General features: G+C 44.0%; 1 protein-coding gene across 1 annotated transcript; it reads left to right on the top strand.

Moving 5' to 3' along the window:
* The first annotated feature begins 53,108 nt into the window (after nucleotides 1-53,108).
* On the top strand, nucleotides 53,109-65,359 carry LOC126273389 (uncharacterized). Its single transcript, XM_049976941.1, has 3 exons — nucleotides 53,109-53,847; nucleotides 58,246-58,282; nucleotides 65,286-65,359. The coding sequence occupies exons 1-3, from the start codon at nucleotides 53,224-53,226 to the stop codon at nucleotides 65,357-65,359; spliced, it is 735 nt and encodes a 244-aa protein (XP_049832898.1). The 5' UTR covers nucleotides 53,109-53,223.
* Nucleotides 65,360-72,089: the final 6,730 nt, after the last annotated feature.

Genomic DNA, 72,089 nt, shown 5'->3' with positions numbered 1-72,089 from the left:
TACCCTGTGTTAAACGCAGCTTGTACTTTATAGCATACACTGACATTTTCGATACAATTATTTTTCATGGTACTTATTTCTCTGACAGTTAGCTGTGAAATTTGAAAGCTGATTTGTCCAGTGAGCGAGCTAAGCTACTCACTTCAAATACTTCTGAACCATTGAAGATATCGTCATTCTGTTCTCTCCCAGATGAAATGTTATTACTACATGAAGTTAGACGTATACAACGGCGTTTCGCTCTTCAAAATCCATTTAGTAGTTCACAATATTTAGAACTCGGGATCTGTATGTTTTGCACATGTAATCGGTTGCTGTCTTATGCGGAAGTTCTTGTTGTTACATGGAACTGACTCGTCAGGCTGATGGGACACTCCTGCTTGACACAGGTAAGGGAGTCCACTTAAAGAAAAACGAAACAAAGGAAAACAGTTTAAATTAATACTAAGCTGGCAAATCAATTGGAAAGCAAAGGACGTGACATCTAAGGACGATGCACCTTTTTTAAATTGAAGTCAGCTGATAGGTATTCCTACTGAAGGGAAGACTCTCGAACAAAGGAACCACTTTTGACAAAGCGTAGATATCCGAGTAATGAGGGAATTAGTATATTTCATCAAAATATACAAGGTATTAGAGATAAAGTTAGTGAACTGCTTATAGATGTTGACTCTGAAATGATTGGTATATCTGAACACTTCTTAAAAAAAGGAGATAATTCAGAGGCTTCCTTTACCAGGATACAAGTTGGTTGGCAGCTTTTCAAGGAGCTCTTTGCGGTGTGGGGGAGTAGCCACGTATGTGAAAAACGGCATCCCATTTGAGTCAATTGATGTTTCAAAGTACTGCACTAAAAAGGTGTTTGAGTGTTGTGCAGGTGTGGTTAAATTTAACGGAGCTAAACTTCTAACTGTTGTTATTGATAGATCCCCAGACTCCGATTTCACAACATTTTTGCTAAAGCTTCAGGGGGTTCTTGGTTCACTTTATACGAAATACAAAAAGTTAGTTATATGTGGTGACTTCAATATTAATTGTATAAGTGATTGTGCAAGGAAAAGGATGCTGGTAGACCTCCTTAATTCATATAATCTTATGCAAACCGTATTCTTTCCAACGAGAGTGCAAACGAACAGTAGAACAACCATAGACAACATTTTTGTTCATTCCTCATTACTAGAAGGGCATTCTGTTAGCAAAAAGGTGAATGGCCTTTCAGATCATGATGCACAAATTTTAAGTCTAAAAGATTTTTGTGCTGTAACACGTGTTAAATATACTTATCAACTGTTTAGGGAAGCTGATCCAGTAGCTGTAGAGACCTTTGTAAACCTTATCAAGGAACAAGAGTGGCAAGATGTTTATAGCGCTGATACAGTAGATGATAAATATAACGCTTTTCTCAAGACTTTTCTCGTGCTCTTTGAAAGTTGCTTTCCGTTAGAACGTTCAAAACAGAGTACTAGCACAAACAGGCAGCCTGGGTGGCTGACGAGGGTGATAAGAATATCTTGTAGAACAAAGTGGCAATTATATCAAAACGTTAGAAACAAACAAAATCTAAATGCAGCAGCCCATTACAAACAGTATTGTAAGGTGTTTAAAAAAGTTATTAGGAAGGCAAAAAGTATGTGGTATGCAGATAGAATAGCTAAGTCTCAGGATAAAATTAAAACCATATGGTCAGTCGTAAAGGAAGTGGCTGGATGCAGAGACAGGTCGAGGATATAGAATCAGTGCGTAGTGGGAATGTCTGTGTTACTGATAAGTCGCATTTATGTACAATATTTAATAATCACTTTCTGAATGTAGCAGGTGAACTAAATAGAAACCTAGTCCCAACAGGGAATCATATAGCGCTCTTAGAAAAAAGTGTTCCGAGACTGTTACCTGAAATGCTCCTCCATGACACTGACAAGAGGGAGATTGAGTTAATAATTAAACCACTAAAGACCAAGAACTCTCATGGATATGACGGGGTATCTAACAGAATACTGAAGTATTGTTCTATGTATGTTAGCCCAGTACTTAGCCATATCTGTAACTTTTCCTTTAGGAGTGGTCGGTTTCCTGACCGATTAAAATACTCGGTAGTGAAGCCCCTTTATAAAAAGGGAGACAGGGATAATGTTGACAATTTTAGACCCGTTTCTATGCCACCGGTGTTCGCTAAAGTTATCGAGAAGGTTGTATATATAAGTATATAAGGTTACTGGAGCATTTAAATTCACATAACTTGCTGTCAAATGTGCAGTTTGGTTTTAGAAATGGTTTACCAACTGAAAATGCTATATTCTCTTTTCTCTGTGAGGTTTTGGACGGATTAAATAAAAGGTTGCGAACGCTAGGTGTTTTCTTTGATTTAACAAAGGCTTTTGACTGTGTTGACCACAAAATATTACTGCAGAAGTTGGACCATTATGGAGTAATGGAAGTAGCTTACAATTGATTTGCCTCTTCCTTTAAGAACAGAAAGCAGAAGGTAATTCTCCGCAATATTGAGAGTGGTAGTGATGTTCAGTCCCAATGGGGCACTGTTAAGTGGGGTGTTCCCCAAGGATCTGTGCTGGGGCCACTGCTGTTTCTTATTTATATAAATGATATGCCTTCTAGTGTTACAGGTGATACAAAAATATTTTTGTTTGCTGATGGCACCAGCTTGGTAGTGAAGGATCGTGTGTGTAATATTGAAACTGTATCAAATAATGTAGTTCATGAAATAAGTTCATGGTTTGTGGAAAATAATTTGATGCTAAATCACAGTAAGACTCAGTTTTTACAGTTTCTGACTCACAATTCAACAAGAACCGATATTTTGATCAGACAGAATGGGCATATTATAAGCGAGACGGAACAGTTCAAGTTCCTAGGCGTTCGGATAGATAGTAAGCTGTTGTGGAAAGCCCATGTCCAGGATCTTGTTCAGAAACTAGATGCTGCTCTATTTAACATTAGAAGAGTATCTGAAATAAAGTGACAGTTCAACACGAAAAGTAGTATACTTCGCATATTTTCATTCGCTTATGTCGTATCATATTATTTTTTGGGGTAATTCTTCTGATTCAAAGAGGGTATTTTTGACTCTAAAACGGGCTGTTCGAGCTACATGTGGTGTAAGTTCGAGAACCTCCTGTCGACCCCTATTCAATAGTCTGGGAATTCTGACATTGCCCTCACAGTGAACATTTTCTTTAATGTCGTTTGTTGTTAGCAATATTAGCCTATTCCCAAGAGTTAGCAACTTTCACTCAATTAATACTAGACAGAAATGAAATCTGCATGTGGAATGCACTTCCTTGACTGTAGTGCAGAAAGGAGTGCAGTATTCTGCTGCATCCATTGTCAATAAGCTACCACAAGAACTAAAAAATCTTAGCAGTAGCTCAAACTCTTTTAAGTCTAAACTGAAGAGTTGGCTCATTCCTTCTATTCTGTGGAGGAGCTCCTGGAAGAGCTAAAAAATTAAGCAAATTCCAGTGTTACATAGTTGATTTTCTTTATTTAAACTTACGACTTGTCGCCTGAATATGTTTTTTATAATTCATTTTATCTGTTTCTACTATCGTGTTATAATTTCATGTATTGACTCTTTCCATGACCATGGAGACTTCTCCTTAATTTGGTCCCACGGAACAATAAATAAATAAACAACAAGAGCAACAGTTCTGCTCTTGCTTCTTTTACAGCTTTGCAAGAAAGACGCACTTCGTATACTGAATGAATCTGTAAAACAGAGAACTGACGCTAAAAATTGTTAAATAATAACTTACAGTTATAAATGATATGTCAAATGAAAGAGCAACTCAAACACTTTTACCAAGAACCTTATAAATATTCGACATGAGTACAATTTGTCACAAGGCCCACATCAAGTCTATAGCCGAGTTCTTCCCAAAAGTTGATAAGTGTGTCTTCAATGATTGTAGCGACAGCTGCTTCAATCCGGTTTCTTAATTCAGGGAGGTCTACTGGTAGCAGAGGCACGTACACACGATCCTTGATGAAGCCCCAAAGGAAAAAAAAATCGTATGGCGTTAGGTCGGGTGAACTTGGAGGCCACGCAAAGCAAGCCCTCTCATTGGCCCCCTTGCAGCGTATCCAGCACTTACGTACAGTGCAGTTCAACCAATCGCATACTTCACTATGCCAGTGAGGTGTCGCACCATCCTGCTGGAAAATTAAGTTCTATGGCTCATCTTCTTCCAACTGAAGGAAGAGCCATTGCTCTAGTGTATCAAGTGCCAGCTATAGTAGGTTCGCCGAAAAAGAAAGGCTCATGAACTTTCCCCTGTGATATGGTACAAAAAACAGTCACTTTAGGGGAATCTCGTTGCATTTGTACCACCTTGTGAGGATTTTCTGAGCCCCATATGCGCACATAGTGAGTGTTAAAATGTCCAATAAGGTGAAAGGTCGACTCATCACAGAGGACAACATGATGCAGAAAATCTTCATCGTCATGAAACAACATTTCGTTTGCGAAGTTGGCACATAATCCATGGTCTGCCGGCTTTAGAGCCTGTAATAGCTGTAAACGATACGGTCGTAGTTGTACGTGTTTTCTTAAAACTTTCCAAACAGTCGACACGGGAACTTGTAATTCACGACTAGCCTTCCGGACTGATTTCTTTGGGCTACGAGTGAACGACTCTCTCACTCGCTCAACATTCTCTTCACTGACTCTTGCTTGTCCTGTGCTCTTCCCTTTACAAAGGCAGCCGTTATCTTCAAATTAATGGTACCATCTAAGAATGTTGTTACCACTTGGATGATCCCAACTGAACTTCAGCCGGAACGCACGTTGCACAGTAACTACAGATTCGGTCTTTGCAAACTGCAAAACACAAAACGTTTTCTGTTCATTAGTCGCCATCTTCGCTACTACCGCTGTCTAGCGGATTGCAGCGGAAACATTGCTGGCTGCGCATGCGCACTGGTGCCAAACACAACTGTTTGAGTTGCTCTTTCATTTGACATATCATTTATAGCTGTAAGTTTAATGTAATAAATATTATAAAGAGTTAAAACTCTGATATTCATTTAAAAAACATCCTGTATTACGGTCACAAGTAAAGCTGCGGCTATTCACATTCACCTGATGATACACGTCTTTAGTTTGGGCCGCTCACTGTTTCTCTTTTGCTTCTTTTTTCACAGTTCAATACACCTTCTTCCTGTTTCCATACTTCTTTCTGGCTGGCTATTACGGGGCCTTTTTACCATTAAGTCTGAGGGGGTGGGGTGCAATGAGGAGTTTCCCTTGTCGGCACTCTCAAAGTCAGCCCGCTGTGCATTCAGGTGGAGACTGCCACCTGTGGTGCAGGTTGTCGGTTGTTGTGAAGAATAGGCCCTGCTCATCCACCATGGATCGACTCAGACTACAGCAGATTCTCACGAGTCGGCCAAGAGGCTTTGTTGGTGTAGAGATGGAAGTTTGTAGATCATCCGGAACGACCCATAGTGCAGGAGGGCCGGCTGCACCCGTCTTGAGAATCTGCATGACCCAGTAGGCAGCAGTGACAGACCACGGCTGTGGTATGCATCAGGTTAGCTGCACTTCGGTGCTGAAGTCAGGAAGCAGATAATAGGGAGACCATCATCGATCAGCTGGTCGTGGTTTCAGTGTAACTCAACAGAATGTCATCATTTCTGGTTTAGCGACACGGACAGAATGGCACCATGATTGAACGTGTCTTTGAGTTCCGAAAGCTTTGTTATTTAAAGAGTTGAACGTGAACATATGACATGGAGGCACTCGGTGTATAAGCGCATTTGCCATCGTTTATCAGATCTGTCAGCGCTCCTTGCCCACTGTGGTAATTCAATAATTATTCTGGGTCACTGAGCTCGGTTCTTCCTGCCTACGTTTGAGTTTGCAGTGGTGCTCGGGCGTCGAAGTTACGTTGTGTTACCTCACAGTGCATTGTTATGTAGCACAGTAACGTTGGTATTTCTGTAAGCCTAGCTCTGATGTTGAGTGGCGCTCGTCTCTTGCCATGACTTGTGTCACATTGGTGGTACATCTTCTTGGCATTCTAGTTTGCATACCGGCCCAAAGCTAACCTTCTTTGTTGTGAGCTCACCTGGTATAACTATAAAACATTTAAAAGTGTATAATAAAATTGTTCTTCTGAGCAACACTCCTCCTCTGTTTTAAGAAATTCGTCCCGAATTTGGATTTGATTACGATCTGCACTAATCTTTTTTGTTGTGACACCTGACTCGTATGGAGTGTCTCTTTGTATCCGAATTTTACACCATTATTCTTAGGTTTCGTTTTGATGGACATTTTTATGGTCATGCTGCATTATCCTTACTTCAGTTTATACAGCTGATACTAACTTTAGTTTTCTTAGTCTACGTTTCTCAGGTTACGTTAGTTAACTGCTTGGCAGTATCTGATGTGACTGTGGGTCTGGAGAACTAGTACTTCTACGTCTGCGACAAAAATAAGGACTCCTTCATTGGGACTTGTGACGCTGTCTCTACCACTTCTCTAAAGGATTTAACCCTACTTACACGGACAATAGACGTTTTAGTCGGAGACTGAACTTCAAAGTTTACTGGAGACGTCATCTCATTGCCTTGATAAGGTCTGATACAAACTTGACAATATCTAATACAATTAAATTTTCCTTGAGACATTTGAGTCTCAACTTTATCTACGATAGCAGCAGAAGCTGAATAAATGAATTAAATATTGTGCTACAGCCAGGACTTGAACCCGCATCTTCTTGAACTAGAGTAGTCCGTGCAGGTGTGTGATCTATACTGCTAGAGACGCCGGCACGGTAGCTCAGCGTGTTCGGTCAGAGGGTTAGCTGCTCCGCAGATGCAACGAACGAAAGCGAACAAAATGAGATTTTAAAAAAAGCTAGGGTACTGTACTGGCTAGAACTCCTTCTCACAAAGCGACGAGACCCTGGTGTAAGTCCCAGCTATAGCACCAATTTTAACTCATTTCTTCAGCTTCTTTCGTAATCATAGACTTGATACGGGCTTTGATACTTAGTCACAAATTTTTTTGTCCTTCCCTTAGGTGTGTAGGGGTTAGTGACCAGCACCCATTAAAGCACTCGATACTGTGGCAATTTTCCGACACTCTGTGTGGACTGTTCCTGTCTTTTCAAAGCTTTAATATTGGCTCCCATATTCTGTTTGCAAAGTTTTTAACCAATCCACAATTTGGCCCTGAATTATGAATCATGACATCAAAGGGGAATGGCATTTTTCTACTGCACATTACATTCAAAGGTGAGAGACCTGTACTGCTATGTTCTTTAGGGTTATATGCACAAACTATATATTGTAAATACGTATCCCAATCTATATGATGGCTATTAACATAATAACTGAACATTTTAGAGATGATTCTATGAAATCATTGTGTTCTGTCGTTGGTCTGTGGATGGTACAGGCTTGTCTGTAACTTCCAGGTACAAAGTACACAAAAACTATGTCACCAGGTCTGATACAAAAGTTGTAGCCTGATCCATAAATAAGGTATCTGTCACCCGGCCGGCTAGCCGCGCTGTCTAACGCGCTGCTTCCTGAGCGGGAAGGCGTGCTGGTACTTGGCACGAATCCGTCCGGCGGATTAGCGTCCAGGTCCAGTGTTCCGGCCAGCCTGTGGATGATTTTTAAGGCGGTTTTCTATCTACCTCGGCGAATGTTGGCTGCTTCTCCTTATTCCGCCTCAGTTATACTATGTCGGCGATTGATGCGCAAACACTGTTTCCACGTAGGCATACACCATCATTACTCTACCACGCAAACATTAGGGGTTACACTCGTTTGGTATGAGACGTTCCCGTGGGGGTTCACTGGGAGCCGAACCACACACTAACCCTGGGTTCGGTGTGGGATGGCGGTGGGGTGGGTGAACTGCTGTGGCCTGTTGTGGGGTTGTGAACCACTGAGGGCTACAACGGGACGAAGCCTCTCCGTCGTTTCTAGGTCCACAGTTTAATACACATTACACAAGATATCAGTCACCCAAGCTGTAAGTATCCAGCTATTAAATAAGCTGGTAGTCTGTGCAAATGGATATTACTCGACATCACGTTTTCTTGTTTTTGACCAGAACCTTTTTGATACTCATCTGTCCATTGCTTGGCATCCTCGGTAACCTAACAACACACGGTCATATGATTAACACAACAGTTTGTCCTTGAGCACCGCCTGAACCACTATGTGCAGTCCACATTTCATTGTTCCACAGAGCACGCCGTCACCTGTCACAGACTGTCACTGTGACCTGATTTCCTGTCAGTCTTTGTCGGCCATTTGTGCTCTCTGGCAGTCTGTAATTGTTTTGCCTCACTCGTTCAGCACTGCAGCTTCGCTCCTCAATGTATCTGCATTTGTGTTCTGTACACCCCCAGTTTATGAACACATCATAATCAAAATTGCTGAGATTGAGTGCAAATCTTGTTAACCTGCCTGACAGGTCTTTCAGCCCCAACAGCCATGTTAAAGATGCGTGATCTATGACGACCTTAAACTTCCATCCATGTAAATAACAACAAAAGTACATATCTACCATTTACCTTTCTCCAGTGGAGTAATTATGCTCATCTTTGTTCAGTTGCCTTCACGCATACGCAACTAGACGTTCAGCCCCAGAGATATTCTGGCTCAAAATACTACCAGCCATCTCATTACTGCTATCACAAGAGATGGTAAATTCCTTCTCAAAATCAGGAAAGACTAGTATGTAACATCACAATAGGTGTCGTTACATGATAAAAAATGAGTGATGCAACTAATTAATCTCAGTTCCAACAACTGCATGCCTGTAGAAGCAATATGGGTCTACACATTTCTTTTTCATTCTCATGTGCACGTCCTGTGTCCTTATTTCCATTTTTCACCCTTCCTGGAAGTGTGTCGTCAAGTGTGAATGATTTGAATGCAGTAGCAGACGAACCAGACATGTGGTGGGTTTCTTCATCTTCCACCGACGTAAACGGTGTCGGTGGATGGCAGAAAGCAGGAAGAGGAGGGCTTGGGCACAGATGAGTAAAGCGAAACGTTTTCCTAGCAGAGGTTGGACAAGGGCCTCTCCCACCATGTCGGGCGGTTCGGAGAGAGCTCCGCGCGACGGTTACTGATGGAGTTGTTCTGAAGACAGGTAATCCACCAGACGTTCCCTCAGAACGGCTGTGTCGAACAAGGGGCAAAAGGTATACGAATATGTTAATAATAAATTGTTAATATCAACAATTTCTTTTCCTAGCTATTTTTTAAATTACTTTTTAGGTTCTGGTTACAATTTTTGGTTCAGTTAATCAGTGTCATAACAGTGTGATTTCCGTTATGCGCGACCACGCAGTCTATAGATTCGAAGCGCAGCCCAAGCCTTAAATGTTGCTGCTTGCCATATTATTTTATTTGTGCGGGACGTTTTAAATTATCAATAAAACTGTATCGAGCGTATACTTGGCAAGATGAATCGATTTGTTTCCAAGCGCTTCACGAAAAGATATGCAGCCACCAAAATCCTGTTCGACGCCAGCCACGAGGTGCATACAATTCTTCCCACCAATAAATGCTGTCGACATTTTGTTTGCCGTGAGAATTAGTGCATGTGAAATTCTGCTTACAAACTTGAGCAGTGACCATGTGCTCTCCAGATCTTCCCACCCCACAGGACTCTACAGACTAAGGCCAACGTGGCTTGTTATTCTCGTTTGAGAAACTCATAGGATCGTATATAAATGCACCAGGAATGTTTTGTCCATCTATTAAATACAAAAGGATTACTGTTAACATGCAAAATATTAGTAAAAAATAAATATTTTATCATTTGAAGTGATTTCCGTGATCGTTAATTTATTTTCAGTACATCTGAAAATAGTGTCACATTTGTAGTATTGATAATTTCGCTCCTAAAATCCTAAGTGCTTGGCTCAAGTTTAGCAAACAGCACGTAGCTTTCTCTGACTGCCCCACAGAATACCATTGCGTTATCCGTTGCGACCTTAATAAAATCAATCAGCGAAGGTATTGTTCCTGAAATTTAGATGGGCCTAAATCTATTTCAAATAAAGGGGAAAACTATTCAGAAAAGGTTACGTCACCAAAGAAAAATAAGAGCGAATGGGGACAGGATATGCCATCATAGCAGGCTGGAACAAAACGAAATAATAATAATCAAAAGAAGCTCCTGCTGTTGAAAGTAAGTAACCCAATGGTGAATTACAAGTACTGGATCAGACACTAATGCTGCCTTCACTGCGTCAAATGCTATTTGACATTCGGCTGGCCACTGGAACTGCACACGCTTCCTCAAAGGTCGATTCAAAGCTTCTGCGATCTGAGCAAAATTCTATACAGATTTGTGACAATAATTCCATAAACACTGGTAAGACTGTAGTTATTTTCAAGTTTGTGGTACTGTGAAGTTCTGGATCGTGCCCATTAGGCAAGGGTAGATTTGAACACTTTTAGCGCTAATCACACACGCAATGTAGTTCACCTGTATTTTTGCAAAATTTCACTTGTCAGATGTGCAGATCATCGCCTGCTGAAAACGTATTCCAAGCGTTTCACATGATCTTGCATGTTATTTGAGAATACGATGATATCGTTCACATGTACCATGCAAGTTTTCGGCTTTAAATCATGTAAGATCCCATTTAATAACCTCTGAAACGTGGCTGGCGAGTTTTTCGACCCAATCGGCATCCTTTTGCGCCAAATGGGACTGTGAAAGTGGTCTTTGATCCAACTTCTGGTAACATTTCTAGCTTGTCATACCTGCTGATTAGAACCTGGAACACTCCTAGATTGTCTAACATTTCTGTAATATTGGGGTCGGGTAGGCACCTGTCATGATCGTCGCATTCAGATACGGTAGTCGCAGCAGAATCTATACTTCTTAGTACCATCTGATGACATTTTTGGTATCATAAAAATATTTGCACCCCATGGGCTGTCACTGTATTCTATTATATTGTAAGTAGGCTGTTTAGGATTTTTTATTGGTAACGCCGCCGCCACGTAGCGCTCTGTATGAAAATCACTGGCTGTGCCGTGTGCAGTCTGTGGCTGGTTGGCATTGTTGTAATACTCGCCATTGTTGGGCAGCGGCAGCTGGATGCTAACAGCGCGTAGCGTTGCGCAGTTGGAGGTGAGCCGCCAGCAGTGGTGGATGTGGGGAGAGAAATGGCGGAGACTGGATGTCATGAACTGCTATATATATTATGACTTTTGATGATATTAAGGTAAATACATTGTTTGTTCTCTATTAACTCTTTCATTTGCTAACTATGCCTATCAATTGTTAGTGCCTTCAGTAGTTTGAATCTTTTATTTAGCTGGCAGTAGTGGCGCTCGCTGGATTGCAGTAGTTCGAGTAACGAAGATTTTTGTGAGGTAAATGATTTGTGAAACGTATAGGATAATGTTAGTCAGGGCCATTCTTTTGTAGGGATTTTTGAAAGTCAGATTGCGTTGCGCTAAAAATATTGAGTGCCAGTTTAAGCACAGTCTTGTACAATTTTTCAAAGGGGACGTTTCAATATCTTCCACTAAATAATGATTCATAAACTCTTCCGTTATGTGTTGAAGATGCTTCACTACACAGTACGGCTTTTTGTAGACTGGCATATTGTACTACCTGTAGGTATACGATGCTGGCTAGCCAGTGTAGCTGGTAAAGGATCCACCGTGTTAAATAAATCTATAGACCGTAACAGCACATCTTCCAGTGCATGCCAGTCACTGCCTCGCAAGTGACCCAGTATTTCGTGTGAAAATGCTGCATCGATGGTTTGCTTCTAGTGTACGAATGTATTCAAACAGTGACTGAAGCCTAGAGTCTTGGTTTTTTCTTTCCCAACAAATCCTTTAGTATGACAGGATTCCTTTCAAGATCAGGCAGTGTTCTCCGTATGTGAATAAAGCAGTCAGTTTGCGAGGAGAGCTGCAGATGCGTTACTTTATTATGTGTGACTCAATCCGTGAGGTACCAAGCTTCTGTTACTGTGTGGGGCACCATTTCTGTACTTGGTACTGGTAGTCACTTCATTACTAAAAATTTAATCCAACGGTAATATATAAAAGGTTGTGTACGAAAAATCTGCTATTTCATTTGAAGGAGTGGACTCCAAGTGTTAAAGTTTTATTCATGCACAATGTCATAAAGCAACTCGATCACCGAATTCTTGACTGAAAACAGTGTAAAAACTCTTCCATAACCTATGAACACCCTGAAAATAAATCCTGAAGAGGATCTGTATGGGTCTGGGAAGCAAAGAGTGAAGAAAATCGCATTTACAACAAAAGATGTAACTCATTGAGAAACTTACTGATATAAGGGGAGCTCAAGAAGTTTCCATTTGAGAGCGTTGCTGCAGCTTATATGGAACGTAGCAAAACTCTAATGCAGGTTTGTAATCAGCGACATGTAGGCAAGTGTTACATTCGCGTCTTTCCAAGGTGGGTACGGAAAATGCGGAAACGTGAGCTATGGCGACATTGTTATCAATTGCGTTCAAACAGGACCAACCTGCTCTTATTGTGTCTTGGCTGCTGAAGGACGTACACCAGTAGACATTCACCGAAGAATGAAGAATATGTACGGGGCAGCCCGTCTGTCGAAAACCGCAGTTGTGGAATGGCGCGCCAAGTTCATGATAATGCACGTCCCCATATCGCAAATGTCGTAACGCAGAAGTTACACCAACTCGGGTGGGAGACACTCAAATACTCACCCTATAGTTCTGATTCCTCCCCCCCCCCCCCAACCTTTCGATTATCAGACCTTCGTTACCTTAAAAAAGGCCTTGAAAGGTCTGCGATTCCTGTTGGACGAGGATATACACACGCGTCTGCTATTTTCGCACGCGCGAATCCTGCCTCAGGTATGTATGTGTGTGATGTCCTTAGGTTATTTAGGTTTAAGTAGTTCTAAGTCTAGGGGACTGATGAGCTCAGATGTTAAGTCCCATAGTGCTTAGAGCCATTTGAACCATTTTTGAGGATATGCAGCAGGCAGTTAGGACTTCTTCAAACGGCAAGAACTGTGTTTTACCAAACTGGTATCTTCAACTTGCTACGATAATGGGATGATCGCCTCAATACCCTCGGCGGTTTTGCCTGATCAGAATAACGATTCTGAACTGTACGGCCTTCGAAAGGAATCTTTTACGTCGCCCTTTAAGTACTGAATTCGCGTGACAAAATTGAAAACAAAAGAAAACTATAGCTAAGCCACTTTTCCGCAGTATTCTTTCTTCCAGGAGTTCTAGTCCCGCAAGCTACTCAGGAGAACTTCCGTGAATTTTGGAAGGTAGGCGATGGGGTACTTGTGGAGGTGAGGCGGCGAGGACAGGTCGTGAGTCGTGCTTGGGTAGCTCTGTTTGTCGAGCATTTATTTTCGAAAGGCAGAAATCCCGGGTTTGATTTGCTAGGAAGTTTCGTATCAGCGCACACTCCTCTACAGATTGAAAAATTCTTCCTTCAAAGTTTTTCCCAGATCCAACAAAGCCTGTGAGGGAGATATGAATTATTAATAAAATTAAAAGACATGTACACAAAATATTGTTGTAACATTTGTCTTCAGAGTAAAGACAGGTTTGATGCAGCTCTCCATGGAAGTTTGTTTTGTACAAGCCTCTTCATCTTTGGATAACTACTGCAGTTTACGTCTATTTGAACTTGCTTACTGTATTCACGTCTTGGTTTCCCTCTACACTTACCATCTTCCTGTCCATCCCGCAAACTCACTTCCGTCGATTACCAGACTGACGAGTTCTTAATGCCTCGGGATGCATCCTATCAGATGATCCATTGTTTCAGTCAAGTTGTGCCATAAATTTTGTTCCTTCCCCAATTCGTTTTAGTACACACTGCCCTGTTACACTGTCTACCGATCTAGTTTTCAGCATTTTTCTTTAGCAACTCATTTCCAAAGCTTCTATTATATTCTTGTCTGAACTTCTCACCGCCTGCGTTTCACTTCAATGTAATGCTGCAGCCCAGACAAATATCGTCAGGGATGTCTTTTTAAAATTTAGATTTATTTTGAATGTTGACACATTCCTCTTTCCAGAAACATTTTTCTTGCTATAGTCTGTATACATTTTGTATCATCTAGACTGCAGAAATCGTAAGTTACGAGGGCTGTCCAGAAAGTAAGTTACGATTGATCGCGAAATGAAAATCACAGTGAAAATCAGAAATGTTTCATTTGTAACAGTTAGCTACACCTTTCAGCTACTTCTCTACGTAGTCGCCGTTCTGACTCAGACATTCGTCGTAGCGTTGTACCAACTTTCCAATACCCTCATCATAGAAGGCAGCCGCCAGTGCTTTCCGCCAATTCTCTACGCTGGCCTAAAGCTCGTTGTCTGTGCCAAAATGTTGTTTCCATAGCTAGCGGTTCGTTTGAGCAGAGATGAAACTCAGTGGGAGACAATTACGGGCAGTATTGTGGGTAACCAAACATTTCCAATTGAAAAAATGCAGGAACATCTTCATTGCCCCTGTAGAATGAGGCTGAGAATTGTCTTGAAGAAACCGCACCACAGTTATGTAATGTTGGTTGCATAGTTTCAGGGGAAAATTCTCACCAGGCCCTCGTACTTGGCGGGAGACACTATTTTCTATAACATCTTTACGCGCTCACTAAGAGCTCAGGAATGAAAAGAGCGGCATAATTCTACCTAGAATCAGATTAGAGACACTGCCCAACACATCACTGTAAAGCTTTATCGGATTTTCATAGTCGTTTCCATTTCGCGACCGATAGTAACTTACTTTCTGGACAGCCCTCGTATTTTACTGCCCAGATACTATTAGTGCCTCGTTTTCTAATTGCGTTACCGTCTCCTATTTGTATTTTAATCCGACTGCATTCAACTACCTTTGCTTTACCTGTGTTCATCTTAACCTGTTCTGTTCAACTGCTTTCCTATTTACTTTGCTGTCTATTTTTTAAATAAATGAGTATGTAAACAAACGTTCTTGCCTCTGACAATTTTTACATCTCTATGTATGTTGAAATGAAATGATTACATAGAGAGATGGAGGAAAGCGTCAAATCAGTCGAAAGGCTAACAACTGAAAAAGAAGAAGCTCTGAAGAGAACGTCGCAGTTCCAGAATCATGCCCATGTTTTCCTTCCAATACAACATATCGTATTGATATTATACATCAATGAGCTGCTAGATGAAATAGTTGTCAAGTAGGCTGTCTTTCTGACTTGAGCTCGTTTCTCAACGTCCCGTGAAAAAAATGTAAGCGATATTAAACGAAAGTGAACTACTTCTCTCTCGCATGTCTGCGGGCTGCGTGATCGCCTGACATCAGAAATGCGAGATATGTGGTTTGCCATTCTGTTCCAGCGGTGTGAAACCTGTTGCACACCAGGAGAAAAAAAAGATTGCTGTCCTCTGGGTTAGCTATAGCGAGTGCTACGGTGACGGCCAGATAAAATTACCTCTTCAGTCTAGCATTACAGCAAAGGGTATTATTCTCTTACATCCTCCGACAATCTGCATTCGTTAACAGTATAACATGAAAACCGGTGTTCTTCGTAGGGTGATCACATTACGAAAGTAGCTGTTTGAAAATAAGGGTCGCAGTTCTAAAATGAGATTCTCAGAATTTGACAGTACTGACTGGCAGCCGTCATCTATTACGATCTCCAATAATTTGCATCCGCCGAATCGTAGCAGCCGATGAGTCTCTTCATCCGGTGATCAGATTACGGAAGCTGTAGTCTGAAAATACGTGTCACAGTTCTTAAATACAGTTCCCGGTATTCGACAGTACTTATAGGCTGAAAATATAATGAATGAAATTGGGCCACTCGAACTCATGTGTATTTCTGAGAGGTGGATGTGAACAACGGACGACTGAAATAGCTTTCGCATGCTTTGTGAAAGGCCTGTATTGCCCAACTGAAAATTTAGCTGCTTCTTTACGGTGAACAAGAACAAAAAATGAAGTAATGTCACTAAAAATATATAGCATCACTAACTTGACAGTGAAGTTCATGTAATGACATTGGAGATCATCTCGGCAAATGTTTTACCAGTAATCAGCCATCCGTCATTACAAGGAGGGTCTTTTTACCTTTGTCGAACACAATATTACCGTCGTGAAAACGTCATTCTTTCATTGGACAGCGATATGCACTTATACAAAAAATGGCCGTAGTATCGTTTACACAAAGTATGAAACGGCTTTGGCGGAGCTGTCATTTGTGCTCAGATGACTCAGGTGGAAAAGTTTCCAACGTAATTATGGCCGCGAGACAGGAAGTAACAGACTTTGACCGCTGAATGGCAGTGGGTCTAAACGAATGGGACATTCCTTTTCAGAAATCGTTAGGGAATTCACTATTTCGAGACCGACAGTGTCAAGAGTGTGCAGAGAATATCACATTACAGGCATTACCTCTCACCACGGACAACGCAGTAGCCGATGGCCTTCACTTAACAACCCAGAGCAGAGGCGCTTACGTATAGTTGTCAGTGCTAACAGACAAGCAACACTATGTGAAATAACTGCAGAAATTAATGTGGTACGTACAACGAACGTATCCATTTGGAAAGTGCAGTGAAATGTGTCGTGAATGGGCTATGTCAGCAGACAACAGAGGCGAATGCCTATACTAAAAGCACGACATCGCCTGCAGCGCCTCTCCTGTGCTCGTGACCATATCGGTTGGCCTGATGAGATATGTCACGATTTCAATTGTTGAGAGATGATGGTAGGGTTCGCGTGTGGCGCAGACCCCACGAAGCTGTGGACCCAAGTTGTCTACAAGGCACTGTGCAAGCTGGTGGTTGTTCCAAAGTAGTGTGGGCCGTGTTTACACAGAATGGACTGGGTCTTCTGGTCCAACTGTACCGTTCGACTACTTAGAGAACATCTGCAGTCATTCATAGACTTCATGTTCCCAACCAACGATGGAGTTTTATGGATGACAATGTGCCATATCACCGGACCAGAACATTTCGCGATCGGTTTGAAGAAGACTTTCGACAATTCCAACGAATAATTGGGCCACGCAGATCGCTCAACATGAATCATATCGAACATTTATGGGACATAATCGGAAGGTCAATTCGTACTCAAAATCCTTCACCGGCAACACTTAAGTAATATTATGGACGGCTGTAGGGGCAGCATGAGTCAGTATTTCTGCGGGGGACTTCCATCGACTTGTTGAGTCCATGGCACGTGAGCTGCTCCACTAAACCGGACAAAAGGAGGTTTGACACGATATCAGCAGATATACTATGAATTTTGTCAACTCAGTGTTTTGACATATAGTAACACCTTTTTAGATTCGCTTAATTAATTTACGGTTTACATTTATTGAATGTTGATGTTATGATAAATAGGATACATAAGGAACGAAATTCTTCTAAAAATGTGAAATATATGCAAGATTTCGCGTGCTTATTCTTTTACGTACTAGTCGCCTCAGTATTTCCGGCCATCCCCGCCATATTGGGCAACAAAGTTGACAGGATGGGCATGAATCAACCTCATTGCACTTTCCATCTCATCAACAACAAAATCAACATCGATGCTTAAATTTAAGGCTCTGTACACTTGTGTTCGTCAAGTTTTTTTTGCTAAGATTCTGCCCGGAACAGAAAATGCCTACACGAATCATTTTGCTTACACCTCGCACGGTCCACGCGAATTAGAAGTTGCAAGTAGGCTGTTTAGGTTTTCTTATTGGTAACGCCACATAGCGCTCTGTATGAAAAATCACTGGCTGTGCCGTGTGCAGTCTGTGGCTGGTTTGCATTGTTGTCTGCCATTGTAGTGTTGGGCAGCGGCAGCTGGATGCTAACAGCGCGTAGCGTTGCACAGTTGGAGGTGAGCCACCAGCGGTGGTGGACGTGGGGAGAGAGATGGCGGAGTTTTGAAATTTGTAAGAATTGGTGTCATGAACTGCTATATATATTATGACTATTAAGGTAAATACATTGTTTGTTCTGTATTAAAATCTTTCATTTGCTAACTGTGCCTATCAGTAGTTAGTGACTTCCGTAGTTTGAATCTTTTAGTTAGCTGGCAGTAGTGGCGCTCGCTGTATTGCAGTAGTTCGAGTAACGAAGATTTTTGTGAGGTAAATGATTTGTGAAACATATAGGTTAATGTTAGTCAGGGCCATTCTCTTGTAGGGATTATTGAAAGTCAGATTGCGTTGCGCTAAAAACTATTGTGTGTCAGTTTAAGCACAATCGTGTATAATTGTTCTAAGGGGACGTTTCAAAGTTTATGTCCCGAAATGTTTTCTATGTAAGATAGCAGTCAGAAGTAGTCCACTGCCTACATGAACTACTTTTTGTTTCAGACGACTACTGCTGCCGTCTTCTGGACAACTGACCAGTCATCCTAGTACAGTGGTTGGCAACCTTTCTGAAACCATTAGCCCTACGAGAGCAAATTTCAGCCAGTACCCCAGTAAATGTAGTATCTAATTTTGTCTTCATAAAATTAATTTTGAACCCTCTCATTATAAAATGATGAAAGATAAATAAGATTGTGGATGTTAAAGCAAATAAAATTCACATGCCGCGCGGGTTTAGCCGAGCGGTCTAGGGCGCTGCAGTCATGGACTGTGCGGCTCGTCCCGGCGAAGGTTCGAGTCCTCCCTTGGGCATGGGTGTGTGTGTTTGTCCTTAGGATAATTTAGGTTAAGTAGTGTGTAAGCTTAGGGACTGGTGACCATAGGAGTTAAGTCCCATAAGATTTCACACACTATATACATAGCAAAGTTCACATCTTTTAGCCAAGAAACAATAATTCAGTGAGACCGTTGGTGATGCTTCTAACAATCATTCTTTACATTTCGTTTGGTCACATCCACTGCGCGTTCAAATTTCATTCAGTTCCTCAATTTTGTTTTTGCCTTTACGAAAGCCGAAAGTCTACTTTTAGTTCTTTATGGAATCAATATTTGCACGCCTGTATCGTTCACAAAATTGTACTTTAGATCGCATTCCATAGTATGGATATATTGTTTGAGCCACTGAAAACCTGCTCGGAACCTAAGCATTCTCATGTCGACTTTTCAGATCAGGTAGACAGTAGCCTATGGAATCTATTATTTTTGCAAGAATATGATAACTTAATTTGTGGATGAAGATTTTTAATGACGTCGATCACCAATGTCAGTTCTGGCAATATCGAAACGTTCTCACAACCAAGAAAAATCTTTCAAAGCGCGGTTAAGCTATTGGTCTCTCAAAAAACAAAAAGAAAAACAAGAATCCAAACGGCATGCCACTATGGTAAAAAATAAATTATTTTTTCTACTAGTTTGTCAAGGAAACACTTGACTAGCGAAACAACAGCGACAAGCTGCAGCATAACTTGTGTGACATAGCCATACAAATTTATCAGCGTCAGCCGTTATATTGCTTCAGGTGCAGGAGATTGTGGCCGGCCTTCTGCGTGTCGAGACACGGCCGCCGACTGGTGTTGCGAATTCCTGGAACCAACATTTTCTCCATATTCTTGAGAAGTGACGTCAAGCACTCAAACATTACATCCAAAAATAAGAGCTCGCTTTTCGCGTCATTGATCGGCTTGTATCAGCAATACACGAGACCGGAACAAAAACAGCTGTTGGTTATTCTGGCTGGGCATATGTTAGTTTCCAGGTACCTTACTGACGTTCTGGTAATTCACTGAAGAACCAAAGCAACTGGCGCACCTGCCTAATATCTTGACGTGGCATGGACTCGGCTAACGTCTGAAGTAGTGCTGGAGGGAACTGACATCATCAATCCTGCAGGGCTGTCCATAAATCCGTAAGAGTACTAGGGGGTGGAGATCTCTTCTGAACAAAACGTTGCATGAAATCCCACATATACTCAATAATGTTCATGTCTGGAGAGATCTGTGGCCAGCGGAAGTGTTTAAACTCAGAAGAGTGTTCCTGGAGCGACTCTGTAGCAGTTTTGGACGTGGGGAGTGTCGCATTGTCCTGCTGGAATTTCCCAAGTTTGTCGGGATGCACTGGACATGGATGGATGCAGGTGATCATGCAGGGTGCTTACGTACGTGTCCCCTGTCACACTCGTATCTAGACGTGTCAGGGATCTCATATCACACCAACTGCACACGCCCTACACCATGACAGAGCCTTCACCAGCTTGAACGGTTCCCTGCTGAAATGCAGGGTCCATGGATTCATGAGGTTTTTTCCATACCCGTACACGTCCGACCGCTCGATATAATTTGAAACGGGACTCGTCCGACCAAGCAACATGTTTCCAGTCAACAACAGTCCAATGTCGGTGTTGACGGTCCTAGACGAGATGTAAAGCTTTGTGTCGTGCAGTCATCAAGGGTACACGAGTGACCTTCGGCCCCTAAAGCCCATATCGATGATGTCTCGTTGAATGGTTCGCAATCTGACACTTGCTGATGGTCCAGCATTGAAATCTGCAGCAATTTGCGGTAGGTTTACACTTCTGTCATATTGGAGGCTTCTCTTCAGTCGTTGTTGGTTCTGTTCTTGTAGGATCTTTTTCAGGCCGCAGAGACGTCGAATGTTTTTATCGGATTCCTGATATTCACGGCACGCTCGTGAAATGGTCACCGGGAAAATCCCCACTTCATCGCTTCTTCGGAGATGGTGTGTTTCATCGCTCGTGCGCCGACTATGACACCACGGTAATACCACGTTCAAACTCACTCAAATCTTGATAACCTGCAATTGTAGCAACAATAACCTATCTAACAAATGCTCCAGACACTTGTTGTCTTAGTTAGGCGTTGCCGACCGCAGCGCCATATTGTTTATTTATCTCTGTATTTAAATACGCGTACCTATACCAGTTTCATTGGCGCTTCAGTCTAGCTTTTAGTTACATTAAAAAAAGCAGTCGTAGCAACCCACATTATTCTGCTACAAGTTCTTCCATTAATTTTTAAAATTAACTATAGAAACGCAAGAGTAAGAAATATTTTGAAAACAACTGCTGATGATAATACGAAAGGTATTTGAATTCATTTTGGTTCTGTTTTTTTGTCAAAAATTGTGTAATCTTAACATAAAATTTTTACCGATGTTTCCTTAAAATTGCACTAAATACTGCATAATAAGGAAAATATGCTAATTAAAATCAATGGCCTTTTATTTTTGTGAAGAAAGTAAAATGATATACGAAAAACTTAATTCAGAAATGGATGTACAAACACCAAGAAAAGTTTTACATCACCTCGGTTCCTAGAGTTCCGGAACCCGTACAGAAAATTGGAATAGAGATCAACATAAACATCATTACCGCCCTTACTATTGCTCATGAAAACCACACATTGTATGTTGTAGCACCATAGAGCGAGACCTTCAGAGGTGGTGGTTGAAACTGCTCTACACACCGGTATCTCTAATATCCAGTAGCACGTCCTCTTGCAGTGATGCATGCCTGTATTCGTCGTGGCATACTATCCACAAGTTCATCAAGGCGTTGTCCACATTTTCCCACTCCTTAACGGCGATTCGGCGTAAATCCCTAAGAGTGATTGGCGGGTCACGTCGTCCATAAATAGCCCTTTTCAACCTATACCAGGTATGTTCGATAGGCTTCATGTCTGGAGAACATGCTGGCCACTCTAGTCGAGCGATGTCGTTATCCAGAAGGAGGTCATTCACAAGGTTTGCACGATGGGGGCGCGAATTGTCGTCCATGAAGACGAATGCCACGCCAATATGGTTGCACAATCGGTAGGAGGATGGCATTCACGTATCGTACAGCCGTTACGGCGCCTTTCATGACCACCAGCGGCGTACTTCGGCCCCACACAGTGCCCCCACGAAATAGCAGGGGACGTCCACTTTGCTGCACTCGCTGGACAGTGTGTCTAAGGCGTTCAGCCTGACCGGGTTGCCTCCAAACACGTCTCCGACAATTGTCCAGTTGAAGGCATATGTGAGACTCATCGGTGAAGAGAACATGATGACAGTCCTGAACTGTCCATTCGGCATGTTGTTGGGCCCATCTATACCGCGCTGCATGGTGTCGTGATGGGACCTCCCCATGGACAGGAGTGAAGTTGTGCATCATGCAACCTATTGCGCACAGTTTGAGTCGTAACACGACGTCCTGTGGATGCACGAAAAGCATTATTCAACATGGTGGCGTTGCTGTCAGGGTTTCTCCGAGCCATAATCTATATGTAGCGGTCATCCACTGCAGTAGTAGCCTTTGGACGGCATAAGCGAGGCATGCCATCGACAGTTCCTGTCTCTCTGTATCTTCTCCAAGTCCGAAAAACATCGCTTTGTTTCACTCCGAGACGCCTGGACACTTCCCTTGTTGAGAGCCCTCCCTGGCACAAAGTGAAAATGCAGACGCGATCGAACTGCGGTATTGACCGTCATGGTTGAATTACAGAAACACGAGTCGTATACCTAATTACTTGCGGAATAACTGGAACTGGTCGGCTATCGGATCCCCTCCGCTGCTCATGGATGGTTGTTTACATCTTTGGGCAGGTTTAGTGACATCTCTGAACAGTCAAAGGGACTGTGTCTGTGACACAATATCCACAGTCAACGTCTATTTTCAGGAGTTGTGGGAACCGGCGTGATGAAAAACTTTTCTTGATGTGTGTAGCTTAAGCGGATATGGGTCAATTTATTCGACTGATATCCTAAGAAGTTTTCGTCAGCTGCAGCTTTGCTTCATCTACATGAAGTGCAGTGCCTCTAGCGAATTGACGATGTCACAGGTATGAGTATCGATACTTTTGTTTCAATACCCAAGGTAATTGAATTTTAAGGTAGTTCCTTCGACTGTTCAAATATTTGCGTATATACATGGTGCGCCGAGGAAAATTTTAGTGTGATGTTCATTCTGTTTGCCACCTCCTTAGATTTCTGTTTTTAATTATAATTCATTATTCTTTCCTTGAGCTTAATATGTTATCGTATCCGTTCTATGGATGAAAAAAAAATTGTCCGATGTGCCATGCTTTTGTGTTTATTCGAAATTACCAGTTCTTAACTTAATTACTGTCACTATTTAAGAAGATTGTGCAAGAGTTATCTTTGCTTACTTACTGTTTATTAAAAAAAAAAGTTTGATGATTTATTTTTTTATTTGTTACTGGCACTGATTCCTTGGGGTAGAAATCTGTGATTAAAATGTAAAAGGACTTATTTTCATTTAGCAACCTCTTATGTTCAGGGATAATTGGTGATTGTTGTATTTTTTGTGCTATCAGGTGCATTATAAATCATTGTGATGATTCAAAGAACAAGTGATGCAAAAATTGTGGACCCACCATTCCATGTGATCCTTTTCCTTTCCAAACCTGTATCATATAAAATGTTGCGGCCACATGTAGTAAGCGTTGCGAAGTAAGCGCGGCACAGATAGTCTTGCTGACAGTAGCACACTATCAACTGGCTGACGCAAGGACGCACACAGACTGAGCGCCGAGCGAAGCCTGGAGAGTGCTGAGTAAGGAGAAGTGAGGCCAGCACGCTAAGTTACGCTGCAATATACTGCCGGAGTCATAAAAAGAAGCTGCCACCGAGGGTAGAAAACGTCCTCCTGCCGGATATAAACAGTGGAGCGTGGGCAGCAACGGACAGAAGCCATTGGGAAGCAGTTCGGATCTGAGGACGGACGTGGTCCGTGTCTGAATGTTCAGTCTTGGTAGGTGACGATTCCGGAAGTCTGTTCCAGCTCGCAGGAGTCATCCGTTCGCCGCCAGATGTCAACTTCAGCTCTGGAGGTCGACCCGAGTTCGGTCGGCACCATGGCCGAACTTCCAGCAAGACCGGCCGCAGCGTGGTCTTGGTCACAGGCGCCGCCGGGGACTGACGCCCGGACCTCACAGCAACCTGGCCCAAGGCGCGTGGTCCGTCCATGACGGGAGCTGGCGGACATCGCGACTGACGGCTTCCCAGCCGCCGGTGCAGCAGGCGGCGGCAGCTGACCTCACGGCGACGCAGGTGCTGAGCGGCGACGAGTTCGTCTCAACCACAGGGCATCCTGACTTCAGTGGAGCGCTGGTGGCCTGAGGCTCCGAGTGCGATCGACGGCGCGCATTGCGCGCTTTGTCGAAGGATCTACACAGCAGCAGCCAGGCGGAGGGATCCGCATGGCTGGGCAGCGACGACGAGGGAGAAATAGTAAAGAAAGTTCAATAAATAACTGTAAAAGTCCACGCCGTGTCAGTCTTTGGCGCAGCCGCTGTGTCTGCTGTTAACAAGTGGTGCAGAAGTCGTAATAAGTGCCTCCCCCATAACAAAAATGCAGACCGGTAGCAGCAACAAAAGCGTTTCTGAAAAAGAGAGGTCTTTGAACACTGAATATAAATTAAAGGGTTAAGAAGTACGTTTTGGAGGTATTTGTCGGGAGTGCAGCCTTGTACAGAAGTGAAATTTCGGTGATAAGCGATTCGGACAAGGAGGTAATTGAAGCTTTTGATATGTGACACTTCAGAAGAATGTTGAGGATCAGATGGATAGATCTGATGACTAATGAGGGGGTAACGAATCGGAATGGAAAGAAAAGAACATTAAGGTGCAAGCAGGCTAGAGGAAGGGACCAGTTGACAGGACACATCATGAGACACCAAGGAGTCGTTTTTTCAATAAATGTTTCGCGGGTAAAAAATATGGAGGGGAAGCAACATTTGACTGTGGTAAGCAGATTGGAGAGGATCTAGGTTGCAGTAACTACACAAACATGAACAGGTTTGCACATGATACGCTTTGGTCTGTTGATTACGTAGTATTTCAGGCTGTCGCAGCAGTAATTGCTCTATTATCAATCAAATATTTCTATATGGTCTCACAGGCAGATAACTTAATGAGAAAGTATTGCTCGGTATGTGCGACCAAGAAATGCAACATGTCATTTACACATGACAGCAATTTTATCGTGGGCGCTTTGTTTAGCAGGTTTGGCAACATACGTACTATCCTACACTGTGATTGGCTGCTGGTTTCTGGACGCGAGTCAAAACTGTTAACTTCATTAGTTTTTGTTTTTTAAATAAGACGTCAAACAGGTATTTGTATACGTATGAAGGACATGTCTTTAATCGTTAGGAAGTACTAATCGAAATAATCTGGGCGTTACATTTAAGACATAAGAAAAATTATGAAAAGTCTGAACCACTGTGTTGACTGTCGTGTAATTACACACGGTGCTGCACGGGAGTTATCCACGCTGACCGTGAGTGGAATTGAAGCCAGAGAGTGAAGCCGCGTATTGGCGAGCGAGGCAGAGTTCAGACTTTGCCGACAGTCTGTAGGACTGTATTACGTGCTGCAGGTCTGCAAGCGATACAGACCAGTTACGTAATAGAAAAATGTTTGCCTATTGTTCATAAGCACACGAAAGGCATGTTTATTACAAGTGTGGCTTATTTCGCGTATGAATTTGTACGTCGCCGATCGACGTGAGCAGGACTTCGTAATGGCGGTGAATTTGTTACTTTAACCAACATTAACCTCGTGAATAGATAACCGGCATCCCTTTTGAAAACTCGGCTACGTCGTTTAACATACCAAGCTCAAGTCGTCTATGTTTTTTACCAAGCTGAGGATCCCATGAATATTTTTTTCTTGATTTCACAACATAGTAGTGTAGAAGGTTACTCAGATTAGGTTCTTTGGATGTATAAAACCATATTTAAATTAAATAACCAGTGTTGATGCGTTTCTTTAACCTTATAAAATGAATAACATGCGCAAATCTATTCCGTGCTGTGGCAGCAGTACAAACTGCACGATGAATATTTTCATTTGTTTTCCACATTTCAGAGATTGATTCCTTTCGGCAGCGAAGAACTCCAGCAACCAATATCATAGCAAAAAACGCTCTTTGATTGTCAGAACAACATCCGTTTTAATTTTCTTTCTGATTAGAGCAGCATTTGCATTGTAATGATAAACAACACGTGACGTTTTAGCATTGGTGAAAGTGCATGTAGTATCTACAATATTTGGTCAGTAAAGAACAGCTGCAAATTTTGGACATTGTTGGTGCTGGACCACTTGCGTATTTTGCCCAGGAGATCCTTTGACAATGTTATATTGACGACTACGAGTCATAGGGGATACTGAACTTGTCCATTTTGTCCCGACTTTGCAATAAGCTACTACTTCACTGGAATCCTCATGAGAATTTTCGCTGGCAATGTCACTTTCTTCAGCATTCAATTCAAGGTTATCTTCCAATTGTCTTGTTCTGGCTTAAGTCCTCATCACGTTCACTCAAGACATTTTCCAGATCACTGAGGTCACATTCATCCAACATCTGAAGAACATCATTTGAGATTTGCTTGTGGGCTATTTTTGAAAAATTATGCTGTTAACTTAACGAAAAGTAACAAAAAAGTCCATCAAAATATATAACATAGTATAGCTAGGAGATTTTTAAATATTTTTAACGAGCGAATGATAATTCTAACTGTGTAATATGCATCTTAAACAAATGGATGATACATATAAAGTCATGAATAAACTGGTTGTTACAGATGTAGCCTGAGCCGAAATATCCGAGTCACATCTAGTAGCAATCTTATTTAGGCAAATGGTGCCTGATGAAGGTCCTAATGCCTAACCTTCCACTCCTATAGGACAATTGCTTGAAGTGACGACACCAGATCAGTAAAAATTAGATATTTTTGGATATTTTCCGACAAGTTGAGATCGAACTGGGTTCCCTGGATGGACTGTTGTCTCTGTACAAACGAGGCCAGTACCATGGGCATAATGAGAAGATTTGTAGGGTGAATATTACAACATCATCTAAAATAAAACTGCTGTAACTACTGTAACAACAATTTCAGATCGTGTGTCGACGTCAGATATACGAGGGATATTCGGAAAGTAAGATCCAAGCGGTCGTGAAAGGGCAGCCATTGTGAAAATCAAAAATATTTCATTTTCAACAGTTGCTGCACTTTCCAGCTACCCCTCATTATAGTCGCCGCTCCGATTTAGAAGTTTGTCGTAGCGTCGTGACAACGTTCCAACACCTTCGTCACAGAAAGCAGCCGCCTGTGCTTTCTGCCAATTTTCTACGCTGATCTACAGCTCATTGTTTGCCGGCCGGAGTGGCCGAGCGGTTCTAGGCGCTACAGTCTGGAAGCGAGCGACCGCTACGGTTCAAATGGCTCTGAGCACTATGGGACTCAACTGCTGTGGTCATCAGTCCCCTAGAACTTAGAACTACTTAAACCTAACTAACCTAAGGACATCACACACATCCACGCCCGAGGCAGGATTCGAACCTGCGACCGTAGCAGTCACACGGTTCCGGACTGCGCGCCTAGAACCGCGAGACCACCGCTGCCGGTGACCGCTACGGTCGCAGGTTCGAATCCTGCCTCGGGCATGGATGTGTGTGATGTCCTTGGCTTACTTAAGTTTACGTATTTCTAAGTTCTAGGGGACTGATGACCTCAGCAGTTAAGTCCCTCAGTGCTCAGAGCCATTTTACAGCTCATTGATTGTGGCAAAATGTTGTCATCATAGCCAGCGATTCGTGTGAGCATAGATGAAACTAAGTGGGGAGCAAATTACGGGACGTATTGTGGGTGATCAAACACTTCCCACCGAAAATGCTGCAGGAGCATTTTCACTGACCCTCTAGAGTGCGACCGAGAATTGTTATGAAGAGTGAGACGCATGAAAGTTATGCTATGTGGTCTGCATGATATAAGGAAAAATCTCTCACCAAGTCCTCGTACTTGGCTGCAGACACTATTTTCTAGGCATCCTTAGGTCCACACTGTGCGCTCAGAAATGAAAAGAGCGACGTGATGCGATCAGCGAGCACACTAAAGACAACGCCTAACACATCCATGCAAAGCTTCATCGATTTTTCACAGTGGTTTCCATTACGCGCCTAATCGGACCATACTTTCCGAAAGGCTACATAGTATCTAATCTGTTACTGGAGCGTCCCTAGGTGCCTGTAGCAGGTAAGCTGTTTTCAGATGTGAGCCTTGCTGGGGCTCGCTTTGGTGCTGTTTGTAGGTTTCGGTCCTCTGTTGGCGGCCTGTCCGTATCGTTTAGTTGACGTGGTTGTGGTTGTTCTTCTCGTGTTGACTGGCGCCACTTGATTTCGCAGGCATTGCCTGTCCGCTAGTGACAGCAGCGGCAGTTATCGATATATATGTAATAACTGTGGCCCCTATATTCTGGGTCGTGTCAGTGAGCTGTTCGGTTGGGGAATTAGGAGGAGCCAGGTCCACGCAGTGCAAGAACATGCTGGGACCGCAGGTGGTGCGCATGGACTGTCGGATGGAAGGCCTGTGGTCATGAGGATGCACGACCTGACGACCTGCGAGCTTTAAGTTGAGTGAATTTGAATTCAAGTAGAGAAACCTCCACCATTGTGAGATCTTGAGATTCTGCAGTGACTTCGGTTCGTGTTGCTGAGGCGAAGAGCAGCGAGTGGAGTGCTTGGGGGAGGCGGATCTGATTACCTTTCTTGGACTTCTAATTACCATCAACCATCAACCATCGGTATTTGTCCTGCCTCGTGGCCGCTAACGCCCAGTTACCTGCCCTGAGGGTTAGTGTATGTAAGGGCAATGTACAGTCTTAGACATAAAAACTGACGCTGGCCAGCCGCCACAGAGACTATGTCCGAGTCGTTCACTTAAGGTGGCCAATAAAACTGACCGCCCCTGACAACTCTTAAGTCCGGCCATCTGCACAACTTGGCAACACTGTAAGATGCGGAAGTATCAGGAGGAACTGTTATCTACTTCTTAAGTCGGCTCTCAGCCGTGGCAGCGTGCGGACGGCCCCGCGCGCCGGCCCCGTGCTCCGCTGCAGGTTTGTTTACTTCCGCGTCGTAGCTTTAAGGCTTGTGTCCGTCCACCGCGAGCAACATGTCGAGCGCTTACCGCCGTGCGACCCTTAAAGTTTCCTTCCCAGCTGAACATGCGCCACCTCGTGCACATGAAGTTGAAACGTCCTACGTGAAGAAGTTCGTTTAGATCCTAACCACATTATCGGAATCCATTTTTCGATCACGGGTAGTGTCGTTCATATTAAAATGACAAACACCGAGGTGTGTGAAGATGTTATTCGCCGCCATACCAATGGACTTAAGTTCAAATACTCTGATGGTCACGTCGGAGCAGTAACACTTGAACTCGCAGAGTACGGTCAACGCACGATTAGGGTGTTTGAACTACCATTTGAAGTGCCGAAGGACGTAGTTGTCTCTGCGTTACAACCATACGGTAACGTCATCGGTTACGTAGAGGAAAAATGGCAAACCTTTACGACCTACCATGTCCTTAATGGTGTGCGTCAGGTAAAAATTGAACTGAAAAAACATATACCATCATACCTGACAATTGGCGGTGTGCGAGCCATTGTCATGTACGACGGCCAACCCCGAACATGTGCGGGTTGTGGACAAGAAGGCCACGTCAGATCCGCCTGCATGCGACGCCGCCTGATCCAAACGCCGGTCGGCGAGGAAGCGTCCCCAGCAGTGATCACTCAGATCCCTGTCACATATGCCAAGGCTGCCCAGGAAGGTAGCACCTCTACACAGGGTCTTCCTGCTCTGTTGACGTCGTCTGATCAGGCAGATGCAACCGCTACTGAGATTCCTTCTGAGGTGCCACAGACGCCAGATCCTGACCTTCCACATCATCGCAGCACTGTGACTGAAAATGCTGCTGAGACGGACGTTGATCCGGGAGTCAGACGAAGGCCACCCGCAATCAGACTCGGAACGACCTGTTCGAAAACAAGGGTCGACACGAAAGAGAAAGAAACGTAGCCGTACACCCCCTGATGAATCCATTCTACGGATGGATGCCAGAGATGCAGAACCGAAGATGGTCGATAAACCGCTCTATGATGTCCAAACGTCTGATGCGAACGACCCGCCACAGGCGACCACTGGCAACGACCACCCCTCCTTACTGGCGCCGTCGCCCCCACAAGTCGACGTTGAAGAAAGTCTATATGCTGAGCCGAAAAATACGTCTCCTCTCCACATGGATGATGTACACAGTCGGTATCCTATCGCATTATCAGTCTCCTGGGCAGACGACGTGGAGATCGAAGGGACTGGGGTGGACGGTGCTGATGATGGGGCACCCCCATCGATTGCGCCCGCGCCCGCAAACTCTCCACAATAGCAACCTCTTCAGCGGACCGGCAAGATCGACGACCTCTCGCCCCTGAAGAAGCAGCCCCACCTGTGCCTGTGGGACTCCAACACCAGCATTATCGTGTCGCAACGATTAACCTCGCGACCATTCGTGCGCCCCACAAACTAGCGCTGCTCCGCGATATGATTTATGATGCGGACATTGATATTGCGCTTTTTCAGGAAGTGTATGTCGCCGATTTTTCACCACCACATGGCTTCACGGCGCATCTTTCTCCCGCTTCGGTCACCGGTAGTGGTGTTGCCATCATCTTACGAGAAGGTCTTCCTGCCGAAGATGTCCTATACGTCCCCAACGGCAGAGGTATGGCCCTTACTCTCTTTGGTGTACGCATCGTCAACATTTATGCGCCGTCGGGCTCCAGCTACCGTCGTGAACGCAATGCCTTCTTCGCAGATGAAGTTACACCCCTTTTTATGGGACCACACGATGACTGGGTCATGGGTGGAGACTTCAACTGCACCCAGCGACCTCAGGATCAATTGCCACGTCACTCACCATGCGCAGCTCTGGAAACAGTCGTGACGCGGCTACAATTTGTCGACACGTGGAGACATGTTCACGGTGATCGTTTGGGCTTTACGTACTACACTGCGCACTCCTCTAGCCTACTGGATCGCATCTACATCTCGCGATCCCTAATTCAACACACACGACAGGCTGAAATCTGGCCTGTTGCTTTCTCAGATCATGAGGCTTGCTTCTGTGACGTTGTTCTCACAAGACAGGCAGTATGGCACGGACGTGGTTTATGGAAACTGAACACGGCACTTCTTAATTCACCTGACTGTCGACTTCTAATAGAAGACACTTGGATCACATGTAATAGACGCCGTCCCACGTATCCGTCTACCATATCCTGGTGGATCCAGTGTGCAAAACCTGCTCTTCGAAAAACTTTGATCCGATATGGCAAAGATGTTGTCGCCTGGAGGAAGAGCACTATGGACTTTTACTACAGGATCCTACGAGAATGCTCCACGATGCCAGCCTCCCCTGAGCGCCATACAAGGATAAACCATGCTAAGGCCCAAATCTCCAATCTCATGCGAAGGCATTTGGAAGGAGCGATAGTATGATCTCGTACTGCTGATCGCATGCCTCATGAACATCCCTCTATGTACCATATCATCCAAGAACGCCAACATCGTCGCCGAAAATTTATTCCCATCCTAACAGACCAAGATGGGCGTCGCTACGTAACCCAATCTGCAATAGCGAATGTGCTTCACGCCCACTACCAGCAGCTCTACGCCGCAATTCCACATTCCCCAGAGTTGATCGAGGAAGTCTCACAGCTCAACTTCGGTGGTCTCCCAGGAGGTGCGGCGATTGACTTGGTGTCAGAGGTGACTGATGATGAAGTCCGCGATGCGATCCGAGCAGGAACCATCAATCGCTCCCCAGGACCCGACGGTCTTCCCCTCGAATTTTATCGCACCTTCCGTGATTTGTTGGAGTCCACCTTCACCTCCATATGTCGGGAACTGATGTCTCCGGAAGTACCTGTGCCGGACTCTTTCATGGAAGGAATTATTATTCCTGTACATAAACCGCATGGTGGCAACAATATCAGTGATTATCGGCCCCTCACCCTCCTTAACAGTGATATGAAAATCTTCACTCGCCTTTTGGCGGCACGACTTAAAACCGTTGCCCGATATGTTGTGTCGCCAGACCAAGCATCTTTGGGAGGGGATAATAATATCCGCACGGCTTTATGCCGCTACAGGGATATGATCGCCGTTACCCAGGCACAACGCCTCTCTGGGGCACTTGCGTTTTTGGACTTTAGTCAAGCTTTTGATAGGGTTGACCATTCGTTCCTTACGGCCGTTCTCCACCATATGGGTTTCCCAGTTGCCGTTATCACGGTAGTGATGCGCCTTCTGCGGGGTGCCTCTTCCAGGATTATGTACAATGGCAGACTCACTCCTCCGATAAAAATAGGTCGATCCGTACGTCAAGGTTGCCCTCTATCAGCGATTTTGTACGCCTTTTCCTTGGACTCCTTGCTATGTGGGCTCAGACAACGTTTGGTAGGGTTGTCCATAGATGGATACCGATTCTGTTGCACGGCCTATGCTGACGATGTAGTCATCTGTTTACGTAATGCCGACGAGGTTCGAGCTGTTTTGACGTGGGTAGCGACTTATGGTGAGGCGTCGGGTAGCTCTTTAAACGTACGTAAGTCACAAGTTATGTTCATTGGCACGGGACTCCCTGTGGAGTGTATTACACCTCTCACCACCGTTGATACCATTCGCTGTTTCGGAATAGACTTTTCATCTGATCTCCGGCGTTCAGCCGCCATCAACTGCAGACGCCTCCTTTTAATGATCAGAGCAGGTCTTATGGACCATCGCCTTCGATCCCTAGATATTCTCCAACGAGCTCGATATGTCAATATATATATCGCATCCCGAGTTCCCCATGTAGCACAAGTTTTACCTTTCCCGCTTACTGTGGCACGTCGCATGTTGGCAGCGATGGCATCTTTCGTCAGCTCTGGGCTGTTGTTCAAAGTTAACTATGCAACCCTTACTCTTCCCCGTGAACGAGGTGGGATAGGTCTGTTTCACGTGCCGAATAGAGCTCGCGCCCTATTTGTCAGCTCCCAGATGACGGTATGGACACGATGCCCAACGAGCCTCACTGGTCTCCTCCTGACGGCATATACGCCGGTCTCACTGTCAGCCCCAGTGATGATCTCGGACGTTCCGGTCCAGTTACATTATATACGATACTTCTTTCTTGAACTCAGTTATCTACGCCTCACCTTACCAAGACAGCTTTTACTCAAGACAAAGGCAGTATACAATGTCCTCCAATTAGGTCGTCCACCTAACCCGATTGAACAGAAGTTCCCCCAGGTAGACTGGCGTCATGTATGGCGCGCGGTTTTCGCCCGTTACCTTGACACGAATGTTCAATCTGTCTGGCACCTAACTGTCAATGGTAAGCAAATCAATCAATCTCGCCTTCATCGTATCCACCTCGCCCAATCACCTCTCTGTCCCACGTGTGAAGTCCCAGACAATGATGAACATCGGTTTGTTTGCGGACCGGCGGAGGAGGTTTGGCACTTGATTCGTCTTATTGTCGCTTTTCTAACGCGGGACATTCCGGATCGGATTACTCCCCTTTCATTATTATTTCCGGATCGTGAATATTTTCCTCGGACAAAGACCAATGCTGTTAATTGGATTCGCGGACATGCCATTCACTACCTATTTGGACAAACTGTAGACTCTGTACTCGATTTTTGGACATACCTCAATGACCGTCATTATGTCGTTGTCCGTCACCCAAAATACAGACAATTTTTCTCGAACTTCCTTGGGAGTGCTTTCCACGACCCGCCTCGCAGCTGGAATGTGTTAAGCCAAGAGAGAAGAACGTTTCCTGTTTGAACCAATGAACATTTCTGAACAATTGAACAGAACACATCAATTTCGAGAAGACGTGACTCAACATATTACCAGCGGGGCGCAGAAGGCCTCTGATCAATGACACAACAAAACTAAACAAAAACAAAAAATAATAATAACATAACAACAATAAAAATAAAAATAAAATTCAGAAAGAAGATTTTGTTTTGTTTGTAAGGATAGCCCTAACCTTGATTTCCTATATTTACCCTGGTAGATAGGCAGCTCTCTGGGGTAGGTTTAGTCAGGAGCCAACGCCTGAAGTGGAACAGATTTTTTTTCTTTTTTTTAGGATGAAAAGTGGCGGTGGCACTTGGTTCTTTTTTTAGTGCCATTTTATAAAAGGGTTAACTAATGCAAAAAAAGTAAAAAGAAACAAAAAAAGAAAAAAGTGGTAATCGTCGTGCATTCTAAAGTTATGGTCGCCTTTTCGCGTCCAACTGTAATTTTTTTTTTTACCACATTTCGGCCCTCGTCTAAAGTTATGAGTCTGATTGAACATCGAAGTTAATTCGCTTCACACTCTACCCACCAGCAATAGCAAGTACTTCCAGAAACAAATCCGCAGGGCAGCTCGTGGCTGCGTCGCGATGAGAACAGCTTAACGCTCGAGCGTTTCCTCGCACTGCAGCGGCTACCGGCCACCGGCCAGACGCCATCCACCGCCTGAAATCCGGCGCCGCCCGTGTGAACGCGGCGCCACGCTGTCAGTGTATGTATCAACTGTCATTTTCGAGTTTGAAGTTCTAGTTATCATCTTACAGCTAAGCATTGGATTTTGCATAACTGAAAATCATGAATTACCGTTGGGGGAATGCAGAGGAGGCAGCTAGAAAGAGCTGAACTGTGTGTGGAGCGAGTGCTTTTGGAAAAAATACGCCAGAAAAAGATATTCTTGTTTCAACAAAGATCGTTCTGGCATGGATGATTTTCCACATTAAGGAAGTCTCGACTATGATATATGTGACGGATTACCATTTAACAATCATGCGACATTTGTATTCAACAGGCAAAATTCAGAAGTCTGATGTAGGAGTACTGCATGCTCTAATTCGAAACAATAAAAATCAACGGAGTGACTATCATTGAACGTCATCAGGTTGGTCATTGAGCATTCCTATGCAGTAATGTTACTGGTGACGAGTTGTGATGCCTTTATCGTTAACTTCCTAAGAAGAAATGAAGGGCTGAGCCCCACCAAAAGTCGTAAACTCGAGCAAATGGTAGTGTGAACATAATATTTTACATGTGATAGCTCCAAAAATGTGTTTTTCGCTACGAATTCTGCCCCAAGAAGTGTGTGCATCACGGCTGGAATTTGTTGCCAACAACTGAGACACCTTTCGGTCGCAGTGAAAGAAAATCGACCGACAAAACTACATCACCTGTGCTACTGCATGATAACGCACTCTGTTGATTTGAGAAACAAAACTATCCAGGAGATTGATAGGAAAGTCATCTCTCAGGCACTTGTATTGATAGAGAAGTCCTCTCTCAAGCACTTGTCCCTCTCGTCATATACTCGTAAAATTTTATCTTCCCCGCTCTTGATAGATCAACCGTCAAGGCAATTCATTTCTAGACGAAAATACTCTTCAAACTACACTGGTTTAATGACATCGTTAGAACCAGTAGGTTTCTACGGGCGTAGAATTTGTAAACTAATTTAACATTGTCAGATTGTTTTAGATATCGAGAATGGAAATCGTGCTGCTGATTAATTCTCTTTGATGATTACTTCGTTCAGTAAACTAATGGAAAACGCAATTAAAGTATTCACTGTACTAATACAAATTAAATTCCACTTACTACAGGAATATCACGACGGCAGTGTATCTTAATAAAACATTAAGTATCTGTAAGATGATTGAGCCTATTTTAACACAAATTAGTGGGATATTATCGACTTTCGACTTCGAAACGGTCTGTATTTACTTCATGTCCTGTATCTTTCGCAAGTATTATGAAAATGTGGCAGTTCATAGATAAAATTACGTATTCACAACAACAAAAAATATGTCGACAGAAAACAAAAGTGGCATTATGAGTTTTACAGTACTGTAAGGTTTTCGCTCTGACACTAAGGGTAACTAAAAGTATTAAGACGAATTTCGTTCTAGCGTAGTCTTACTATTTCCTTATTGAGTTTGTACCTGCCTGCTTGTAGCTCTTCCACAAAAGAATTAAAAATCTGGCTTGCAGCGAGTCTCGGAAGGCGAACAAAGGCGGCGTACGCCTGACAGGCAAGCACTTTACCTGGGAGCTAGCGAACAAGTTGGGTGTCTTTGACTTACTTATTGGCCCACTAGCCTCTATGGCAGATAAATCGCAACATAAGAGACGAGATTATTTGTTTTTCCCTTGTGGAACGACTTTCTTTGACTCAAAAGCATTAACTGATATCCTTATGTCACATTTCAGGAGAAAATCACATTATTCAATTGAAATGACACGATAGTATCAAGTGAATTTAGCAGGCTAGTTTTGTGCCATCAAGGAAGTAACTCGTCAGTCACAGAGTTGCCAAACATCATCTGCGCTGTTGCCAAGTTTCACTTGTACTGCCAGGAAGGATACCAGCTGATGTGTTCTGTGAGTGACCTCGGAAGTGACTATAGCTTCATCTCAAAGTTCCAGGTGGCAAGGGCCGCAATATCCTCATTATATGTCAATGAGTCTTGTTCGCATTTCTGTAACTAGGTTTAGGGGCTATAGTGTAACTACTTGTAATGCATCGATGCACTGAATGCAAACTAAATGCCTTACATTAATAAATGCGACAATTATTTGTGGTTTACTGTCTTAATCGGACCGAAACCTTGAAAGTGAATTCACCAGACGCGATTCACAATTTTGGAGCTTCTCCAGTGGTTGAGTTGGCAACGTATCTTTGCTGTACAATATTGTTATTGATATCACTGACATTGGCACATCCGTCAGAAGACAGGCATGGTCTGGCTTTTTGTTATTCGCTTTATTCTGCCTTTGCTCGAAACGTGAAGACTTAACGCGAATTCGAATATTACATATGATGAAAATTTGATATATCTATTCTTCCAGCTCTAACATTCGAAAAACAGTTACAATGAGCGGCAGAAAAGCGCCTGTCAACCAACAATTAATAATGCAGTCGTAATTAGTGGAATCTGATAATTGCACAGCACCGCAGTATGAACTCATAGGTTTTATGGGATTCCTATACTTAATTTCGTTGTGATCGTTTTCAATGACAGTAAGAGCAAAACCATCTGACTTGAAACATATTTTTCCAGAGGGATTTGAATCTTTGGCTACGGTTGCAGTAGCACGTCCAGCGAGGTATCAAGAATGTGAGCTATCACTCATTGCTGTAGCATAGGCTAGGGCAGAAAGAATCAGGTTTCCAACAAAGTAAACGCTGAGAGAGACTGTCGCTGTCACTTATTAAAGAGGAATTGTCCAGAAAATTACAACTATATGCAATGAAATGAGTAGGTTGATACAGCTCCAGTCCGGCACTATCACTGAGCTGAAAAACATTTTCCGAGTAGCACGCAAGATAAAAATGTGTGTGTGTGTGTGTGTGTGTGTGTGTGTGTGTGTGTGTGTGTGTATGTGCCTGTTCTTTCGGACATTTCCGAAAGAACATACACTACGAATCGAAATAGACAGCCTTGTTAATCAATTAAATATCGAAAGATAGATGACCAGGCTGTCATGGGCGTTAAAATAGAACAACGGCGTCAGATGAAAATTTGTACCTGACCAGGTTTGAACCCGGATTCGTGGTGTCTTTCCTTTCGGACATATCCGAAAGAACAGACACCACACATATATCCATATTCAGGGTGTTTCAGGAGGATGATTGTCAAGAATAGCGGAAAGCGCCTCATGAATGTGAAGTTCCGTTTGCATTACGCATAGGACGGAGAGAATCCTAAATAACAGCAATAGGTCATCCAGCGAAGAGAAGAGTCCACGTATTGTCTCAAATTATTGCAGTCTGATATTAATGCAGTTGCCGATGGTTTCACACTAACGGGTTCTTTTGGCTTTCGGAATACTCATATGGGTATTATCAAAGTGTAATTGCTAGAACGCTCAACTACCTTAATAACACTTCATTCTGGATTGAATACGACTCGGAAAGTGACGTTAATTTGACGTTTCCGTCCATCTCCTGACGTGTTACTGAGTGAAGTCTGAAGTGCACGCAGAGTTGTTTTGCCTGCTGCAGGGATTCCGTGAAGTGTTGTGGCAGCTGGCAGTCATTGCTGACTACAGACATGTGCAAATATCCTCACTGCTCTAGGGGAACTCGTCTTTGTTGCATTTTTCCCATGCCGTAATTAGCACAATAATATAAGGCTTATTCTGCTGAAGAACTTGATGCCCACAAGTCCTTATATAAGAATCTCCGAGCAATGCATGAAAGGAAACAGACTGTTGGACAAAAGAATGGACAGCTCCCTCCCTACTTTTTGCTTTTCCGATAGCGCCTACGATAAGAATCTGGTGTCATATTATGCTGCAGAACCCTAAACTGTATATGTTTTTTTACTTCATTCTAAAACAAAAGCTATAATATGAGAAGAAGAAATGACTTATACGCTTCTCAGGAACTTTAGTTTTTCGTGTTTATTTTCTCACTTCGTACTAAGACGAGGGTGTTGATATGAGAAGAGGAAATGAAATATACGCTTCGGAGACATAATATTTCCTTGCGTGCTACTACTGCGTGCATGAAAACTTTGCAGTTAGCTTTTGTGACTTAGATAAATTTTCGTGTCATCTCATGCTACTTTGTGAGAAAGTTCCCATTTTTTTGGGATTGAAATAGAGTGGACATTTCATCACTTGTAAATATTCTGATGACTAACGACAGCCGGCCGAGGTGGCCGAGCGGTTCTAGGCGCAACAGTCTGGAACCGCACGACCACTACGGTCGCAGGTTCGAATCCTGCCTCGGGCATGGATGTGTGTGATGTCCTTAGGTTAGTTAGATTGAAGTAGTTCTAAGTTCTAGGAGACTGATGACCTCAGCAGTTAAGTCCCATAGTGCTCAAATCCATTTGAACCATTTTTTTTTTTTTTTACTAACGACATGATATCAGTTGCAATTCCTCCATAGCACCTGTGAGTAGAGTCTCACGTTTGTTACTATAAGAACATGCAGGCAGTGACGTCCGCTCACTGCAGTCAGAGCCAAGGTGATTCCTTTCTGTTTATGGCGAAGCGTCTGTTGCAGTGCCCACGTTCAGCCAACGTAAACAAATCGCGGCGGCATTGGGCACTGCTAATCGCTGCACTTGTTGCGAGCCGCGACAGCAAGAGCGCACTGTCTCTCCTAGCGATATTATGGAGTTAATACATCTTACTTAACGTAATATGCAGGACGTGGGTTGGGTAAAAATTAAGTTTGTAACTTCCCATCGCATTAAAATACTTTACAGTCATATTTGATGTAATATCTCTTGTCTCTCTAATGTTAGTAGTATTGATTCAGATTGTGCGTGAACACGAAAACAAACGCACACACGCACACACACACACACACACACACACACACACACACACACACACATACAAACAGTCATTTATTTCAGTGATTTTGACGACTACTGTGAGTTGAACAACACATGCACCAATCAATTTCTCAGTTGGCGTCGAGTGGATGATATCTAGGATTGCAAGAATTGTAAGGAGGAGACAAAGTAAATGGGCTTCTATGCTAAAGAGCTGCGACAAAGCGAAGCTTGACTGACTATCGCGAGATGGTTTACTTCCCATCATACGTTTTCTATATTCGTCCAAAGGTCGCCTGCATTTGTAGGTCCACATGGCAATGACCTTGTTACCTCTGCCCACATGTTCTCTATCTGATTGATGTTGGGTTTTCGTGGAACAAACGGCAAAAGCTTTATCCTCTCTTGGCCCTGAAACCAATCTTACACTGCTCTGCCGTGATGGATGGGGCTTTGCTCCTGTAAATAAACTGTTATCTCGTTACTTCATATATGTATATTTAAATAACGTATTTGTAATAAGCACATTGTATTAGTATTTTCCATTGTGTTTAAGAATTCAGACCCTGTCATAGATAAGTGATCTACATTCAACAGTCCGATTAAGAATGTGGTTTACCCAGTCTATCATATGATGAGAGCCGTAGTCGGATATCCACATTAAGACTGACTGGTTGAATCCGATTAGAACGATATGGTATCGATATGAAATTACAGAAATCGGATAATTTGAACGTCTGTTTTGCAACAATGCTGCGCACATAATTCCTTTGATGGAGTAACATTTAGCAACTATCTAAGAAATAGCGATAAATATGTCTACTAGCAGCAATGTAACGTAATTATAACCCATATGTATGTGATGGAAATACTGAATGAAGCAATACACTTCTACACTCCTGGAAATGGAAAAAAGAACACATTGACACCGATGTGTCAGACCCACCATACTTGCTCCGGACACTGCGAGAGGGCTGTACAAGCAATGATCACACGCACGGCACAGCGGACACACCAGGAACCGCGGTGTTGGCCGTCGAATGGCGCTAGCTGCGCAGCATTTGTGCACCGCCGCCGTCAGTGTCAGCCAGTTTGCCGTGGCATACGGAGCTCCATCGCAGTCTTTAACACTGGTAGCATGCCGCGGCAGCTTGGACGTTAACCGGATGTGCCGTTGACGGACTTTGAGCGAGGGCGTATAGTGGGCATGCGGGAGGCCGGGTGGACGTACCGCCGAATTGCTCAACATGTGGGGCGTGAGGTCTCCACAGTACATCGATATTGTCGCCAGTGGTCGGCGGAAGGTGCACGTGCCCGTCGACCTGGGACCGGACCGCAGCGACGCACGGATGCACGCCAAGACCGTAGGATCCTACGCAGTGCCGTAGGGGACCGCACCGCCGCTTCCCAGCAAATTAGGGACACTGTTGCTCCTGGGGTATCGGCGAGGACCATTCGCAACCGTCTCCATGAAGCTGGGCTACGGTCCCGCACACCGTTAGGCCGTCTTCCGCTCACGCCCCAACATCGTGCAGCCCGCCTCCAGTGGTGTCGCGACAGGCGTGAATGGAGGGACGAATGGAGACGTGTCGTCCTCAGCGATGAGAGTGGCTTCTGCCTTGGTGCCAATGATGGTCGTATGCGTGTTTGGCGCCGTGCAGGTGAGCGTCACAATCAGGACTGCATACGACCGAGACACACAGGGCCAACACCCGGCATCATGGTGTGGGGAGCGATCTCCTACACTGGCCGTATACCTCTGGTGATCGTCGAGGGGACACTGAATGGTGCACGGTACATCCAAACCGTCATCGAACCCATCGTTCTACCATTCCTAGACCGGCAAGGGAACTTGCTGTTCCAATAGGACAATGCACGTCCGCATGTATCCCGTGCCACCCAACGTGCTCTAGAAGGTGTAAGTCAACTACCCTGGCCAGCAAGATCTCCGGATCTGTCCCTCATTGAGCATGTTTGGGACTGGATGAAGCGTCGTCTCACGCGGTGTGCACGTCCAGCACTAACGCTGGTCCAACTGAGGCGCCAGGTGGAAATGGCATGGCAAGCCGTTCCACAGGACTACATCCAGTATCTCTACGATCGTCTCCATGGGAGAGTAGCAGCCTGCATTGCTGCGAAAGGTGGATATACACTGTACTAGTGCCGACATTGTGCATGCTCTGTTGCCTGTGTCTATGTGCCTGTGGTTCTGTCAGTGTGATCATGTGATGTATCTGACCCCAGGAATGTGTCAATAAAGTTTCCCCTTCCTAGGACAATGAATTCATGGTGTTCTTATTTCAATTTCCAGGAGTGTATTTTAGTGGTGGGAAGATACACCATACACGATTTGCTGATATAATAATAATAATAATAATAATAATAATAATAATCCTGTGTGGCGAATAGGGGAAAGCCTCCCACATATGGGTGATACCGAGGAAATCAAATACTTGCGGTGAACCAAATACTAACACAATCCTGAACGGCCACTCAATCCGTTGAACCCAAAATCCAGACACGTCTAAGTAAAAATCACAGGTACTCTTGTCACCGTCTGTTAGCTCAATGAGCTCAGCTGAAAATATTTGCTTCCAAGGCTTGAACATCCTCTGGTTCTGTCTGGTCCTGGTATCACACAAGCAAACACAAGCACACAAGCAAACGTGAACTGTCCAAGCAAAGTCAACTTTACCCCAAGCGATACACAAGCCGCCCGCCCACAGCCGGCAGCTGGATTTTCGCATTCTGGGGAGACCAGGCTTGTACGGCAGAGAATTTCCTACAAACAGAAAACATGCATTTGAGAACAAAACATCGATACATTGATACAAACATGAAAACTAAATAATGTCAAATAAGAAAGCGACCGACAAAAAATTCTCATCCTTGCTCTTCAAGAACCACGACTAACTGACAATGAAACCTTGCATTACGAAAACCATCGCATCTTCAAGAGCAAAACACAACAAAAGGTAGCGAAATGCGCACCAATCTTCGGCGTGGCATTTCTCGAACACAGATTTATCATCAACTCTGTCAAAGAAATCACACCCATCAACAGTCGACTTACGACTATGCTCAGTCAGAGCCTCAATAAAAAATATGCACTCATCAATGCACGTGCCCCCACCAACATCGAAAATAAGAAAAACACCGAAAATATCGAAAAATTCTCGAACACAATCAAAAACACTATGAGCAAAATTCACCAAGATGACGTGAAAATACTAATGGGAGACTTCAACTCCCTATTTGGGACAGAAAAAAAATATAGAAAAATCATTGGTACAAATTCAGCATACCGAAACACTTACATCAACGGCACACGTCTGACTGACATAGGCTAACAATTCAACCTCTAAATGATGTCTACCCACTTTAGGAAAAAAACCGTTCTCAGGTACATACTTTGCTACCAGATGCAAGGTGCTTTTCGTTCGCTTTTCGAGACTCGCTGGAAGCAGGATTTTAAATTCTTTGGTAGCAGAGCTACAGGCAGGCAGATACAAACTCAATAAGAGAACTGTAAGACAGCGCTCGAGGAAAATTCGTCTCGCTACTTTTAGTACCACTTAGTGTCAGAGCGAAAACAATACGGTACTGCAAAATTCATAATGCCACTTTATTAAGACAGACTGTCGTCGTGATTTTTTCGTAGTAAGCTCATTTTAATTTTTATTAGTACAGTGAATACTTTAATTGCGTTTTCCATTACTTTACTGAACGCAACAGTAATAATCAAAGAGAAATTAATCAGCAGCACAATTTCCATTCACGATATCTAAAACAATCTGACAATGTTAAATTAGTTTACAAATTCTACGCCCGTAGAAACCTCCTAGTTCTAACGATGTCATTAAACCAGTGTAGTTTGAAGAGTATTTTCGTCTAGAAATGAATTGCCTTGACGGTTGATCGATCAAGAGCGGGGAAGGTAAAATTTTACGAGTATATGACGAGAGGGACAAGTGCTTGAGAGAGGATTTCCCTATCAATACAAGTGGCTGAGAGATGACTTTCCTATCAATCTCCTGGATAATTTTGTTTCTCAAATCAACAGAGTGCGTTATCATGCAGTAGCACAGGTGATGTAGTTTTGTCGGTCGATTTTCTTTCACTGCGACCGAAAGGTGTCTCAGTTGTTGGCAACAAATTCCAGCCGTGATGCACACACTTCTTGGGGCAGAATTCGTAGCGAAAAACACATTTTTGAAGCTATCAGATGTAAAATATTATGTTCACACTACCCTTTGCTCGAGTTTACGACTTTTGGTGGGGCTCAGCCCTTCATTTCTTCTTAGGAAGTTAACGATAAAGGCATCATAACTCGTCACCAGTAACAGTACTGCATAGGAATGCTCAATGACCGACCTGATGACGTTCAATGATAGTCACTCCGTTGATTTTTATTGTTTCGAATTAGAGCATGCAGTACTCCTACATCAGACTTCTGAATTTTGCCTGTTGAATGCAAATTTCGCATGATTGTTAAATGGCAATTCGTCACATATATCATAGTCGAGACTTCCTTAATGTGGAAAAAATCCTTTAGCGTTCTGGGCACTCAAAGCACAGTATTCTGCAAATGGCGTCCAGACCGCCGGTTCAGGGTTTGGCGTATTTTTACATCTTTGCATTTGGTTTTTTGGATGTCAAGTAGCCTCAGCAAGGTTGTCATTAGTGATTCGCTAGACTGCCACTAGTCTGAGTTACCATCTTGTGAACTGAATTCAACTCTTGGCTGCCGATCTCATCACTCGCGAAAGTGTTTTTTGCCAGACCTACCCAGAGGTCCATTCCTGGTGCACCGTCTGTGACTGACCCTTGTGTTTTATTATTTTATTTGCTGTTTTATTGTATGTTTCTAAAATTTTTTATATAATTGCCATTTTTGGCATTACAGCAGGTTTAAAAGATTGTGCTACCAAGTTTACCATCATTTTGTCTCGGCTGTTTGCTGATCAGTTGCTTATCCTTTTAAATTAACATTTGCTGTTGTATTTGCTGTTTTACTGTACGTTTTTTAATTTTTTTATGTAACTGCCATTCTTGACGTTACGGCAGATTTAAATGGTTGTGCTAGGAAGTTTACCAGCATTTTGTCTCACCTGTTTAGGGATCAGTTGCCTGTCTTTTTAAATCAATTTTTGCTATTACATTGCTGTATTACAGTGTGTTTGTTAAATTTTTTTTATAATTGCCGTTCTTGGCGTTAAAGGCCTTCAACCGTGACTGTGGTTACTTGCCTTAAAAGGGGGGTAGGGGGGGGGGGGGGGGTAGGACGTCAAACGGGCCGACTTGGAGCAGGAGAGGCACCACAGGACATTTTAATCTCCCCTGTCTATACTTTTACAAATAAATTCATAAAACTTTAACAGGAAGGATCCAGAATTCATACTCATAGCAGTGGAAGCTCAAAAACGTAACAAAACACATTTTTTTACATGTAAAATTTCATCATTTTTTTCACTTACTACTGGCTGCATTTGTTGCTATATGTACACTTTTCTTCCTAAGTAAGAGAGGTTCTTCGATGACTTGTGCACAGCGTATAAACCATAGTTACTGGTGTATGAAACTCTAGAAGTTATTTAATTTATGAAAAAATGAATGAACTGTTACAAACTCAAGTTTTATGGTTAATTATCTCAATTTTTTCCACAGTTTTTTGATAGATTTGAAAAATTCTTGAGTTTGATACACCTGTAACTACTGTTTGAATGCTATGAAAAATTCATCGAAGAATCTCTCTTACTTAGGAAGAAAAGTATACCTATAGCAACAAAAGCAGCCAGTAATAAGTGAAAAAATGATGAAATTTCACATGTAAAAAAATGTGTTTTGTTACGTTTTTGAACTTCCACTGCGATGAGTGTGAGTTCACAATCCTTTCTGGTCACGGTGACAAAGTTTTATGAATTTATTTGTGAAAGTGTAGACAGTAGAAATTAAAATGTCCTGTGGTGACTCTCGTGCTCCAAGTCGGCCCGTTTGACGTCCTACCCCCCTTAAAACTCTAATTGGTATCACATTGGCTTCTTTTTAAAACATTATTTTCTCTGTCTGTATTTCATGCTCATTTGGTAAATTGTAATGCACTGAAAGCACTATTAATTACACAGTTGTTTATTTTTTCATTAATAACGCGTGATATCTTGATTTACTGCTGAGTCTGGAATTACCGTTTAAAATAAATGTGTGTAACTGCAAAAACGGAACCAATAGTAACTGATTATCGCCCCGTCCACAATCGTAACCGAATCCTGCCTTCCTCGACTACCAGGTTTCAAGACGCGTGTTCGATTCGTTTTGGTTCTGGAGATGAGAGCCGTCGACTGTGGCCGTCAGTACGGCAGACCGGGCAGCGGAAGTGTCCCCAGTAGAGGGAGCTACTGGGCGGCGGCACGGCTGTGGCGTGTCTAGACGGGCCAGACATCTGCCAGACGCAAGCCACAGGGCAGCAGCTGCTGGGAGCCACACAATAGGCCCTCTCTCAATAAAGGGTCGCGCCAGGGGGCACAAAAACCGTCTGGCTGGGGCCCTATCGCTTTCATCCGCTCACGCCGAGACAATCCCTCTGGAGCCCCTTGTCGGAGTTGACCCCGGCGTTTTCTATATTCTGAGGAGAACGTCTCTAAATTCTGTCTGAGTGAGGAAGCAAGGATCTCGGAAGCGTCGCTCATGCGCCTTTCCCCGCACGATATCCTGAAAATCATGGCTCGAAGCAATCCTGCAGCTACAGTGTTTCTTGGCTGTCAGTAAGCATTTGGCTCAGTGCCACACCAACGCTCACTAACGAAATAAGAGCATATGAGGTATCAAATGACATTTTTGACTGGATTAAGGACTTCTTGGAAGTAAGGACGCAGTATGTTACGAGGGCCATTCGGAAAGTAAACTGGTGATTTCTCAAACTGGGGAGCAATCAAGAATGGGGTGCTGCAAGGTTCGGTCTTGGGTCCTCTGCTGTTCTTAATAAATACTGACTTGCCATTCTATATTCACGAAGATGCAAAGCTGGTACTTTTTGCCGACGATACAAGTATAGCCATCACACCCAACAGACAAGAATTAACTGGTGAAATTGTAAATGATATTTTTCAGAAAATCATTAAGTGGTTCTCTGCAAATGGGCTCTCATTAAACTTTGTCAAAACTCAGTATATACAGTTCTACACAATAAATGGAATGGCACCATTAATAATTATAGACTTCGATCAGAAGTCTGTAGCTAGGGTAGAATATTCAAAATTTCTAGGTTTATGCATTGATGAGGCGTTGAACTGGAAAAAAAAAACACACTGAAGATCTGCTGAAACGTTTGAGTTCAGCTACTAATGCTATTAGGGTCATTGCAAATTTTGGCGATTTACATCTCAGTAAATTACTTTACCACGCCTATTTTCATTCTCTGCTTTCGTATGGCTTCATATTCTGGGGTAACTCATCATTGAGTAAAAGAGTGTTCATTGCACAAAAGCGTGCAATCAGAATGATTGCTGGAGCTCATCCAAGATCATCCTGCAAACACTTATTTAAAGAGCTAGGGATCTTCAGTGTAGCCTCACAAAATATATATATATATATATATATATATATATATATATATATATATATATATATATATATACTTATGAAATTTGTTATTAACAATCCGAACTAATTCAAAAGTAATAGTAGTGTACATGCCTACTACACTAGGAGAAAGGATGATCTTCACTACTAAAGGTTAAATCTAACTGTGGCTCAGAAGGGGGTAAATTATGCTGCCACAAAACTCTTTGGTTACTTACCTAACAGCATCAAAAGGCATTTAAAAGGAAGTTAAAAGCACTTCTGAATGGCAACTCCTCCTACTCATTAGATGAATTTTTGGATATAGTAAGTGGGTAATTTCCCCACCCCCACCCAAAAAAAGTCATGTAAGGTCTTGTGTAATGTAATATCTTGGATAGATACATTTTATCAACCTGACACGTTCCAAATCATTACGAAGTGTCGTATTCATGATCTATGGAACAAGTACTATTCTAATCTAATCTAAGGTACGATCGGGCGCGAAATGGAAACCACAGTGAAAATTCAATGAGACTGCGCAGATGTGTTGGGTAGTGTATCTAGTACGCAATTCGATCGTTTCACGTCGCTCTTTTCAGTTTTGAGCACAAAGTGACCATGTAAAGATGCCTAGAAGATAGTGTCTCCCGCCAAATATGACGGCCTGGTGAGAGATTTTGCCTGATATCATGCAGCCAACGTAAGATAGCTCTCATGTGTTTACTTCTTCACGACAATCCTCGCCCACAACTGCAGGGGCAATTAAGATGCTCCAGCAGAGTTTTCGATGAGAAGTGTTTGTTTATCCACAATACAGTCCGTAACTGGCTCCCATTGAGTTTCGTTTCTGTTCACATGGACTGTTGGCATGAAGATAACATTGTGGTACAGACAACGAGCTGTAGACCAGTGAAGAGATTTGGCCGAGAGCACAGACGGCTGCCCTCTGTGACGAGGGCAACTATGTAGAGAAGCAGCTGAAGGCTCTAGCTAGCTTATGCAAATAAAACATTTTTGATTTTCACGGTGGTTTCATTTCGCGACCGACCGAAGGACAGAAGTAGAAATAATTTAAGGCGTTCCCTAGGGAACTACGTAGGACTCTTGCTGTTCATCCGGTATTTTAATGACGAGGCACACAGTGTTAATAATAAGTTCACAGTTTATTGCAGATGACGCAACGATCTATACTGACGGAAAAATTTCGGGAATGCATTTGTCTATGTAACGTATTTATGTGATTAACATTGTAAGATCACACGTTAATATAAACACGAGATAAGCCATTGCAAAAGTGAAATGCTGCTACAATTATAACCGGTGTAATTGCCATCATGTTGAATGCGGCATGCATATCAGTTTGTGGTATGGACTTCCATTCATGTTGCAGTTGGCCGGTCAACATGCTCTTTGTCGATGCCGTTGGAGTTGTCATCCGATGTTGTTACATATGTGCTCGGCTGGAGACAGATCTGGTGACTGAGCAGGTCAAGATAACTTGTATACACACTGGAGAGCATGTTGTGTTACAACGGCGGTATGTGGGCGAGCGTTATCCTGTTGGAAAACGTACCCCAGAAGGCTGTTTGGCAGCACATCAGCTAAAATCACAAGACTGACGTACAAATTTGCAGTCAGGCTGTGTGGGATATCCACGAGAGCTCTCCCACTATCATACGAAATAGCACCCCAGACCACAACTCAAGATTAGAATACGATGCGTCTAGCTCGCAGACAGGTTTTTTGCAGGCCCTCAACTAGCGTCATTCTAACGAATACTAGTTAATCACTGATACGGAGGCAGAACCATCTTTCATCAGAAAACACAAGAGCTCCACCCTGCTCACCAGTGAGCTCTGGCTTGTCACCACTGAAATAGCAAATGGTGGTAGTTTGGGGTCGGTGAAATACACGCTGCAGGCCGTCTGGCTCGGAGCTGTCCTCAAAGTAGCTGATCTGTAAGATATGATTCTTCAGAATTCTCCCGCCATATTTCTTGGTCGAACAGTCCACCGGTGCACTGCCGATCCATAGTGTCCAACGGGCACAATATTTCGGCGATCAGACATGTCGCCATCGTCAGGTGCGCTGACGAACTGAGCTCCTGAGTGCGGGCGGCCGTCTTAAATCCCCTCCCCTCGCGAGGCGTTCTCCCCAACATGTCGGCAGTCACAGAGCACTGTTTGTCTGAAAATCACGAGATGGAGTACCAACATAGCACGGTCTTGGCTCACACATCTAAAAACTGGGATAGCGTCATTAGAGAGGCTATCGAAATTTGTACCAGGGACGGACTCATCAACCGAGATTGCGGCTACAACCGCAGCAGGCCATGGGAACAAGCACTGAGTCTAATTAAAAAGACGCTCAGCAAAGGAAACGAACAGGCGACTAGGGCGGACGAGACAATTACATCGACGCCACCACAGACGCCGACGCCAGCGTCTCAGCGACGGCTGACGCGCGGGCGCGGACCGCGGAGAGAACGCCTCGCGAGGGGAGGGGCTTTAAGACGGACGCCCGCCCTCAGGAGCATTCCGAGCGGAGCAGCCGAGCGAAGCAGACGCACGTTACAACGGGACCGGCGTGTACGCGAGCTTCTCGACGCGCCAAAGCAGCCGCACAGGCGAGCCAGCGGCAAAGAAGATCGCTACGGACCCCCGGACTGCTACCATAGAAATACTTGGCTCCTGTCAACATCGCGAACGGTGTTGCACAATAAAAAAAGCAAAACTATCGTGTTCCTCATCTCTTTGTGCCGCTCGCGACACAAAGAAAGAAAAAGCATTTTGTCAGTGTCAGCTACCCTTCATTGGTCGAACATCTGTCACACACAAAACCAGTGTCGTACGGCAGAACAGTTCTGCCTCCTCCGAGCGTAGGGACAACTCCGTGTCAGGGCCGGTGGCGTTGCCCCGTTTCCCGCGCACGTGTATAAATAGGGCTGCTCAACCCGTGGAGACCTTCAGGCGAGGCTTCTGCCAAGCAAGGTGCCAACCAAGCGGGAGCGCGGCGTACCCCAGTACGACCACACGCACACCAACAAGGGAACCGCAACAACATGGACCGCACCAGGACCCACAACCATCCACCCCCCACCCGGCAAGATGAAACAGCACGAAACACGGACTCCCCATCATCACCAACACCTGACGGCAGAAGGCGGAACATCTCCATCACCAGCCCGCCCTCGCCAGCAGGGAGCTGCAGCCCGGATACGTCTGCACGCCCTATGTGCGACCTCACATGCCACACGTACGTGATAACAGGCCTGCCAAACGACATCACGCAACATGACCTCGCCTCCACCATCCGGCGTTTCTGCAAGAACGCAATTGTAGCAAACGTAAAAAGCCTCACCCTTACAAGATTTCAGAAGGCCTTGTTGGAGCTGAAAGTAAAAGGGAAGGAAGGGGAATTACAAAAAGACCTTCGAAATTGCGGCTACCCCACGGCTAAAGTCCAATGGCAAAAACCAAGAGGACCGAGGCCAAACCCCAACCAAAAGACCACACCATCCCTCTCAGTGATCCTCAAAAAAATCCCAGTCACCACGCCTGATGAGGAAGTCAGGGATCAGATGATAAAGCAGGGACTACATGTGGAGAAAGCATGGCGCATCATCTCCAGAAAAAACCAGCAGCCAACAGAGAGGTTTAGGGTCATAACGCACGACCAGCAGACCGTCGACCAACTGCTAACAGAAGGCGTCGACATAGATTTTAAAAGAAGAATGGCCGAACCGCCACACGACCCCCCATCCCAACCATCACAGTGTGGCCGATGCTTATCCTTCGAGCACCCCACCATAAAATGCGCACAGCAACAAGCCAAATGTGCCAGGTGCGGAGGGCAGCACAACCTCTCACAGTGCAACCTGAAGGAGGAAAAATGCGCGAACTGCTCAGGACCACACTCTGCCCTGTCATACAAATGCCCCCGCAGACCAAAGGCACCATCCAATCCTGAACTCCGGGCCCCAATCAAAACAATGGACGGGCCAGATCACCCACCTACAAAGAAAGACGAAAACGGAGAGTCGGTCTCGGCGAACCACATCGTCTTCAAGAACGACTTGATTCGCCTCATGACCACCATCCTAATCGATCTCTTCCAGGACAGACGCGAGGACGTTAAGAAAGCCATCGACCGTGCGTCCAGAAAAATCCTTGAGAGTGGGATGACAGCAACACAAGTCAGAAACACACTACACGTTACAATCACAGAGGCATGGGACCCAGAAAACTGCATAGACACAGATCACTCAAATATAAACATACCTCCCCACTCCACCTCATCCCACCCGTCTCCCACCCACCACTCCACTCCACACCATCCACAGCAAGAAAGCGGCGCAGAAAGACAAACACATAAGTAAACAATAATGCGCACGTACACACACAAAAACACACACCCGCACCACCTTCATGGAAAGCACGGACGACAGAAACCACTTGAAACTCCTCTTTGCAAATGCCCAAGGGATAAAAAATAAACGGACTGTCCTCACACACACACTTCACCACGAGAAAATACACATCGCTGCAATTGCAGAGACCTGGCTCCGCGACCATGACAAATGCGACTTCGCAAAATATAACACCTTCCGCAAAAACAGGCAAGACGGAAGAGGAGGCGTTGCAGTATATGTAAGCAACTCCATAGCAGCCCAGGAAATTGCGCTCCCACAGGCATTCATCAACATTGAGGCCATAATGATTAAAATCAAAGACAGGGACAGAAGGACCCTCCAAATAGTTTGCATGTATAACCCGCCAGGCACAGCGCTGCCAACACAATTCATACAACACATCATGACACGAAACCACACCATCCTCCTTGCAGACCTAAACGCCAGACATCACCTACTAGGAGACAGACTAGACAATGGCAACGGCCGGCTACTATTCGACCTCTTGACTACCGAACCCATACTCAGACTACCAGTTCATGAACCCACCTTCATAGGCTTCCAAGGCACATCAAATCCAGACCACATCCTCTACAGCCCAGACCTCCACGACACCATTACTGAACCTAAAGTAGGCGACTCCATCACAAGTGACCACCTCCCCATCACATTCACAACAGCAGCCACACAACCACCTCCCCCTCACCCGACCAGCAGAACCATAAAACTATACAGAAACGCTGACTGGGACAAATATCGAGACATACTAACAGAAGAACTAACTGCCCCCATCAGTATCACAGACCCAGACGACCTACAAAGTGTCGCACACAGACTCGAATCGGCCTTCCAAAGAGCCATAACAGAAGCAGTACCAACAAAAACAATAGAGAACTGGAAACCCTCCATCCCCCCAGAAGCACTAAATCTCATCAGACAAAAAAAACGACTACAAAGACAAATGAGACGTGGAGACAACCCAGACCTTAAACGACAGTGGAATAGACTAAATGCTAGGGTCAAGAGAATCATTTCAACACACAAACAACACCAATGGGACGACACATGTGCCCAGTTAAACTACAGGGAGGGCAGAAAGTTCTGGAATAAATTCAAGACCCTAACAGGACAACGAAAGACGACTCAATCCACACTACTGGTAAACAACGAGCCAACGTCCGACCAAAAAGAACAGGCAGAAGCTTTCAAACAAGTGCTGCAAGAAGTTTATTCATTTCCAGCTGACGATAAATTTGACGAACAATTCAGACAACACATAGAGTCCCAACTACCACGAATCCTAGAAACCCCCACAACCGAAACAGAAGAACAACTAACACTGACTAAAGACATAACAGAGACTGAAATAGCAGACGCAATATACACGGGACGAAACTCTGCTCCTGGTGAAAATGGTATCCAACGAATCCACCTCCAAAAAGCTCCCCTACATATCCTCATCCCTCTACTATCCCTCATCTTCAACTTTTGCATGACTCACGAAACTATCCCGACAAATTGGAAAACCAGCAGGATAATAATGATCCCCAAACCCGACAAACCAAGGACTGACCCCCGTTCATACAGACCAATATCACTACTAGACGTAATAGGAAAGACATATGAACGGATACTGACAGACAGGATACGGAAATACACAGATGACAAAGGACTAATCCCCCCTATACAGGCAGGTTTCCGACAGAAGCACTCAACCAACGACCCCCTACTTAGACTGACTGACAGCATAGCGAAAGGTTTTAACAAAGGACACTGCACGCTCGCTGTACTCCTGGACATCGAGCGCGCTTTTGACAAATTATGGCACAACGGACTACTTTACAAACTAACAGAAATAGGAATCCCAACGAAGATGACAAGAATAATAAAAGCTTACTTAACTGACAGAACCTGCATAGTACACGTAGAAAAAGAAAAATGCGAAGCCTTTACCCCACAAGCAGGAGTACCCCAAGGCGGAATATTATCGCCCCTACTCTACACGTTATATACAGCCGACGTACCCACTGTCAGGACACGAACCGAAACCGTAGGGCTGTATGCAGACGATACAGCATACTGGTGCACCGAACTAAGAACAAGCACTGTACAACGAAAGACAAACGACTACCTAACACGACTAGAGCAATGGATGACCAAGTGGAGAATTCGGCCCAATCCCAATAAAACACAGACAGTTCTTTTCAAACACAGACATCTGACAAAAAAGCGACAACAAGACGACAACGAAATCCGACTAAGACTATGGAACACGCCACTCACACTGAGCAACTCAGCCAGATACCTTGGAGTATATCTAGACCGACACCTGAACTGGAAAACGCACCTAAATCACCTCCTGAACAAAACACGACTACGACAAAACTTAATAAGACAGGTTCAAGGACGCTTCCACGGCTGCAGCGACGAAACAGCCCTACATACATATAAAACATTTATAAGACCAATACTCGAATACGCAGCCGCCCCACTCGGGGGAATACAGGCCCACGTAGCGGAAAAACTGTACAAAACGGAAAGAAGGTTAATACGCAGCATCACCAGGCTACCCCCTACAACCCCCAGCAACGAAGTATATACAAGCTATGGTATAGAACCACTCCAAACCAGAATGACCAAACTCAGGGCGAGATATGGAAATCACATTATCCACAACAGACCAGACATGGAGGACATCCTTACTATAAACGCAAGAGAAAACAGAAGACCGAAATACAAATACATTCCCCCATCACGCACAATAGCCCAAAACACAGCCAAAACATTCCCTGACCTCATCCCGATCCTACTACTCGTAACTGCAGATACAACAACACCAACTCACCTTGACGAAAGAACAACAGATTAACCACAAACACACCCGCACGTACACACACACACACACACAAAAGAATCCACCACAGCAAACACAAACAATCCAATCAACATCAAACAGCGCTCACCCCCTCTCAGGAAGGGAAAAAAAAGAGAGGAAAATATATATACATACATATTACACACACCTATTTGTCATGTGTCTTAAACTATAGGAGAAAATATATATATATGCACATATATACACTTGTAAATACAGCAACGCTCGGAATCGGCAACAAACACAGAATAATTATATATATATACATGTATCAAACTTAAAATGTACCATGTAAACAAAAGTGTTTAAATTGTTTATATTGTTTTCATTCCTTTCTTTTTCTGTAATTTAAATTTTATTCTGTTAATATACTTGTTTAATTTAAATTTTATTATGTTAATATACTTGTTTATAATGTCTTCTACCAAAAACCTGCAGTAACAAATTTGTCAAACCAATTATAACAATGCACTTGCAGGAAAAATAAAATGTACAAAATAAAAATAACCATGTAAAAACCCAACGGCTGAAAAGGGACGCCAGCATGCCCTAAAACAGCCCGCCTTCCTCCATCAGAGGAGGGAATGAAAAGTGCAAAAAAAAAAAAAAAAAAAAAAAAAAAAAACCCTCAGGAGCTCAGTTCGTCAGAGCACCTGACGATGGCGACATGTCTGATCGCCGAAATATTGTGCCCGTTGGACAGTATGGATCGGCAGTACACCGGTGGACTGTTCGAGCGATCTGAAGAGTTCGTTGTATCATTGCTGTGCCAACTACTGCTCAGATTGCTGCTGCACATGCAGTACAGTGCACGAGGGACATAGGCGAACACGATGTCCTCCAGTCTCTGTAGTGCCACGTAGCAGTCCAAATCCTGATCTTTTGCGATCGTACATTCTCGTGATCACCGCTGCCGGCCGTCATGTACAGCGGCGAAGTTCTTGCCAAGTCTTTCTGCAATATAGAGGAAGCCTTACTACAGGACCTCGTTCAAACTCAGTGAGTAACTAACGCTCTCAACCTTTACAGCCTGTATTGAAAGCAAAGCTGATTTGCATCCTCATAGTGACACTACTAGCGTCACATGCGACTGGCGCGAAATTTGAATACACATCACCTTTCAGATATAAAGACACGCTTACCAACTTTCGTTTATGTCGCACAAACCCTTCTTGGTGTTGCTAATTTTTGCCGTCAGTGTTGAACTGGAGGAAGGTGGGATAGAGTGGCCGAGGCAGGAAACATAGCCATTGCATATCTGTTACCCTAAACAGTGTTGCTGTCTGCCTAGAAACGAATAAACTTGTTCTAATTTACAGCATCATCGTTGTCAGTGAGTTTGAGAGTGGGAGCTTGTTCCGTTATTTTTTAGTAAAATTATTTCTGATTTTCAGTTTTTTAATCATCCCGCGATGTTTGTTTTGGTTTGACGATTTGAGTTTTGTAAAGCTCTCACAATAAACCTGTGATGCCACAGTATTCTCTCATGTAACTCTATTGCTGAAGTTCCTTTGCGGTCCCAAAAAAAAACAACTGTAAGTATCATTTTGCAAGTTGACACGGTAGAGTTGAATTTTTTTGGACCTATTGGGAGAATGAGGGTGCATCCACATTTAGGGCGAATTCCTTAGTTTCAGAGTTAACATACTGCATATATCTCGTCCCGATTCACTGTTCGGAAAGGCCTCCCCCTCTTCATAGCAGCGCTGAAGGAATGTGAAGGCTTAACCCATTCTTTCTATTCTTTCTGTGAGAATCGATTAGACATTTGATACCAACTGTGGACAAAAGTTGCAGTAACCTCCTTGAGACAGTATTAAAGATGACTGTCCTTGAAACAAGTGGTAGATACCCAGAAAGTTCGAAATTTGGGTGCTACAGTCCGTTTGTATGATTTCGCAATACGTTGCGGAAGTTTATCAGTCTTCCTCGACCGCCTTCATCAGGTATATCTTTGCGACCAGCCTTAAATTTTCTGCACGGCTCCTTCAATACACCACCACTAACAATACCATCCGCATACACAATGCAGTTTCAGCAGAACCGACTCCTTTTGCTTTCCGGAAGAGAATGACGGGACTTGCCTTGCAAATTGGGGGGGAGGGGGGGGGGGGGAGAGATGCAGTAACACCGTCCACTTCAATCGCCTGCTGCATATTAACTAACGAACGCAACATAAAGATTTAAAGTTTCCTGTTAAATAATCCACTCGTTTCTGACCACAGTGTTTTGCTTAGTAAAATCGCGAATTTATCTCTGCAATATTTTGCAAGATCATACTACGGTCAACTGGCATTAGTCGAGCCAAGCTTTTGGGCTATCTTTTTGTGCCACCACTGAAGCGTTTTTTTTTCTTTTTTTATCTTTGGTGTGCTGCTCGGGCCCTAGGCCAGAGAGAAACTTTGGCACCTGTCTGGCCACGGATCGAGTAGATCTGAATGGGTACCAGACGTTCCGATTTTGGTTCTGTTTTCTGCTTCGGCGTGTTGCTACTTCGTGCGAGGTCGTTGTGACGTGGTTAGGAGCCCTACAGTGCTGGAGATTTTGGGTGAGACCTTTCAGTTACTTCCCGTCATGGTTAATAGCGATGTGTAGTTCATTTCGGTAATGTGATCGAAATATGCAGACTGAAACCTGGTAGTCAAGGGAAGGCAGAATTCGGTTACGATTGTGGACATGGACGTAATCAGTTACTATTGGTTGCTTTCTGCAGTTACACACAATTTATTTTACACCAGTAATTCCAGACTCAACAATAAATAAAAAATACCACACGTTATTAATAAAGGAATAAACAACTGTGTAAATAATAGTGTTTTCTGTGAGTTACAATTTAGCTAATCACCATTAAATACAGATACAGCAGATAATGTTTTAAGAGCAAGCCACTGTGATCTGGGCAAAAGATCTTACACGCCAGGAATGGCAATAAATTAAGAATTGTTTAAAAACGCTGCAACTTCCAGCCGCGCGGGATTAGCCGAGCGGTCTAGGCGCTGCAGTCATGGACTGCGGGGCTGATCCAGGCGGAGGTTCGAGTCCTCCCTCGAGCATGGGTGTGTGTGTTTGTCCTTAGGATACTTTAGGTTAAGTAGTGTGTAAGCTTAGGGACTGATGACCTTAGCAGTTAGGCCCCATAAGATTTCACACACATCTGAACATTTTTTGCAACTTACAAATTACAGGTATTGAAATATTAAAGGCAAGTCGCCACAAAGACAGCAGAAGGCATTAGACGCCAGGAATGGCAGTAAATAAGGTTTTAAAGGCTTACTGCGTAAGTACAAATACCAAATTAGAATTTAAAGGCAAGTGACCACAATCACGGCTGAAAGCCTTGCACGCCAGGAACGGCAATAATATAAAAAAAATTTAGAAACCTGCTGTAAAATAGCAAATACAATAGCAAAGGTTAATTAAAAAAACAAGCAACTGTTCACCAAACGGGTGAAATATGATGATGGTAAACTTTGTATCACAACCCTTAACATCCACTGAACATTACACTGTTAGATTTATTCCAGAAGGCGACCAGAACTATTAACTAGACATATATAACATTTAATGTAGGCATTACAAGGTATTGTAATAAACACTACAATAATAAAACACAAGGACCAGTAAATAAGTTCCTTAAAGGGTACTGAGGCAGATTATACCCGCAGAAGGCGTGGGCTGAAGGAGCGTTACAGTGAACTATTGGTCATCAAACCTCCTTTTAGAACACATCTATCCTACACGAACAAAGGGGCCAGAGACGGTGCTCCAGGAATCGACCGCTGAGAAGGTTTGGCAAAAAACACTTTCGCCAGCGATGAGATAGGCGGCCAAGAGCTGCATTCACTTCACAAGATGGTAACTCAAAAAACGGTTCAAATGGCTCTGAGCACTATGGGACTTAACATCTGAGGTCATCAGTCCCCTAGAACTTAGAACTACTTAAACTAACTAACCTAAGGACATCACACACATCCATGCCCGAGGTAGGATTCGAATCTGCGACCGTAGTAGTCCCGCGGTTCCGGACTGAGCGCCTAGAACCGCTAGACCACAATAAACAGTACAATAATAAAACACAAGGACCAGTATATAACTTCCTTAAAGGACACTGAGGCAGATTATACCCGCAGAAGGCGTGGGCTGAAGGAGCGTTACAGTGAACTACTGGTCATCAGACCTCATTTTAGAACACATCAATCCTACAAGAACCAAGGGGCCAGAGACGGTGCTCCAGGAATCGACCGCTGAGAAGGTCTGGCAAAAAACACTTTCGCCAGCGATGAGATAGGCAGCCAAGAGTTGCATTCACTTCACAAGATGGTAACTCAAAAAAATAGTTCAAATGGCTCTGAGCACTATGGGACTTACCATCTAAGGTCATCAGTCCCCTAGAATTTAGAACTACTTAAACTAACTAACCTAAGGACATCACACACATCCATGCCCGAGGCAGGATTCGAACCTGCAACCGTAGCGGTCACGCAGTTCCAGACTGAAGCGCCTAGAACCGCACGGCCACACCAGCCGGCATGGCAGTCTAACGAATGACTAATCATAATCTCGCTGAAGCTACCTGACGTCCGATAAACCAAATGCACCGATGGAACAATACGCCAAAGCCGGAACCGGCGGTCTGCATTACGTCCACAGAATACTGTGTTTAGAGCGCCCAGAACGAGAAAGGAACCACTACCACCAGAGCAGAAGAACCACCCACCGGCCTACAATCAACAAAGCTGTCAAAACTACACGCCTTACCGGACAGCAGCGGCAAGGCGAGGAAACGTACACTACCGTTACATACACTAACCCCCAGGTCAGGTAACTGGGGTGTTGGCGGCCACCAGGCAAGAAAAATTACCGCTGGTTGAACTTAACAAATTGTTACAAGTTGAACGCAGTAAATATTAATAAGAAGTCGAGGAAAGCTAATCAGATCCGCCTTCCCCAAGCACTCCACTCGCTGCTCTTCGCCTCGGCAACACTACGCGCAGCAACACGAACCCAAGTCACTGGAGAATCGTGAGATATCACAGTGGTGGAGGTTTCTGTACCTGGATTGAAATGCACTCATCTTAAAGTTTTCTGGATCCCGTTTACGGCTAGGACGTGTAACCTCGTGACCACAGCCCTTCCACGTGCAGTCCCTGCGTGCCGCAAGCCATCCCGGCGTGATCTGGCACTGCGCTGACCTCGCTCCTCCTGAGCCCTAACCGAACTGGCCCACTCTCACGACCCAGAAAAACAACGACGTCGCCCCAAAGATAGGGCAACAGTTACTACATATCGATAATCGCCGCTGCTGCCACTAGTGGACAGGCAACGCTTGCGAACCCTAGTGGCGCCAGTCAGCACGAAAAGACAAAAACAGCAACCTTACCAACTAAACGATACCATCTGGCCTCCAACAGACGGCGAGGGGGGGGGGGGGGGACACCTACAAACAGCAACAACGCGAGCCACAACACGGCTCACAGACAGTTACAGTTAACTTGCAGTCATTTCACGTACAGAAGTAGCAGTGAATTATCACATTAAGAAGTATCCTCCTGAGTGGTACCACGAAGGCTCACAGATCGCTCGTCTTTCTCAAACTGAAAACTGATTTATATAATCGAGTAATACCTCTTCGATTCGTTGCATTATACAGGATGTTCGGAAAATCCCGTTACAAACTTCTAGAAATGTAGAGAGGAGTGAGTATACAATATTTTGAACAGGAATCCCCATACCATTTACATTCTACGACAGTTTCAGTTAAGATGCGTAACGCGTCCACGTCCGCAAAGGGAGAGAGAAAAGTGACAGAGTTGTTTTTCCTGATACGCAGTAGGGTACATAGGATGACGTGTACTACGTCAGCCTGTCACGTGATGTTACTTGGCATCTGACTTTGAAACGTCCTCTTTGAACAATTATACACGAATGTGCTTAAACTGACACACAATATTTTTAGCGCAACGCAATCTGACTTTCAAAAATCCCTACGAAAGAATGGCCCTGACTAACATTAACCTATACGTTTCACAAATCACTTACCTCACAAAAATCTTCGTTACTCAAGCTACTGCAATACAGCGAGCGCCACTACTGCCAGCTAAATAAAAGATTCAAACTACTGAAGGCACTAACTACTGATAGGCATAGTTAGCAAATGAAAGATTTTAATACAGAACAAACAATGTATTTACCTTAATAGTCATAACATATATATATCAGTTCATGACATCCATTCTTAAAAATTTCAAAACTCCGCCATCTCTCTCCCCACATCCACCACTGCTGGCGGCTCACCTCCAACTGCGCAACGCTACGCGCCGCTAACAGCCAACTGCCCAACGCTACAATGGCGAGTATTACAACAATGCCAACCAGCCACAGACTGCACACAGTGCAGCCAGTGAGTTTTCATACAGAGCGCTATGTGGAGTTACGAAGAAAAAAACCTAAACAGCCTACTTACAACTAGCTACGAGACTCCTTCAGAGACAGAGAGAGATATGCTGGCAAAAGTTCTGACCTCTACACTAGGAATTTAAGAGACAACAGGTGAGATGGAGAATGTGTGTGAGGTGTCGGGGTGGAGAAGAATTTGTACCTCTTTAATTCTGGCGAATTTTGCATGAGAACTGGACATGCACTCGAACCCCTCCTTACCTACCAATTAATTGATTATGTGGGTAACAAAAGGAATTCATGGTGGACCCTGCTAGTTGGTAAAATAAGGAGTGCACACTCACAACAATTTAATAAAAATCATTGTTTACTCAGTAGACAAAAAAGGAATTTTATCATAATAAATGACAGGAAAAGGGACTCTACATATATCTATGAAATGATATGCAGATTAAATATTACAATAAGATTTATTATGAATCAGAACACAAAGGTACTTGATTGTCACTACAAACTGTAGGCTTAAGTGTAGGCCATACTGAACTCTTAGGAGAATAGGAGTTGGCACGAGAACGATGGGTTGCTACTCTCTGTGGTGCAATAGACTGACGATAATGACTGAGAGTCCTAATGAATCAAATATTACTTCCCCGACTATATTGCAGTATCGCGAGTAGTAGTGAGAGCTGAAGTGGGATCACATGGAGAAACAAGCAAGGTGGACTTGTGCAAAGCGAAGGCGATGCTGCTGAGGGCTACAGTTTAAAACTGATAGGTCCTACAATGCAGGGGCCGCAAAGTACTTAATCAGTCCTGAAACCTGCAGTACGTCGTCGGTAGGCAGCGTTCTAATGATGTAGGCGCCGACTTCTTCTGTGCAGCAACTCTGTTTCAACCCCTGGTAGAATTTTAAGTTCTGTGGAAAATGTGCGATAAAGTCGGAACACTGTCCGACTCTGACGAAAATCAGATACTGAATGCCCTGCGCCCGCATAATCTAAGAGTGAAGCCAATGTTACTCAACTCCCCACTATGCTTGAAAAACCGCGAATCAGCGTTCAATGCTGATTCCAAAATTCCCCCACACTATCTCAGAACATCATTCGCATCAGTAGCGACCGTTCCCGCCAATTTCGAATAGGGCTTCGTGACGTCAGCTGGCCTCAGTTTAAGCTGACCAATCATGCCTCTGCTATTTATCTCAGGGCACTGAACTTGCCATTTCACCGACTACGAAAACAGCATGTCTAGACCACCGGACATCCGGCTCGAGACAATCGCGCCCAGCTGGGCACGGTCCACAAGCGTTCTCAGAATCATGAGGACAATGCAGTCAGTCGGCGCAAGCAGTCTTCATTCCACACGCACTATAATCGTAAACACATAAACAGTGGCAACACTCATATGGCTCGTATGTCGTTTTGCCCTGCATACAATAGGCGAAACTCGACCGAGGTCAGTCGTCCCGCTACTCGCTCAAGCCCATTTTGTACAACCCTCTCAGTATTCGCCGAATTGCAGCCCCCACCGTAATGCAATGTGCCATGTCCTCCGGTGCTTTCCTTGCAACAGTCCACCCAGAGAAGTAACAGAGGAAACTAAAAGCAAGACCACATACAGTTCCCAACATGCATAGCAATCAAGAGAAAAGTACTTTGAGCTCTCAGTGCAAATACTCTCATTAAAATAACCTTATTCTGCCTGTTCTAACATTCTGCGTGGTGTCTGTTTGTTCTATATCGTGTCACTCTGCCAATTTCGAGCAACGACGCTCTGAGCGTGTTTTTTTAGGGAATTGACTAGTTTGAACTGGGGACCTGTTGCTGGTAAGGAGACGCCAGACCACACATGACATGTAGAGTTCAGAAGAGTTCAGTGAGACTAGCGATGATATAACCAAATACTTAATGATTTCAGCTCCACTGCACTCCCTGTAAAGGAATCTTAATACTAACTAAATTTAGTGGAAGGGCTTCAAGGCTTTCCTATTTTTAGTTAGCTGGTAAAATAACGTCGAAAAAGCAGTTAAGTTTACCATTGGAAATTTTATTCTACTCACAAAACATTGTTTATAAATTACACTATTGATAAAAGGAAATGTTTTAATACAGGATGGTAAAAACCAACTGCGTTCAACAAAAATGTGAACGAATATTCCCTGAATGGGTTTCCAAGTTCTACAATGGATCGAAGGATGACCTATGCCATATCACATCTATAATCTAGGTTTAAATTAAGTTTCACAAAAGAGAAAATTATCAAATGGTCTACAGTGACCCTCAATTATCTTTAATTACTTATCTAACTTGTCGTAAATTACAGTGGCTGATGTGGCTTCTCAATAACTATATAACAGAAAAATAATCGCGTTTCAGATTTTTGCTTAAGGTGGCAAATGTGAACACCATGAGCTTTAATTGACGATCGACATTAGTATTACGGAAAAAGGAGGTGTAACCGATGAGACTTCTGGAGTTCTGAGTGAAGCTTTATGTGATGTTATGTGGCATCGCGTGCATTTATTACCTTGTCGGTGTTCGTTAGGGGGCGGCGGCCAGCACAGCTCCGCTCACCTCGCTGTCTCGGAAGCAACTCTCTCCTAACTTCTCCTTACTACAATTTACCGAAGTTGGTTTAAAAAAACTTTCTGTCTGTGTTTTCATCTACCAGTCAGGGTCTCAGTGTTAACCTTAAGCTCCGCCTACAAAAATTGTGTCTATCCAATGAGAAACGTTATACTTTTCGTGGTGGGGCAATGTTTTTAAAGTTTGCAACGTAACAGAGATGCGAAAAAGTCTCACGCTAAAACCTGCAGCTGGTGTGGTCCTTTTAGCGTTATCGTAAGATCTATACTGTTGTTCTGGAGGGCTCTAGCTTTTAACATGGGCTGGGGGGTGGTCCTAGCGGTTAGCTAGCGAAGTGGGTGTCCGTCCCTTATCGTAGGGCCTTCCAGCTTAACACGGTCCTGCTCTCGGCTTCTGTTCTCGTTTCTCCCTTCGTAACTGCTTCTGTCTTATGGTGGGAAGGTATGACATGCATTTAGGCATTCTTGTGTTAGTCTGTGGTATTCCATTTGCTCACTCGTTACTCGTATTACTTTGGTTAATTTAATGTCACGATTTATTCGGAGCTATGTGACATACTATTGGATTTGCTTATCATGTCGGGGTTTTCATGGGAGGTGTTGGATTTGCCTGACACCTTACACTGTTACCACCGTTCAATGACATAAAACATTAATAAAATTGATGAAGATGAGAGGGGACATGCAAAAGAGGGCATGGGACCTCTCATTACCCTCCAGTCACTTTAGATTATTTTTGGTGGTAGTTGACCCACTGACAGTGGTAGTGTGACAATCACTCAAAAAGAATCTGTGCAAACAGTTTCCAAACTGTCACAACAAATTGGCAGATTAAACTGGAAATCGTTGATAAAATGAAGGTGGAATTTTTCTTATGACTTTGCCAACGTCTTACTCACATTGACGAATAAGTCACACCCAACACAGATTCACCCTCAGGGAACCCACTGTCATTTATGGACATACTCGCACAGTCACACAAATGTGGAACAAACGGCAGAAGGCCAAGTTCAAAGCTGCATAAAATTTGAACTCTTGGATTTGCAAGCTTCTCATTAAGGTAACATTTAAGAATTAGCTACTGGTGCCCAACTCAAACACACACATACTTCCGCATAAAGCCAGAAAGAGAAACAATATTTCTATGCCTCATGGTTGAAATATTTAACCACACCCACTCCGTTTCCCTGAACAGAAATGATGATCATTTTTCACTGTGATTGACTGACTGATGGTCCATTCCCCACTAACCAGAATTGTAGATATCCCACTCACGTACACAAAACAAACAAAAATATTCTCATGTAACTGTGGCATATTATTGTGTGTAACATTTCGTAACTATTGGCACATACACAAGAGATTTGTACACGTAATGACACTTGACAGGCATCAACGTAAGTGAGATAGAGAGATATAGTGTACCAAAAAAAGACAGATATTTTGTAAGTGCACCTGTGTGATAGAAGATTATGTAACATAGTGTGCAACACAAAAAAACTTGTTCCAAACTGACATGATGATAAGGAACCAGGATATCTTGAACATGAACTTGTATATAAAAAAAGAACACTGGAAGATATAAAACAAAACAGTATACATGTCGTTGACATTGTACTTCCAGTTTCTAGTCTCTGTAATAAAGTTTGGGGAAAAAAACAATATTTTCACTAGGGGGACGAATTTTACTGTGTTCGTGCAGTTGTCTGAGCGAAAAAAAAGCAGTGCACTATAACATCCTTCACACGCTAACATCACACAACAAATCACTCAACACACAGACATTGCTGCACTCGTCTGTGGAGTGAGGTGGTGGTTCCTGGTGTGGAGAAAGGGACGCCCAGTGCGACTAGTGGTGTGGGCCACCAGTCTAATGTTTCCTGGAACCAGCTGTGGAAACGGCATCCGGAAGTATCTCCAGTCATCCTTCCCTCTGTGTAGTGGCACTGTCAGTCGAGAGGAAGCTCGTAGGGCAGTAGGACAGCCTATTGTTGATATATGGTACAGTGCAGTATGATGGCAAGCACATATACAGGCTCTGATTGTCACTGAGGACCGCAAGATTCGGGACAGATCCATAGGACAGGTAACTGGCCATCCGAAGACAGTAACACTTGGCCTTATCTAGACCGAAAAAATGCAATACAGGATATTACTCTTGGAGTGACTAACACTCGTGGAGTCGTCTGATGGAGGTTGAAACAGGGATATCAGATCGATCAATGTCGCCGACTGCTCGGAACTGCTCTCTGTAGGAGAGGAGATAATCACGACAAACTACAGTCCGGCAATACCCAGCACGGAACTGCTTTGGGCATGCAGTCCAGCCTATTATAGTGAGTTATGTGAACTCATGCAGGAAATATAGACGGCGTCCGTCATAAGTGTGGCTTAAGAGCTCTTCCCTCCGACGCTCCGTGCCGCCATTATTAGAGGACGCCTTCGTCGTCCAGCACCTCTTCTGCAGTGGAATCCCCTTTTCTGCGTTATCGCTCAGCGGCGCCATGCTGTCTCCTCGGCCAGCGACTAACGGGTTCGCCTGTCCCGGTGGGATTCCGAGGGTTGTGTGCGTCCTCCGGAGCTGTCCGCCAGGTGAGCCGCCGCCTTACTTTCACTGCGCTGAACAGGTAGGTGGCACAGGCCTCTGAGCCCTCGGGCGGTGGGGGGGATTTGTCGTGACTGACAGCTGCCTCCCTCAGGTTTATCCCTGCCGCTCAGGCCCGTTTACTCCACACTGACCACCCTGTAGCGTCAATTCTCGTCCAGCAGACATTCGCTGTTCCAAATACCTGCACAATACTTAAATCCTTTTATAAAGTGTGCCTCCCCAAAACTTTTTACAAATACAGCATTAAGAATTCCTTACAATCGTCCCGTATAGTATTTTGTATATTCAATAAAAAATTAATAGAAATGAATATTTTCATGAATAGAACTGTTAGACGAATTTAATATAAAACTTCTTATACTATGCTGACAAATTTACCATTGCATTAAATATACTTAGCCTATGCAGAAGACATCTGTTTACTCTCTAGGTTGGAAGAGTAGTTGGAGCAAATGACCAAAGCACAAAAGGAGGCTACCAGCAAATTTGGGCTAAACATAAACGAAGCCAAGACAGAGGACCTCGTTATGACGAGTGGTCATTGTCAGACTGCTGATCATCTACAATCACTTCAGGTTGGGGACCATTCCTACAAGAGAGTGCAAGAATTCAAATACCTAGGGGCACTTTTCACTGAGAACTCGTCGTGTGAAGCAGAGATCAATGCCAGAATACAAGCAGGAAACCGATCTTACCACAGCCTAGCACAACTGCTTCGGTCCAAATCTTTCTCCAGACAGTTCATGATTCGACTGTACAAAACCCTGATCCAGCCTGTTGTTCTATATGGCTGTGAGACATGGAGCATCCGGAAAAAGGACTTCCATAAGCTCCTTGTTTTTGAGAGAAAAGTGCTTCGAAAGATCTTCAGTCCGGTTCTGGATGCAGATACAGGGGAATGGAGGATCAGATACAACCAAGAGCTTGAGGAGCCATACCAGCTGCCCAACATAGCAGGAACTGTCAAAGTCAAACGAATGCAGTGCGCCGGCCATGCGACCCGGATCGAAGATGACAGATGGCCTCGGAAGCGCCTGGATTTCACACCTACAGGAAAGAGACCGCCAGGGAGACCCAAGAAGCGTTGGAGGGATGGACTCCATAAAGATTTAAACCAAGTGTCAATAGATGTGGACGAATGGCGGATAGCAGCAATGGACAGAATACAGTGGAGGAGGAAACTTGTAGATGCGTACGGTCCATTGGGTCTGATCACGTAAGAGTAGTAGTAGTAGTATTAAATATAAAAAAAGTGATTTAACCTATGGACCCATTGTTAATACTAGTATGTGTGTAACTGTTGACTCATTAAGATAAAGAAAAGCTGAATTACACTACCCATACCCCTAAACTACTATGCGTAATCCCAGCTATGGCCTACCTGTCACTGGAGCATGCTCACAACTACTGACGACAATTTAACTACTCTATCTACAGGCGCCAATGCACGTCTCTCGCTGTCTCTGACCCTAAAGGCTTCGACGGATCCCTGAAACAGCTCAAGACAAGGCGGCCGCACACAAATACACAATGAACACTTATTACACGAGATAGAATTAGCTGCAGTTGCCTTGGTAATGGAAATTAATAAAAATATTATATGTAACTTATTGGCTACACCAATTTACCTTACGTAAGCCCCCGTCCTGCCCCACTGAGACAACGCGATGGATGTTGCTGCCTCTGGTGTGGCCGATATGCTGAGACGATCGCTGCTCATCTGAGATGGAACTGTATACACTGAAACTTGCAGTGGAAAATTTACACACAAAAAACACGGCATACTTCGCAAGTTACAATGCAAAGACTCTACATCTGTAAACAAGTTCTAAGCTTCCTCCTTTCGGACTGCTCTTGTGTGTTAGGTCTGACACCAAGACGCCAATTACCGGACTCGTACTAATACCTGCTGCGTTACACCGCTCATACGATAAATCCCGGCGACCGCACACGTTCAGCGACGTGACGTACCAACGACCGAGAAACTCGCCACACTCCAGAAATGCTACACCCAACAGCAGCGGCATGGGCAGGCACAATGGCCACCTTTGTATATCTGCCTCCAAACCCTTAGAGTATGGTGCAACGAGCTGTGGCGTGCCCAACACGCCAACGAAAAAAGAAAACCTCACTGAAAATAGGTGCAACACTGCAATAGTGTGCCCATAACACCAGTGACAGATACCGCAAAAACAAACAAATGGTGCAACGCTGTAAGGCAGCGTACCCAGAACACTGTCGATTTGCATCCAGTAGCTCTTCCTCAAATAAGCCGCAGTGATAGGTATGGTGTAAAGACAAAACACAAATAAATATCAAGTCTGTGTTACCATTGACCCGGAAGAGTGGTGGCTCCCCCAAGTAACGGAAAGTCCGGAAAAGTGAGTTAGACCGACACTTCGCTTTCAGAGTTAACCAAGTTCGTGCAAGATCATATGTCGCTTCGTAGCCCCTACACATGCACATGTACATATTAAAATATAAATTAAAAACAAATTACGACACTTAATGTCTAATATGTACAGAACAGAAAGATGTTTTCTAACTCAGTCTATTTTACAAATTTTTCCTTTTTGTTTCACACCAAAGACTTTGTCCACAAACGGCTTGATGTGGGATAAGGGGTGAATGCCAGTGGATTTCTTGCCCTTCAGTGTCTGCAGTTCGTACGCGTTCTGGTGGGCAGTACTTTTAACCCTGTAGGGCCCATTGTACAGTGAGAAAAACTTTTGGCATTTCTGTTTCTGTATATTCGAAAGCCGAAAAGATTTCGCCAACACTTTTTCTCCTATACGAAAACTACGTTCTCGCGCCCCTTTATCCGCACGGGTTTTCCTGTCTCTAGCCACAGCCTTTACTCTCTTTAATGCCTGTTCTACTATGGCCCGGTATTGTCCACGGATGCTTGGTGGAAAATCCACAAGTTTTCGAATAAGATCCTGAGGCTGTCTGTTCTTTAGTACAGTGACAGGTTCCAACTTAGTAATCCCATGTGGTGCCACATTCATGATTTGAAAATTCTTCAAAAACACATCCCATGACGTGTGCTGCTTGCGGCAGTACAGTAGACACAAGTTTCCAAGATATTTTATGACCCGTTCTGCTACACTGGAGCTTTGGTGGTGTGACGGGATGAAGACAGGCTCTGTTTTGTGCCGTCTCAACGTCTCCTTCCACTGACTCGACTTGTACTGTGGACCATTGTCAGAGATAATCTTTTCCACTTGTCCCACCTGAGGCAGAAATTCCGAGCTAGGACGCGCAACTCTGTAAGTGCCGTAGCCTTTTTGAGGGTAGTAAACGTTACACACTTCGATGTCAGTTCCACAAACACTATTATATAACTATACCCCCTACGTGTTCCTGGAAAAGGTCCCATCAGATTGGTCTTACCTAACTGTCCTAAAAAGAAGATATCAGGCGAATGAAGTGGCCTGCCTGTTCTCCAGACCTAAACCCCATCGAGCACGTCTGGTATGCTCTCGGTCGACGTATCGCTGCACGTCTTCAAATCCGTACGACATTTCAAGAGCTCCGACAGGCACTGGTGGAGGAATGGGAGGCTATACCCCAGCAGCTGCTCGACCACCTGATCCAGAGTACGCCAACCCATTGTGCGGCCTGTTTACTTGTGCATGGTGATCATATCCCATGTTGATGTCTGGGTACATGCGCAGGAAACAGTGGTGTTTTGTAGCACATGTGTTTCGGGACGGTTTTCTCAACTTATCACCAATACCGTGGACTTACAGGTCTGTATCGTGTGTGTTCCCTATGTGGATATGCTATCAGCGCTAGTTTTGTGTAATGCCACGTTGTGTGGTACCACATTCTACAATTATCCTTAATTAGAAGGATGCGTGTAGTAGATACCCACTCAGCAAAACCTGTCCGCAGTGTTATATCATGTGTATGCTTTCAGATTATAGCCAAAAGCGGTGTTATGAGGATGTTTCCCCGTATCTGTAATCATTGAATCAAGACTCGAATAGATAGATTACTGAAATGCTTCGTTAAACCAGCGAGCTCATGCAAGCAAAATCGGCACATAGCACTGACAACAGCGAACACCTCACTACCATATGTTCCACGAAATATTTCACTATTGTACAAAGGCAAAATGTGTAATCTGCCACAGTAATATGCATTTCAGAACAGCGTTCAATGACCTGCCTCTCTGCACCTGCAAACTACTCATGTATGGGAATTGAATATTTTTTTAATGCAATAGTTCCGCTTCACGCTGTTAAAACATTATTTATCGTGACTTAAATTTGGACTCTTAGTCATTTCAGGCATTCTGAAATCAACCGGTGGTCAAATACAGGGTAAACATTAATGAAAATGACAAAATGCAGGGACGGATTCCTGACTCGAAATGGAGGAAAAAAGGCCCTATGAACATGTGTCTGGTAATGCATCACTACCACTGTAGATGGTGCTGTAGAATGAAAGTTCTTCCGACCAAGTGTCAAGTGCTCCTCGTATGTTGTAGTCTGCGTGACTGGCGCAGCGCACTGTAAGCGGCAGAATGGTCCGGTATTCATGACGGGAACAAGCCAAATGGTGTTTGTGTACGGCCAATTAAATGGAAACGGTGGAGAGGCAGCGCGGCTATGCTAAATCAAGTATCCTCACAGACACCACCCACATCACACAACATTTCAAGCTATTTTTGCCGTTTGTGCGAGCATGGGTCCTTTCAAGCAGACGAACGCGCAGGGAGGCGGCGGACAATGCGTACACCGGACATGGAGGACCGAATTCTACAGGATATTGAGACAAATCCTAATATAAGCTCCAGGCCAGCCAACTTTTTCGTTTGTCTGAATGGATGCAAAGTTACCAAAAAGGGCTCGAAGTGAAACCTCCTGGCAGATTAAAACTGTGTGCCGCAACGAGAGTAGAACTCAGGAAGTGAGGCGTGCCTGGGTAGCTCAGTTGGTAGGGCACTTGCACGCGAAAGGCAAATGTCCCGAGCTCGAGTCTCGGTCCGGCACACAGTTTTAATGTGCCAGGAAGTTGTATATCAGCGCACACTCCGCTGCAGAGTGAAAATTTCATGCTGGAAACACCCCCAGACTGTGGCACCCCCTGTCTCCGTAATATCCTTTGTTCCAGGAGTACCAGTTCTGCAAGTTTCGTAGGAGAGCTTCTGTGAACCTTGGAAGGTGGGAGAAGAGGTCTTGAGTTGTACTTGGGTAGGTCAGTTGGTAGAGCACTTGTCTGGGGAAGGCAAAGGTCCCGAATTCGAGTCTTGGTCCGGCACACAGTTTTAATCAGCCAGGAAGTTTCATATCGTTGCACACTCCGCTGCAGAGTGAAAATCTCATTCAGGACTCGAAATGTTGTGTGATATGGCTGGTGTCTGTGAGGGTACTTGTTTTGGTATACCCAAGCTGTATCTGGACCGTTTTCATCTCCTTAAAAAACTCCTGAAGCCATGAAGGCTCATAGGCACTGATTGGAAGCTGTGTCATCCTCAGCCCACAGGCGTCACTGGATGCAGATATGGAGGAGCAGGTGGTCAGCACATCACTCTCCTGGACATATGTCAGCTTCCGAGACCAGAGCCGCTGCTTCTCAATCAAGTAGCTCCTCAAATGGTTCAAATGGCTCTGAGCACTATGGGACTTAACATCTGAGGTCATCAGTTCCCTAGACCTTAGAACTACTTAAACCTAACTAACCTTGAAACGCCCCCTTAGAAAAATTATACATGTTGTTGTTGCGGTCTTCAGTCCTGGTTTGATGCAGCTCTCCATGCTACTCTATCCTGTGCAAGCTTCTTCATCTCCCAGTACTTGCTGCAACCTACATCCTTCTGAAACTGCTTAGTGTATTCATCTCTTGGTCTCCCTCTACGATTTTTATCCTCCACGCTGCCCTCCAATGCTAATTTTGTGATCCCTTGATGCCTCAAAACATGTCCTACCAACCGGTCCCTTCTTTTTGTCCAGTTGTGCCACAAACTCCTCTTCTCACCAATTCTATTCAATACCTCCTCATTAGTTATGTGATCTACCCATCTGATCTTCAGCATTCTTCTGTAGCACCACATTTCGAAAGCTTCTATTCTCTTCTTGTCCAAACTAGTTATTGTCCATGCTTCACTCCCATACATGGCTACACTCCATACAAATACTTTCAGAAACGACTTCCTGACCATTAAATCTATACTCGATAATAACAAATTTCTCTTCTTCAGAAACGCTTTTCTTGCCATTGCCAGTATACATTTTATATCCTCTCTACTTCGAACATCATCAGTTATTTTACTCCCCAAATAGCAAAACTCCTTTACTACTTTAAGTGTCTCATTTCCTAATCTAATTCCCTCAGCATCACCCGATTTAATTGGACTACATTCCATTATCCTCGTTTTGCTTTTGTTGATGTTCATCGTATACCTTCCTTTCAAGACACTGTCCATTCCGTTCAACTGCTCTTACAAGTCCTTTGCGGAATGAAAACTACAGAGGATAAGAGAGGTAATCCTGAGGGAGGAATCTTCGGAAGTGAGAGGCATAGCGATCCAGTTTCTGAACAAATCAA

This window comes from Schistocerca gregaria, chromosome 5 (genome assembly GCF_023897955.1).
Source record: "Schistocerca gregaria isolate iqSchGreg1 chromosome 5, iqSchGreg1.2, whole genome shotgun sequence".
Lineage (NCBI taxonomy): Eukaryota > Metazoa > Arthropoda > Insecta > Orthoptera > Acrididae > Schistocerca > Schistocerca gregaria.
The sequence above is the reverse complement of the archived record's forward strand: the minus strand, read 5'-3'. Positions and strand labels throughout refer to the sequence as shown.

Bases quoted from the DNA above. Each gene is read 5' to 3' on its own strand.
- LOC126273389 (XM_049976941.1), top strand. From the start codon at position 53,224: ATGACCAAGTGGAGAATTCGGCCCAATCCCAATAAAACACAGACAGTT. The intron at 53,848-58,245 runs GCCAAAACATTC...GGCAGCCAAGAG, and splicing joins GCACAATAGCCCAAAACACA to TTGCATTCACTTCACAAGAT. The intron at 58,283-65,285 runs GTTCAAATGGCT...GAACTCATGCAG, and splicing joins GATGGTAACTCAAAAAAATA to GAAATATAGACGGCGTCCGT.